We start from the raw sequence: 72089 nt of genomic DNA on the forward strand, positions 1-72089 counted from the left end.
TTTCGCCATGTTGGCCGGGCTGGTCTCGGACTTCTGGCCTCAAGTGATCCACCCACCTGCCTTCACAAAGTGTTGGAATTTACAGGCATGAGCCACAGAGCTGGACCAGTTAAACACAGTTTAGTCACACTTTTAACTATTTGAATCTAGTTCCAGATAAATCATAACTAATTTTTTTTTTTTTTTTTTTTTTTTTTTTTTTTGAGTCAGAGTCTCGCTGTGTCACCAGGCTGGAGTGCAGTGGTGTGATCTGGCCTCACTGCAACCTCTGCCTCCTGGTTTCAAGCGATTCCCCTGCTTCTTCCGCCCAAGTAGCTGGGACTAGAGGCGCACACCACAACACCTGGCTAATGTTTTTTTTTGTATTTTAGTAGAGACAGGGTTTCACCATGTTGGCCAGGATAGTCTCAATCTCCTGACCTCGTGATCCTCCCGCCTCGGCCTCCCAAAGTGCTGGGATTACAGGCGTGAGCCACTGCGTCCAGCCATTGTTTTTCTTTTATACTATGTACTTTCTATTTTTCTTTCTGTCTTGTCTTTTTTTTTTAAATTTTTTGTTTTTCTTTTTTTTTTTTTTTTTTTTTAGTGTTTAGAATGTGAACTCACAGAATATTAACTTGCCTCAAATTCAGTATTACCATCCCAACAAAAGAAATGGAAGAAGTAGCCCCTAACTCTTGGATTACAAGTTCTTATAACTCATTAAAATTCTTGTCATTTTATAAACAAGTGAGGAAAATTTTTACAAATAATTGCATCAGTACAATTTTATTTAATAATTTATTGTTGTAATTAAAAGATCTTTAATACATTATTTTATGTAAGAGTAATCTGACAGTTTTAATTTATGAACAAGACAATTCTTCAATGATATGCCTACCAAAGAATATGAACAAATGTAACTTCCTTGAGATATTTAATCCATGAATGCTAACATAAGTTAGCCGTGTAACCATTAAAATATACTAAAATTTAGAAAAGTGGCTGGGTGTGGTGGCTAACACCTGTAATCCCAGCAATTTGGGAGGCTGAGGCTGGTGGATTATCTGAGGTCAGGAGTTCGAGACCAGCCTGGGCAACATGGCAAAACCCTGTCTCTACTAAACATACAAAAATTGTCTGGGCGTGGTATCACATACCTGTAATCCCAGTTACTCGGGAGACTAAGGCAGGAGAATCGCTTGAACCCAGGAGTCAGAGGTGGCAGTGAGCCAAGATTGTGCCATTGCACTCCAGCCTGGGTGACAGAGCACGACTCTGTCTCAAATTAAAATAAATTTAAAAACCCATAAAATAAAATATATTAAAATTTAGAAAAGCTTTCTTAGGATTCTTACTTAATAAGACTCTTCCCAGAAGAGCTAAATCTAGTGATTTTCTGCCCCAGCCCCAAAAACATTCAGGCAAAGTTACTGGGCTTGGGTTTTCTTGTATAGTAAATGAGTTACTGACTCTTTGAGGACGATTTCTTCTCCTTCTCATATTCTAGTTCTCTCTCTCTCAAGACTATACAGCATAGAGCAGTAACTTATTCTTCTCTGCCTCAATTTCCTCATATGAAAGTGGAGATAATACCACTGTGACTTGATTATTGGGGACATTAAACAACATAATTTATTCACATCCTTAGCAGAGACCTGGATGTGCTTGCTGTGGCTTCTGTTGTTGCTGTTTAATTATTTTGCGCTTAGTAAAATTGTATTGAGGGGAGAGAGTGAGATGTTAACAGAACAGTATAGCATATGCTGAACATTACAGCCTGCAGAGCTTTATGTGTGGGTTTGAATCCTATTTCTTCTGCATATCCACTTAGAGGCTGGGTAAACTTGGACAAGCCACTTAACCACTGTGCCTTATTTCACTCATCTGCAGAGTGGATATAATAATAATAATAATATCATCCTTATAGGGTTGTAATGAGGATTAAACAAATGTATATATGCAAATAATATGGCAAATACTATAAAATTTTAGCTATTATTTTTATCAATGAGCTTTTTAAATTAATTGCTAATATTAACATGATTTATTGAATTATATTGAGTTAGTTCAGGTGTCCTTCAGTTTAACTGATCAATGGCTACACACTCGTATCAAACATGTAAATAATAGCATCAATAAGCTGTTTTTAAACAGTGCTGATGCACCACTGAGCTAAATAAACGTGCGCAGCAGTGATGAATTATCCTAGCAAGTAGTTTATTTTATTTCCCCTGGAAGACTCTTGTCTCCTAGTAATCTATTTTTTATTTGTTTGCTCTGTTAATTGCCAGCCTATTTATATTTGACTTGCAAATCTGTGTTTTCTCACACCAAGTTCCATTTTCTCCTACAAATATTTATTAACAACCTACTATATACCTAACACAGATATAACTGACATAAACACTTCTCTAAAATATCTCACAGTCTAGAAGGGAAGATTAGGAAGTAAAAGAATACAGCTGGCATTTCTGGGCTGTGATAGAAGACTGCTTAGCTACAGTGCAATGAGACGGGAGAAGAGACTCCAGTGCCCTCAAAATCTAATATACAAAGAGAGCAACACATTTGGTAAGCTATAACAACCACATATGTATCTATTCTCTTGGTAACGAAATAAAAACAAAACCCAGTTCTTACAAAAGACACATTGCTTAGAAGGCACTTTCCTAGTCATGAACATAGACAATATAAATCTGAATAAATGAATCCTTATTAGTCTCACAGAGTAAAAGAATAGAATATAGTAAACATCATATATTGGATATAACAGGGAAGTAACTGTCCTTTCTCCCCATAAATTATTTTAATTTAAAACCAACATTCATATATAAGAAGGAATATCTTTGTATGTCGTAAATATTTTGGTTTCCTTCTCAGAAAACATGCACTTGTCCCTGTTTTGTGAGGTCATATTGCACAGTGAGGTCATATTGCCCAGTGACTAAGAACATGGATGCTAGAACCAGATAACTCGGTTTCCCTTCTCAGCTCCACTGTGTTTGACTTTGGGCAAGTCACATAACCACTGTCTCCCTCAGTTGCCTCACCTGTAAAGTGGGATTAAAAATAGTACTTATCTCAAGGTTTGGTTTTGATGATTAAATTGATAAATATGTGTTAAACAGTGTTTTGACACATAATAAGCACACTACAACTGGGAGTGATTGGGAATATCCTCATTTGTACCGTTTGTTTTTATCCTCATAGAACAAAGCAATTGCTCAGGCCATAAACGTCTCTTTCTCTTTCATCTCATACCACGTGTTGCCTAAGTATGACCATGTCCTTTAGAATCCACCTCAATCTGTTGAATCACAGACACCATTGCTATTCACTTGGACTTACCTGCTTCCGTGTGGATTTCTCACAGGTGATCTTCTCACAGCAGCCAGAGTGATCTATTCTAAAAAATGAGTTCTGGTCAGGCACAGTGGCTCACACACTTTGGGGGGCCGAGTCGGGTGGATCATCTGAGGTCAGGAGTTCGAGACCAGCCTGGACAACATGGTGAAACCCCATCTCTACTAAAAATACAAAATTTAGCCAGGCGTGGTGGTGAGCACCTGTAATCCCAGCTACCTGGGAGACTGAGGCAGGAGAATTGCTTGAACCTGGGAGGCAGGAGTTTTAGTGAGCCTAGATCACGCCACTGCACTTCAGCCTGGGTGACAAAATGAGACTCTGTCTCAAAAATAAATAAATAAATAAATAAATAAATAAATAAATAAATAAAGACAAATAAAATTCTGTCTCATCACTTGACTACTTAACCAGCAGTGGCCGCTATCCTGCTGTAAATCACTATATTTGTCTCACTAAAGAATCAGAGATTTTCCAAATTGAGGTTATTTGTTGGGTTGTTTGTTTTTTTATTTGAAAAATGAGAAACTGAGAATCTTAGAGCTGGCAAGAGGCTTCCTGAGTAGCATGCCACATAGGAACCACAGAACTGTGATTATGCCTGACTCCAACGCTATTTGTTTTATTCTAACAGCTTAATAGACTACACTTTCTCCTTTTCAACTTGATCAGTGAAAAACAATCTTTGGGAAATCAGAGATTGATAGAGGGGAAATGTAAAGTAAACCTGCACATTCCAGTTATTTTTTCTATGAAAAGACAACAATGCAGGGGCCAGATAGGAGTCATATATAGCTTAGGTCTTGTTACTTCACGTTCCCTGATGGTGCTAATTTTGTATTGTTAGATCATTACAAAAGTAGCTGATAAATGAATTATCACATTGAAGAAATTTAACAGGAGAAATTTCAATGTATAATGTTAATCATTCACCTCATTGCACAGTAAATTAAACTTCCTATTTCTAACATTTTTCTTCCATTGACGGTTATCTATAACCAAATGAAATTAGTCTGCATCTCTAAAAGATGTAAATTTTTAATTATTTTTGGTTCTCTATATGTGCCATAAATTTTTATCAAAGTATTTTCAATATTCAAGCCCTATTACACTATCAATTATAGTATATTCTGAAAGATTTAATTATAAAATCAGATTCTATGTTTAAACATTCTCTTCTAAATATCATTAACATTAATCAAGTCAGTTATTCTTCAAATTCTTTAATGTGGAGTTTACCAAGATGAGTAAGACATGTTCTCCATCCTCTAAAGTTTAATCACAAAAATATACAACGAGTACAAAGTTAACTAAGGAGAACATGATTAATTCGTCCAGAAAAAGAGACAGTCTCCAAAGAGGAAAATAAGGCATCTAGACAATTGCTGAAACATCTTGCATTGACTTTCTAGTCATATCTGCAATGCTATTTTAGTACCCGTGATGAAGAGAGAATATTAATACATGCTACTGAACAGATTTTATGCTTTTTCTGTTGCTGTTGTCAGGATTATAAAGTATTGTTACAGTAAGTTATATAATTGTAACAGTTTCCTTTGCACAAAAAGGACACTGTCATTTGGGCCTGGATCGGTTATAAGCACTAAATGACATAAATAGGTGAGATTTGGGATATGATACGTTTTCTCAAAGCAAGACAAATGGACTGACATGAGAATTGAAAAGTTCATGCCAATAACTTTCTTTCGTCCTTCAAACGTAGGTTAATTTTGGAAAATGTTCAACCCAGGGATTCTAGAACTCATTAAGAGGCAAGACCTACATGTGAGTTGAAAATCGCTATCTTAAGAACTGGATAAGCATCATCAAGAAAATAACATCAATAAGAAAGAAAAATTAATCCATTTTTAAAATGCTAGATATCACTATGTATAATTATCTTAAAATAGAGATTATTAATAATGTCTTATCCGGGTGGAAGTAGAGAAAATCTATGAATAATTATATCTTTTCCTGTGGATTCCAGAATCTTTCTGAAAAAAACATGAGTATCCACTATGTGCCTGCTTTTCTACACAAATCAATTAATGTTTTTGTGGAAATTATGGGCTTAATTAATAAATTAATAATAAATTTATACATTAATTTACTCTTCAAATATTATTGTATATCTATTATATTCCAGGCATTATTCTAGATCTTGGGAAAATAACAGTGAACAAAATACACACAAATCCTTTTCCTCATGAAGTTTACATTCTAGTGGGGAAGGCAGACAATGAACAAAACATTCAGTAAAGTGTGTAGAATATTCAACAGTAAGAAGTGCTGAAAAATAAAATCAGATAGGGTAGCACTAGGAATAATTGGCAGAGGGATATAAGTTTAGACAAAGGATACAAGGCAATTTTCGGTGATGAGCTGCCATTTTACTAAGATCTGAAAGAAATAAAGGAGTGGCAGGATGCAGTTGCTCACACCTGTAATTCCAGCACTTTGAGAGGCTAAGGTGGGAGTATTGCTTGAGGCCAGGAGTTCAAGACCAGCCTGGGCAACATGGCTAGATCCTATCTCGACAGTATATTTTTAAAATTATCTGGGCGTGCTGTCACATGCTTGTCCTCCCAGCTGCTTGGGAGGAAGAGTGGGAGAATTTCTTGAGCTTAGGAGGTTGAGGCTGTAGTGAGCCATTATCATACCACTGCACTCTAGCCTGGGCAAAACAGCAAGACCTTTCATCAAAAAATAGAAAAGAGGCCGGGCACGGTGGCTCATGCCTGTAATGCCAGCACTTTGGGAGGCCGAGGGGGGAGGATCATCTGAGGTCAGGAGTTTGAGACCAGCCTGGCCAACATGGCAAAACCCCATCTCTACTAAAAATACAAAAATTAACTGGGCATGGTGGTGCATTCCTGTTGTCCCAGCTACTCAGGAGGCTGAGGCAGAAGAATCGCTTGAATCCTAGAGGCGGAGGTTGCAGTGAGCTGAGATTGCACCACTGCACTCCAGCCTGGGCGACAGGGCGAGACTCTGTCTCAAAAAAAAAAAAAGAAAAAAGAAAAGGAGAGAGAAAAATGAAAGAGAAAGAAAGGGAAGGGAAGGGAAAGGAAGGGAAAGGAAAGAGAGGAAGGAAGAAAAGAGAAAGGAAGGGAGGGAGAGAGGGAGGGAGGGAGGAGGGAAGGAAGGAAGGAATGGAAGGAGGGAGGGAGGGAGGGAGGGAAGGGAAGGAAGGAAAAGAAATGAAGGAAGAAAGAGAGAGCTATGTAGAAATGCTCCGAGGAAGAGAGTTCCTGGCAGAGTACAGCCAAACAAAGGCCTGGAGTCAGGAACCTCCACATGCTTCCTCACAATGGCACAGGTGACAGATAACAAGTACCTCAGTGTGGCTACAGCACATTGAACACCAGGGAGATGGTACTAGAAAATTAAAAAAAAAAAAAAAGAATGGAAACCCAAAACACATCAAATGTCATAGGTTAGTGCACAAAGTTTAGCTTTTTCTCTGAGTAAGATGGAAACCCCTAGAGCATTTGGAACAGTGGCATGATCTGATTTTCCCTTAACAGACATATGCTGACTGCTATTTGAAGCTCAAACTGCAAAGCAGGAAGACCAGTCCACACACTATGTCAATAATCTAGACATCTAAAGGGTAGGCATTACTGAATCACCTCTACCCACAGATCTCATCTAATATCATGGAAAATGCACTAAAAACTCTCTAACCTAACCTCTTCTCAGTAACTGACAGAATTAAGATACTCCCCATTGTCTTGGAAAACCCTACATTTTGAGAGAATGCGGCTATTTAGATTTACACATTTTAAAAAACATTATTCTTCTCTAAATTGTCCAAATAAAATGCATATTAACTTGTTCCTCACAAACTTCTGTAAATGTTTTAGTTCAGATTTGTGATTATTCATGTTATACATTTTTTAAGTATGTGGAACTTGAGAATTTTTAGAATATTGAAGGTGGTATTTTGATGGCTAATATACAATGGTTTTGCATTTTTATGTGTTTTATTTATCACAATTCTTAAGAAACATAGTTTTCCACAAATAATCTTCCTAATTGAGGAATAATTATAAAAATTATGCAATAAGTGCTTGAAACACAATATAAATATTGTACTTCTGACATCATCATAATCTCCCATTTTCCTAGTAAATAGGTAAATGTCTGGCAGAGTCAAATTCACTCTTTAACCTGGATGGCTTTCCTAACTTTTCCATGTTCAAGGCACTGATAATCTGGCTGCACCAATATCTTTGTGAAACTCATTGTTATCCTCAGTGACTATTTTATATCTGTTATATGAAATAAGGAATATGAAGAATTGGCATAGTGCATTGTAAATAAGCAGTCAATAAATAAAACCTGCAAATGTAAGTCAATATAATTTTTTCTTAATCACTTTAAGAGGCATTAAGAGAAGTTGTGACAATATGTTAAAACTCAGAACATTGTAATATAGAAATTAAGAGCACAGACTTGGAGTCCAACCTAGGCTTGGACTCCTGAACCAGAAATTCCAAGCTGAGTGTTTTAAAGCAAATGTTTAACCTCTTTAAACCTCAGAAAATATTTTTATGTGTTTCCTCTATGGACTAAGTGATATAAAGAAAAGAAATAAATAAATAAAACAGGGCTTAAGCAGAATAAGCACTAAACAAATGATAGTTATTGCTATTATTGGTATTACCATTTATTTGGCATGGTTTTAAGGGTGCTGATAATGCAAGAGAAACATTACCAAGAAAGAAAGGCAGTGTCTAACATGAAAAGTTAAATTGACACATACTTTTCTGCCTGAATAAGCCATATTCTCAAAGAACAGAAGACAAATAAAGATTTATATGTGAAATATCATGATTTTAGATGTATATACACTTGAATCCTCCAAAGCCTCTTAATATCAAACAATATCTAAAACATGAATTTTACTCATCCCTCTCAATCTTTCTATCTTTCAGCATCTCTTGGCTTCTGCACATTTATAATCTTTAGGTAGTAATCCCCTCAGCCCTTGTGCAAACACCAAGAAGTAAGCCAATGCTTTTGAAAATATTTGTTAGGGGAAAATAAACTCCCTTTTATTAGCTCTGTTAAAAATGAAATCGCATATGCATGTGTTTCTTAATAAATCTTTTTATGTAACTAAATTTGTCCACCTACTGTAAGAGTCATTTTCTTCATCCATAAATATGACCATTTTAGCATTCAAAATCTTAGGTAAATAAAGTCCTATATGATATTTAAACAACCTATCATGGGCTTTTACTATCTGTTTTCAGCCTCTCTCTCACATAATTCTATTTATCCAGTTATGAGAGTCATGATTTCCATACATAATCCTCTTAAACCCATCTGAAGCATTGCAAATTTAATTTCTCCTTCTTCAGAAACAAACTACACTTTTGTACTTTCCTCCCTTCAAAATTCCCCATAACATGTTTCTTCCATGATGGCCTCCAATATGACATGCTTACACTCCACTAACTACTACAGTTCCCACTCCTTTTCTCTCTATACCTTACAGCATCTTTCATTTCATCAACCCATACCTAAAATAAAACAGTTGAACTATCTCACACTTTTTAAAAATAATGATATGATTTGGCTACATCCCCACCCAAATCTCATCTTGAATTGTAACTCCCACAGTTCCCATGTGTCATGGAAGGAACCTGGTGGGAGGTAACTGAATCATGGGATGGGTCTTTTCTGTGCTATTCTCATTATAGTGAATAAATCTCATGAGATCTGATGGTTTTAAAAACAGGAGTTTCCCTGCAGAAGCTCTCTTTTCTTGTCTGCTGCCATGTGACATGTGCCTTTCAACATCTGCCATGATTGTGAGGCCTCCCCAGCCTTGTGGAACTGTAAGTCTAATAAACCACTTTCTTTTGTAAATTGCTCAGCCATGAGTATATCTAGTATTAGCAGCATGAAAATGGACTAATACAAAAAATAACCATTATTCAATAAAAAAATACGAAAAATACGTGCTACCACCAATCTCTGTCACGCACAGCTGAGTTATGCGCTTATGAGAATGAGCCAAATGTCATTCAACAACTGCAGTTTAAAGCATCTGCCTTTGCAACTTGTAAGTAAAAGGTCATACTTAAAATTACTGTTTGTGTTCTCTTCCTGAGCATCTAACACACATGGTATGTTTCTATTAGCAATTATTTGGGACTGTGTTTTCTCCTTATTTTTAAGCTCTTTGGAAGCCATTTCAAGTAAACTTTATGTATACTATGTTGTGTTTGTCCATCCAAAACGCATATTTGAAATGTGATGGCAATCTTAGCTTTAACTGTCTTAGAGGATGAATGTTTAAGTCCTATCTTAGCTACTAGTATTATTCTGTTTATTTTAGCCTGGATAATTGTCATCTCTAGACATCGTCCTGGTATCTTTATATTTGAGCGGCTACCTGAAATTACTCAGAGTACCTTGCATATATATCTTATAATCTATATTTCAGTCTGTCCCATACATGCCTCCAAATAGAGCAAATATTCATATAGCTGTTTCAACACAGTGTAAAAATGAGGAAACAGTGCTGCATTTCAGATGTGTGTAAATTATTGAGTACTGAATAAATTAAATATAATTGAATAAAAATATAGTTGCTTTCACTTTCACTATTTCTTTTTATTGACGAAATAAAATGTAACTACAGGAACAAATATATTATCTTTTTTACAGCTTTATCATTTTTCTATATGCTTTTCTAGTAATTCGTCTAGATTTTTCATTCAGTTTCTCTTTTTGTTTAATCCTTACTGTCGTTTAATCTTGTTTTTAGTTTTACACAATAATCACCTTTTTGGAATTTTATGCAGACTAAAAAACTACATATTTTGCTTTTTTATACTTATCCTTTATATTCCTTACAAATTATACTTTCAAATTCATTTAAAATTTTATAGTAATAAAACCGGGCATGGTGGCTCATGTCTATAATCTCAGCACATTGGGAGGCTGAGGTGGGCAGATCACTTGAGGCCAGGAGTTCACGACAAGCCTGGCCAACATGGCAAAACCCTGTCTGTAATAAAAATACAAAAATTAGCCAGGTATAGTGGTGCCTGTCTGTAATCCCAGCTACTTGGGAGGCTGAGGTACAAGAATCGCTCGAACTCCAGAGATAGAGGTTGCAGTGAGCTGATATCTCATCACTGCACGCCAGCCTGGGGGACAGAGCAAGACCCTGTCACAAAAATAAATAAATAAATTTTATAGTGATAAAAATAATGCTATAAACATTATGAAATATGTCAGATACATAGACACATGTAGTTGATTAACCAAAAAATTATAACTATCTAAAAATATATTGTAATCATTAGTTCAATCTGGAAAAAGAAACACTTTGGAAAACAGAAGTAGACATCTTCATGATATGAATGCAAGAAATGTTATTTTCTACTTACTTGGACTCTACTATTATTGAATGCTGATATTTTAAAAAGCAGAGATGTAAGCTTTTCCAGATTTAAAATTAGAAGCTAAAACTGAAGTGCAGAACTAATTTGAAGAAACGTCTATATTTATATGCCGCGGAGAAGACCTTACATTCAATTTTAAAATGTATGGTAGTGATATGGTGAAATGAATTGTTAAAAGGTAATGCTATTTGTTTATTTACAGAGTCCTAAAAATAATCCATTTAGCTCATATATCCATCATTGTTAGTTCCTTTGACCACGTCAAAAAGCGAAGTAAGACAATACTCTGCTCTTCAAATTAATTTGCATGTATGCTGCTTCTTAAATCATTAAATATATTAATAAATTTGTAAATGCTAATATCTCAGCAGAAGCATAGACTTCGTTAACCTGATTAAGATAAAGAATTATCAACTGTTTTAAAGTTACTTTGCATATTACCTGATATGCCAATTAAAAATTTATTATTAAAGTAAAAATCATCAAGGGGCTCTACCAGTCAACATTTTTAAGAGTTAAGAAATGCTATGTATATAATTGTTGTCCTCTAATTAATTCAGAACATTTTTCTACAGATATTTCTCTAATATCAGAATATCTTCCATGTTAAATTCTACTCATGGGCCTTTCTAAGATGATTCTTTAAATATAAAATATCAAGCTCATTTATTTTTAAAGGGAGGAGATAAGCATATTAAATTTGTTAGGTCACTTTTTTTCCCCATAGGGATGTGACTTTTTACCTGGTTAGATATTTTAATAAAACAAACAACAACAACAAAAAAACATATAACCACAGAGATATAAATTTAAAATTACAAATAATCATAGAGGACCAATATCTTATTTAGATGGTACTCCTAGTTCAGGCTTGCTATTTGCAATAAACAAAATCCAATGGATATTAGTCCAGAGAAAAATGGGAAATTATAACATATAGCAGACGATTGTGATGCTTCCTACATCATCCTCTTGGTCCACTAGATTTTAGCACAGCTGTCATGGTCTGTTGCATGCATGTTGTCAGCTTCCCACCTCTGGGTCACATGGAGTCTCTACTACCTTGAAACTTTCTCCACAGTCAGGACAAACCACCTAGCCAACATAGGCATAACCCATACGTACAGAGAATTAGTGGCCCTGGGGATAACACTCAAGCCACGAGAAACTGGGCTTGGTAGATGATTACCCTCGCTTCCTAGTCTTTGGCGAAAAATCTCTGAAGTATGCATTATATGGATCCTTATCACGTCCCCAGAGGCAGTAAATGCTATTTGTCCAGAGTGATACCAGTTTATACTGCTTTTTTTCCCCACTACCCTTTACCACCCTTCGTGTTTCTTCACTTCCGCCTTGTAGAATCACCTCTCAAATACACTATCCGTGTCTAAGGCCATGCAAATTTCAGGAATCAGTGAAATCTAAGAATACAGGATACAGAACTCTCACTCAAAAAATTCAGCAGATTCTCATGGGATTGGAAGGCTATCATAAATGCCTTAAACGCTCAACGTGTTCTCTTGTATCTCTCTTTCTTGTGCGTCTCTTCCCTCTGGAGTTTAATTCCCTCTCAACTTTTCTCTTTCTCTCTCTCTGAGTAATCTAATTCTCTTTGTTTATTTGCTTAACTTCTGTAAATCCATATAATCAAGGTCTCACCTTCTAGTCCATGTACTTATACATGTTTTCCTAAACAAAGACAATTTTCCCCCTGAGAAGAATTTTGTTTCCAGTTGCTATGATTTTCGTTTTAACATTTTCATATATAGATAGAATTCTTAAGGCAAAACTTGTTTTCATCTTTCAGATACTTCTTTATTCCTTTGCTTTTCCTCTGAGAATTCTAGAGGTAATTACTGTATATTTCACTCCTTAAGTGTGATTTGATTGTAATTTCAGTGAGAAGAGTTATTATTTACTGTGCATTACAGAAAATGAACTAGAATGTAGCCATGCAGAATTAGAACTGAGAGTTTTTAACTGGAATGACATATTTAATTAACCGAAAGTTTTGCCTAAAGTATTGTGTTGAGTAGTTGTTAAGACAAGTTTAGGTTAATCGAAAATGTGCCAAGATTAATTAAGGTATCCACCAGAGTTACAGAAATGAAAATGCCCATAAGCTAGGCGTTTTCTTGAAGTAGTGTGGCATTTGAAATTCAAAAATATGTTTGAATTTTATCTCTGCTACTTATTGTGCGATTAAGGTAAATTGTTGAGCTTCAGTATACCTTGGTATCTTCATTCGTAAAATCAAAACAGTATCATTTACTTCAGAAGAAATATTAAATCACCTAATATATGTGAAAGCACCTGGTGAAGTCATTACTATGTAAGCTAACCCACTTAAAGTTAAATTGAACCCAACACATTTACTTCTTCATTATAGGCAGATAACCTGGGCCAATGCTGTGATCATGGTAATAATAAACACAGTAGAGTTACAAATTTAACAACTCGAGGCTCCACTGTCAAGCATACGTTTGTCACCTGCTGTGGACAAACAATTGCACTAAGTAATATAAAAGAAAAAAATAGAAAAGCAAAGAACTGCATTATTTGATATACAATTTAATTTCAAAGGAAACATTTCCTGCATTCAAATGTTTGCATTCTGATTCAAATATCTTTCTTTAGACAATTGAAATTTTGAGAAAGCTCTTGAATTATTTCTTATTGTACAATTCAGTTCTTCTCATGTTTCTAGTGCAGGCCCAGTGATATAGAAATTACTTCTATTTTGAATGTCAATGTCAGAAACACTTTTCAAGAAACAGGAGATATATATATGTGTGTGTGTGTATATATATATATAGTTATTTTTAAGGCAATATATTGCTTGTCATGTTGCAACACAGTAAACTGAGTTTTTTTCTATAATGTTATACAAGCTTAATTTTCTATTTTCTTACTCGTTAGAAAAATATTGACAGTAGTTCTTTTTCTTTGCCTAAATGCTCCATATTGTTATGGATAGCAGTATTTGTGTATGAATCAATAAGATATTGACACATTTTTACCTTGGACAATCTTACATAATTTCATTTTTGAAATGTTAGCTGGGGGCCATGAATTTTAAGAAAAAATTATTTTAAATTGTATACTTACCAATCATAACCCCATCCTCTAACAGTCCAACAGAAAAGGCTTCCAGGCATTTAAAAGACAAGAACGCTGGCATGGACCTTAAAAATTCGACTGTCAACCATATACCACATTCACCGAATTATCGAGTGTGCCATCTCCACATCACCTCTGGCTCTGGGACCTGCTATCCAATGTCTATTCTCATGACCCCTACATGAGTCTTCATACTTTTAGTTTAGTACACAAAACTCTCTCATTATCAAGGCTTCTGTGGGGCCCAAACCATAATTAGAGGCCTAGACTTTCTTATTCGATTGTCCAAATTACTTTGTCTCTGCCTAAGCAGCTGCCCTTTCTGGAATAGAGAGGCCAATGAGTTTTCCACTCCCAGCTCCTTGCTCCCACCTTCTCTTCTTGGGAGTTAGTTCTGATTCCCTGCCCCATCCCACATGGGCTACAATGACAGCCCTTAAAAGTTATTGCTTGTACAACTTGTATTAAAAAAGAGAGAGATTTGTTTGATTTTGAACTTTAAGTTCCACATATGGTAATAACCACATATGGCTATTAACAGTCTCACATGCCACTGATTTTCTTGGGATCTTATCACATCTAGAGACTCTTTTAAGCTTCACTATGCTGGCACAATGGGGTCACAAAAGAGCTCTTTTCTTGCCTCTTCCTCATGTGTCCAGAGTTGGTTCCTCCAGGTGGGTTCTTGGTCTTGCTGACTTCAAGAATGAAGTCACAGACCTCAGCAGTGAGTGTTACAGCTCTTAAAGATGGTGTGTCCAGAGTTTTTTCCTTCTGGTGGGTTTGTGGTGTTGCTGACTTCTAGAATGAAGCCGCAGACCTTCACAGTGAGTGTTACAGCTCTTAAAGGTGGCACGGACCCATAGAGTGAGCAGCAGCAAGATTTATTGTGAAAAGCAAAAGAACAGAGCTTCCACAGTGTGGAACGGGACCCCAGCAGGTTGCCACTGCTCGCTGGGGTGGCCAGCTTTTATTCCTTTATTTGTCCCCACCCACGTCCTGCTGATTGGTCCATTTTACAGAGCACTGACTGGTCCATTTTACAGAGTGCTGATTGGTGCATTTACAATCCTTTAGCTAGACACTGAGCACTGATTGGTGCATTTACAATCCTCTAGCTAGACAGAAAAGTTCTCCAAGTCCCCACTCGACCCAGGAAGTCCAGCTGGCTTCACCTCTCAATCTTTACAATCCTTTAGCTAGACACAGAAAAGTTCTCCAAGTCTCCATTTGACGCAGGAAGTCCAGTTGGCTTCACCTCTCACTTATAGGCAACTACTCTGAAGTAAATACTGCTGCCTTTATTTCTAAATTATTGTACCTGTTGTCCTAGTTTAAATTTGAAGTCTGTCCCAAAAACATAGAATCAGCTGAATACCACCTACATATCAGTGGGAGATTATAGCAAGGCACTGTGATACGGACAAGCATTTATGAACTAAGGATAACAAAATTAGTCTAATGTGCCTCAGCTTGGCTCACAGGCTCAAGGCCAGTGACAGATGTGACGTGGGCGGACGGCTAGTGAAGCAAGTCTAGGCGACATCCAAGCTTCCCACTCACTCTAGGGAATGCAGCAGAATGCTACTGATAGAATCATGGCTGTTATTACATCAGAGGTGTGGAAAAACATGAAAAGATAAGATAGAAAAGCTTCAATAAAGTCAGAAGGATTCTTAAGATTTTCATTCAAGACTCAAACAGTGAACCTGAGCCAGGGAGAATATTTTCTTTTTTGTGAGCAAAACATGTATCTTTTGTAAAATAATAAACTAAGAATACTGTCATTACAAACGTTGGCTTCTTCACTAGAAATGCAGGTCCAATTTTCCCTCTCTATAACCAATTTGGAGTCTAAATTCTGTCCCTGGAGATTGGAATACAGTAGGAGCTTCTTTCATCCTCCAGCAGGAGGTCAAGTCTTGACCCAATCCGAATTACATGGATCAGGGTAAAAGCCACTGCTGGCTGTCGTACCAGTGACTGCCTTTCAAAGTCAAGAGCATACAGGTTAAACAGGGTTTGTAAACTTAAATATCTGAAGAGACCAAGTTGTTAGTCAAATCAAAGAAGCAATTTCTACTTTACAGTTTAGCTATAAGGAAAAAGCACAAATGTATGAAAAATAGTAACTTGCATTATGCCTCCATTTTTAAGAAATAATATAGAGTAATGGCAACTGTAACACAATTTAAAAAATCACTAGATTTACCTGAATGAGGAGTAGCCCCCAATTCTGCCATCTAAAAATATCATCCGTGTGTACTAGAGGTTTTTTCCTACAAAAGTCAATAATTTGATTCTTTATGTGAATTGTTCTTATTAAGAGTTGACAACTAGTGCAATGCTTTAAATCACTGTGAGAGTCAAAGGGGTTGTTAAATCCCAACAGCAGCCTGATAGCTGGTAATTCTTGGAGTAAAGACCGTTGTGCTCTTAGGTCATCAACGTAGGATTCTATTCATTCATAGTTTACTGCATGATTCATCTAGGGTTCCTTTAACTTCTAAGTGCTTCTTTTTGATGTCTGCTGTAATAAAACATGACTTAAGTTGCCACCAATTTAGTATGGACCACCAGCCTTAGGAAGAATAGGCAGGAGTGGAGTAAAAGAGCCATCATCTGAATCCAATTCAGCTCTTCAGAAAACCATATTAGGATTTGAGCCCAAATCACTTCAGTTATGACCCTATAATTAACCCCCAGAATGCCTCTGGACATTTCTTTCATCTTTAATTAAGGCAGAAGTAGACAGTTTGTAATGACTAAATGATCCCTTCCTACCTGTCAGTCCTTTTTTTAACCTTTATTTTGTACCTATGAAACATAAACATCTAAATCCTATGAAATCGGCCAGGTGCATTAACTCATGCCTGTAATCTCAGCACTTTGAGAGACTGAGGTGAGCAGACCACCTGAGGTCAGGAGTTCAAGACCAACCCGGTCAATGTGGTGAAACCCTGTCTCTACTAAAAATACGAAAAATAGCCACATATGGTGGTGCATGCCCGTAGTCCCAGCTGCTTGGCAGGAGGCTGAGGCAGGAGAATCACTTGAACCCAGGAGGCGGAGGTTGCAGTGAGCTGAGATCACACCACTGCATTCCAGCCTGGACGACAGAGCAAGACTCCATCTCAAAAAAAAAAAAAAAAAAAAAACCCTATAAAATCGATATCAAATTATTATAGAATATTGCCTTTCTCTTATTATGGGTTAATGATGTCTACATAGAACACATGTATGTCTAGTCATATCTACATAGACCAGATTTATGATAGGAATTATGATTTATGGCACACAATCATTTCAAATTGCCATGCCATTGCTAGTCTCATAAACTCATGCTCAACCACAAGCCCTGTAAACTGTCTGTTGAGACACATTTCTATATGGATCTCTTGCATTTCTGCATGTTTTCTTGGTGACTGTCCTTTGTGGTAGATAATCTTTTCATGGATATTTGTCTAGTGAACAACCTTGAAAAACAGAGATAGTATCTCCTTTGGAACAACTGCTAAGCATGCTTACTGCCCATTATAAAAGATTTGTGTCCCATAAATTTAGTAATGCAATGCACTAGGCATGTAGGCATCTAGTGGACTCATTCATGTCAGGCTATAAGACTTGAGGCAATAAAAAAAAAAAGATCCTGTCACAAATATGCCGATGCTCATGCTGCTGGCTGTGCCATGAGAAATAAAATCCTTGGGCTTGATCCAGAAGTTTCTGTGTCTTCTCCCAGCAGCCACAAGACTGTTCTGTTCTACCTTCTTAGCTCTCAAGTAGGGTAATAGCTCAGGTACCATAGTTCTTGAGAGTGCCACGCTTATAGGAGAAGGCTGGCCAGTTACATGCAACTTGCCCTAGAAATGTGCTTGTGTATTCTTCTGCCTCGCTTAAACCACCCTATCAGTTTGGATCTCAGACATTTTTAATTATCTCAGTTATTCTGTTTTGTTGTTAAGTGTCCTGTCCATGTGTCTGACACAGGATTCTGCTCTTGTTTTGCAAGCTAGACTTTGGTACCCCTACCCTTTGCCTCAACAAAATTTCATTTTTTGCAGAAAATACAAAACAAGAATTATTTTGCAGAAAATCCAACACCATGTTCTTCCAAAACATTCTCTGAATTCCTATGGCTTTTGTGTCCTCAAGTCCTTCTCTGGCTCTTACTTCTTGACTCTGTTGACGACTTCTTTTCTGTTCTGAATCTTACAGTTATTTCTTTATCTCTGCCCTAGCATTAACTTAATCACAGCACTGAGCCCCTTATCTTGATTTTCACTAAGGGAAAAAAGTACCATATAAGAACAATGCACATGTATGAGATTTATTGAAAACCTGGAGAAAGTTTATGACACAGCAAGACTTGGGGGTTAGGAAATTGTTTTGTTCTTCTTGTTCTAGAGCTAATATTTAATGTATGCCAGTGTGGTGCCTGTCTTCAATTTGGGTCACACTTAGGTCCACTCTCCACCTTTCTCTGGTGTGCTCTGAGCCCCAGGACCCTATGACCTGTGTCACTGAGTTCTAGTCCATTTGCTTCCTGGTTGCATTCAGCCACTAGGAGGCACCAGCCAGAGATTAGAGCATAGTAGAAAGAAGGAACATTATTTCCCAGCTCACTGTGCACCCCGCTATTGTCTAGCAGAAGTTACGTTACCTACCAAAGCCCCAAATCCTGCAAGTGACCCTCTTACATAGCTTCTTGCCCTTTAAGGCCTAGGTGCTAATAGCTTCCTGCTGCTGCTAGAATCTGGGTGCTTCACAGCCCTCATTGATCCCCCAGTTCACACTTCTGAAAATAGTTCCTTCACTGAACAGCTTGTTTTAAATTTCCAGTGTGTCATCTGTTTCTTTCTAGTAATCTGCCTAATACAGCCAAATACTAAGAATATATAATTTCTCATCCCAGTTTTCCACTGAGGAAACTGAAATGTAGAGAAATTAAGTGATTGGCCCAGGGTCACTCAACCTCTAAGGAGAAGATTCAGGATACTCCCAAAAGTGAGTTGTTTCCAACTCACACGATGAGCCTGTGTTTTCATGTCATGTCAGATTTCTCCTCAAACAGTGTTTATAATTCAGTTGATCAGTTTCACTGATGGATTTGCCATGATAGCAATCACACTTTAAAATATTTTTCGAACATTTTTCTCTTGCTTATGGAAACCTCTTGATATTTAAAAACTAAATAACAATGAAAGTTTTATATGAAGTATCTATACAATTTATACTAAAAATAAGCAAATGATAGATAGGTAAATAAATAGGATTTTCTAGTCCGGATGTTATTCAATTATTGTTTTTGGTTTTCCAGTACAGCATTTATTTCTCAGTCTGGATAAAGTTGACTCCTTTAAAGGCAGGATACAGTAAAACTTTATCACTTAATTAACCAGTATTCAAAACAAAAATCTGCTACTCATAATTGTCTCTATCTACCACTTTGCCAAGAAATATATAAAGTGTTAAAATTTAAAGTAACAAATGCTAGAGTGTCAATAAAAGACAATCTCAAGAACGATTCTAAATTTGCTTTTATTAGAACCTGTCAAGGAATTCTTGAACACTCCAGAAACAAACCATCAAAGTTGGTTTCAGAAGAATGAAATCTTGATCTCATTAATTGTTTGGAAACACAGACTAAATAATTCTTCTCTGTACAATTATTGAGCAAAGTAAATGTCCCTGCTGACAGGCTGCCAGATACCACAGATATCTTATTAAAAAGTACAAAATTATAATTATTTCCTTCTGAGTTTCTCAATAGTATTCAATGTATTCCTCAGTGTACTCATATCCTTGCTTTTGTCTAACTAATTTTACTTAAAATGATTTTTTAGAATTTAACCTAACCAATTGTTCATTTTATAATATATTGCATTTTGTCCCCTTTTTTGCTCCTTTGCATATAGAGCACGAAAATCATGTTTTCTAATATACTTGAAAGAAAAGATAACCCCCTCTATTTTTGTAGTAGAACCAGTTACATACATATGTATGCATTTCAATAAATAAAATTCCTATGAAATATTTGCCTGGCTAAAATGATTTGAATAGCAGCTCTGGATTAGTCAGTGCTCTATAGATAAGAGGAACTTTGAAATATTTGTTTTCAATAAAGAAATTTTTTAGACATCTAGGAAAAAACATAAATTGAAGGCTTAATAACATGTTCTTCTGAATTTTCTACCAGATCTAGTGAAAGTTTTGTGAACCAAAATGTTCAAGAATAACTGATGAAAGCATTTTCAACAATAAGAGCCAAAAGATAAAACAATAAGAGCCAAAAAGATAAAAAATAAAGAGCCAAAATTTCAACAATAAGAGCCATGGTAAAAGGAACATGAAAAGGTCACTCCAAGTACTATTCAAGCATTATAAAGTATCTGTGCTGGGAATAGTAAAACCCAAAACAGAGAAATGGCCTAACTCTTTAAGCAGAATCACAGAGATGACAGTGAGTCATACCCAGTTCTGTCTTGTAGCTCAATTTATCCTGCCTGGCACACGTTATCCTGATTTCAAGCAGCTAAACTTCACAGTGAGACTGAGCCAGATTGAGAGGCTATCAGGTCAATGTGACAGGAAGCAAAAAGCACTTATTTTAAAAGGACAAGTAAGCTTCCTCTTTTCTAGCTTTTGATGCTCGTAACAGTAGCAAAGGTTGAGCTGCTCCTTCCAAACAAGTACCTGTAGACTGTACCTCCAAATCACTTTTCTAAGCAATAAGCATCATCACTGCTCTGTTATTATAGCACAATATGATCTGACAAAGATTCTGGGCTTGACCAAACATTTTGCTAGCCCATCTGTGGACTTCCTTGTGAAACCCAATTTTAGCAAGAACCCTGCTAAGTCAGTATAGCGAGAACCTGCCCCCTCTTTGGTGTCTAATTACCCTCAATATCTAATTGGGTCCCTCATCCTCCATCATTCCCTAAGTGATGTCTAATCATCTTAACCTGCCTTCAGCAAGAATCCAGTTAGGTGGGTTTAGCCAGGAAACCCCTCACCCCTTATGTTTTCTTTGAGTAATTTTCCATCTGCTGATCCCACCCTGTTTTTTCTGTTTTTTAGTTATAAATTCCCACTTGCTGATGCCACAGTATTTAGAGCTGAGTCCAGTCTCTCCTACTGCAAAATCTCATTGCAGTGGTCTGTATACCTATCACCTATGGCTGCATCCCTGAATAGAGTGTGCTTTACTGTGCTTTAAAAAGTACCATTAAATGATTTTTTGACAGATCCTTCCTCTTCAACTGCGAGGAGGTCACTATGGTCGCTGTGTTACCTATGTGCCTTTGTGTGGGAAAATTCAGAGAACGTGTGACTGTAAGAATGCCTGACTGTAAGTGCATATGTGTATAGAGGTTTATGTCTGTGAGATCTATATATACATACATATCTCCATGTATTATATATAATATATATACACACATATGAATAGGAAAACCTTTAGAGAAATGTAAAGTGCGTGAATACATTTTAATAGGTTTTCAGAACTAAAATAGGTTATACTTTAGCTCTCATTTATATATAAGTATTTTTAATTAAGTTGTATAATGCTTCCAAAAATAAAAGTCTTTATTTTTATTTTGTTGTTAATGTCAAATTTTTTCTACCCCCTGGATTTCACTTCATTTCTTCTAGTTACAAAATACCCTCTGCAGTTCTGCCTTTTTCTCAAGAAATTAAATACTTTCGTATGCTCCAGAATTTACAAATTATTAGTTGTAAAACTGAGAAAACAAGCAAGAGAACAAGACATAGTACATAAACAACTTCCCCTCTAAAAAGTGTCACGATTGAACAAACTACGAAGTATAATTTGTTAAATAAGGTATTTAGATCTTAGTGTCACTGTACAAAGAGATTTACCTAATGTTTTACTTGAACAAACTATCAATGTTTCTCAGAATTCCCAAACCATATTTACATAGGGTCAGTATTCATCAATTGCTTGTTGAGTCTGCGAAGAAGGAGTAAAAAAGAAAAAGAAAAAAAAATTGTTTGTTGCATTTTATTGCAAGCATAGAATAAATAATAAGCACAAACACACGTAATTGAAGTAACAACATTTCACATAGAAAATGAAAGCACGCTCAGGCATTGTAACCTAATACAACTCATTGAGTTGCATCCCTAGGAATATTATTTGGGATTCACTGATACTCCTCTGCTTTAAGAGTTAAAGATCTTTCTTAGAATATTTTCTAAGAAATTATTAACATTTGGGAAACTTGAGATCAGTTATTGTATTGCCTTCATCAGTGCTGAAATCTTTTCTCAATTGAAATCTTACCCAGAGACATAAACAAACACAAATCTGTTCTATCTGAAGTGGTATAAGGGGCCTGGAATACTGTCAAATACACACTGCATCACCCTTTCCACATCAGTCACCAATAAGACAGACTTTCTGAAGGATCAAAAAACAAAACAAAGACAAACAAACAAAACCCTCTGGATTTAGTAAAGCTCTGTTTGAAAATCCACTGAGCTAGACCAGCCTCCCAATGGTACTGTGGTTTCACAAATGAAGATATGAAATCCAGAGAATACAAGGCTAAAGCCACAACCAATTAATGTCAACATGGGGATTACAGGCCCAATTTTTGTATTCCTATCTCAGTCCTTTTAAATTTAATTTTACATTCTTATTTAAATTTCAATTCTCTATGTATATATATTACATGAATGCTCATTTATTTATAAATATAGTTAACAAATATTGCCTACTAAGAATAAGTATCTCTTTGATTTTGTTGTACTTGCTGCAGTAAAGAACTTACTTTACACAGTAATAAAGTGCATTGAGTTAAAAGGTAAATTCAGTAGGCCGGGCGTGGTGGCTTTTGCCTGTAATCCCAGCACTTTGGGAGGCGGGCGGATTACCTGAGGTCAGGAGTTCAAGACCAATCTGACCAACATGGAGAAACCACATCTCTACTAAAAATACAAAATTAGCCAGGCGTGGTGGCGCATGCCAGTAATCCCACCTGCTCAGGAAGGCTGGGGCAGGAGAATCACTTGAACCCGGGAGGCGGAGTTTGCGGTGAGCCAAGATCACACCGTTGCACTCCAGCCTGGGCAACAAGAGCAAAACTCGGTCTTAAAAAAAAAAAAGATACATTTAGTAGTAAAAACTAATCAGGATGTTGGCACCTGCCTTTCCTGTTTCTCCCCTTCCCTCTCTGGTCCTTGCTTGATACTAAATCTTCTGGAGTAACTCCCAACTTCTGGGAGAGCTCCACAATTTCTATATAAGACAGTCATCAGGTTGGCAGGCTTTATGAAGCTGGTGGTGCGAATGGCCAAGAAAATGTTTTATCTGGATTTTAGTTCTATTATAGAATGCTTGGAGAGAAGATTGATGAAGACTGTGGGGGTAGTGGACTTTAGCAATTCACTCTCAAATCCTCTGATCTTTATGCTGCAACAATTGCTACTCTTCATGGAAATTCTCTCTCCCAATTTCAATTTTTATTATACTCCCAATTCTACATAGTTTAGCCCTAATCCTTTGCTACTTGTCCCTAACGTGCCTTTGTTTCAATCCTTTACTCTATGTCACAAGGCACCCTTTCCTAGAAAAGTAAGATAATCAATATATTCAGTTGTTTACATACGTACTTTATTTACCTCTTCAGCTTTACTGAAGCTTCTTCCCGTTGACATTACTTCCTTTTAGAACTCTCTGAAGGAAAACATTTACATTTTTAATTTTTGTTTTTATATTTTTTTGCTGCTGCTTGTAGAGCAGGGCTAACCCACAGGCAGTGTGCCCAGAGTCAGCCCATTTATCATTTGTTCTACATATTTCAATAACAGAAAACAAAATAATTCTAGATCGCATTTTCCATTGTGAGATATAGGAATTATACATGTCTACTTTAATATACTTATAATTTAAATAATTATTTTAACAAAAACAATAGCGCCCTCCCCAGTTCAAGAAATAGAACATTGCCAGAAACTCCCCATACATCTCTCCTGACTCACACCTACAGGCAGCCACTATCCCTAAAACCAAGGAAACTAACCTTGAACGATTTCAAGTTGCAATCTTTGAACCACACATATGATAATTTGAGCTGGAAATCAAGGAGAGAACTGTCTTATGCTTATAGCTCAGTGATTTTTGACTTTAGCACTCATCTTAGCACTCCGGGTTTTCTCTTTCCATAAATAACTAAGGACCTCTTTGACGCTTTTTTCCTCTAAGGTCTTACCCAGATTTTTTGGTTCCTTTTTTGTGGAAAAGTTGATGTAAATAACCTAGCCAACTGTATTTCAAGAAGGGTAAACCTTTATTGATCTATCCATCACTGACTTTCGATGACATCTACTCCACACACTTATATTCTGTCATAGTTGTTAGTTACGGTCCTCATGAAAGGGTAGGGCTATCTATAATTCTAATGAGAGTAGAAGATATTAACAATCACAAAAAAATGTGATATTGATTGAGTGAAAAGATTGCTAAACTGTATGGGGAAAAAAAAAAATGAAATAAGGAGTCTCAATTTGTTTTGGAACCAAATCAGTAAGGAGGTTTTTCTCCAGCAATACTGGCAACTCATAAATTGATGTTTGGAATTCAAAGGCATATTTTACCCCAAGCAGATAACTGACAAGTCAGTTGCATTAGAAAAACATAAGATTAAGACATGAAAATATCACTCACTCATAGGTCTGTGTTAGTAAGTCAGGAAAGTGAAATCAAAAAGACACTGACAGACTAGGAATAGGAGAGATTCAAAAGCCAAACATCAAAGAGAAAATGTAATAGTAACACGTATTTGAAAAATATTGAGGGCAAAGAAAGATGTTTAAAGTTTAGGTAGAAAATGTAAATTCATATTTAACAGAAAGCAGAAAGGCATTGTGACTAAATAAAGGAATAGATAGAGTATTGGAGTAGGAAGGCCGAAGTTCTATAAAGACAATTTGTTTTTTAATGATAGCATTGTTTTCTAAAAAATTATAATCAAAACTTAGTATTTTGATAAAATTTCAGATGTCTTATGTACTATATGCTCAATTAAAACAAATTGTGTTGGCAGAATATTGCTTGGTACTCTTCAACCATTTTGACTCTGAACCAAAATATATATTTATTCATCTTCTCCGTAAGGCTGTATAGTATACACAGCATTATGCAGGTACCTTTATCATATAGCTATTCTCAAGAATTCCTCAAAGGCTAATTATCTTCTGTCAGTATTTTCCAAAATGAGGCAAACATATATGAAATGTATATCTCATGTAGAAAAAGGTAGGCTATTAACACTGGTATATGGATAGGGCTTATACAAATTTTAATTTTTATTGATTTAATGTGATTAAAAAAGACTGGTACCTCAGATCTGTAATTCCATTGCTTATGTGAAGTCTGCATGCATTTAAGTAGAAATATTGAATCTATATAAATAAAAAAATATTAAGTAAACAATATTACAGTTCAAATGCAGTTAAGCAATAATCATGAAAGCTGTAACTAAGTTTGAAAAATATTGAATTATATCAGAATGCCTTTTAAAAAGTCATCTTGCTCTGACCTATGCCTAGTTCAAACTTAGAGTTTTCTGTAATATATGTGGGAAAAGCTGTATGTAATTTTTATGAGAAATACATATGCAGTGTAGATTATATGGAATATATTCTACAGAAGATGACTCAGTGTATAAATTTCAACCAACTATTCTTGCTTGCTTTCACCATGCATCTAAAGTTGAGAAATGTCACAAAGAAGCCAGAAATAGAAGTTTTACGGGTTCCACAGTAAAGAGAGTAGAAAATTACATATTGATGTAGATATATGTGTATGAGATATTCGTACAACAACTTATCCAATTTTGAACAGGAATCAAAGTTAAAAGGCAAAATAAATTATCTTGTTATGCTTTTTTAATTCATCAAATCAGAAAAATAGAACTATTCTATTTAACTATATATTAGTACATATTTAGGACAGTGCTTTATCCTTTTAAAACTACTTTATCATGTATTATTGCAGTGAACACAGACAGTAGAAGAATAAAAAGTACATGGACTTTGAAGTCAGACAGCTACATGCTAAGTGTAATTTTTGAATTTATTTAAATGTTTTAGCTTGTTTTTTTATTAGCTCTAAAACTGAGATAATAATAGTACCTCCTTCCTAGTGTTGGAAGTTTTGAACATGATAATATATAAAGTGCCATGTGCATTCTACTCATTATTTGTATGTTCATTCATACCTTCAATGATTTTATTCAGCAGTTAATTACTCAGCACCTACAATGTGCCAGGCACTCTCCTAGTCATTGGGAAGAATACAAAACTAAATAATTATTGTCTTAGAGAGATTGAATTCTTGTGTGGGAAGAGGACTAATAAATAATCAAATTTGTAATATAGAAGGGATAAGTGCTATCAAGAAAATAAATTTGGCAAGAGGGTAAGGAGTATAGGGTTCAGAGGGTTGCAATGTTTAATAAGGTGAACAGAAAGCATTCATCAAGAAGATTAGAATTGAGCAAACTTCAAAAAGTTGAGAGAGTAAGCCACATGCATTCTGTAAGAAGAGAGTTTCAGGAGAGGAGAGGGCCAGTGCAAAGGCCCAAGGCCAGGGAACGCCTGCTATGACTAAAGAAGATGTGAGAGTGAGAGTTATAGCAGATGAAGGCAGAGGAATCGACAGAAGACTAGCACAGTAGAGCTTTGTGGATAGGATATTGCAAGGAACTCAGCTTTTACCCCAGCACAGAGCCACACCATCAGTGGGTACACATCACCCCTCCAACCCCAGACAGGCAGCCCTCTAGCTCACCTTCCTCAGCTTTCAGCAGTAGCAACAATGACTGTGCCAATAGCAGTATGCAGAAGGGAAGAATGTGTTCTGCTCTCTATGCATGAGCTCCAGCACAGAGCCTGCTCTGCCAGTGGGAAAGAACTTCATGCTTTGCTTGCAAAACCAAGCACAGTGTTTGTGTCACTGCTGGGAGTGGAGTCATTTCTCATAGGCCCAGACAGGGAGCTCTTGGGTTCTGGAAAGCACACATTTTGGTTGCCTTTGTTCCATGGGCTGCCTTTTTTTGTGTTCTGCACTGCTCTTTCCCTGGGAATAGTACTCCAAGGCTACAGGGACCCCATAGCACCTTTATGTCCAGCCAGTGCTATGCCATTGTAGCACTAAGGTTACTGGGTTACTAATGCCAGTGAGGACTTGTGGAATGTGAAGATATGGGAGCCATAATTCCCAGTGCAGGATGCAGTTCTATGACAGCTGTCACAAGGGAGCCCAGCTGCAGCCACTTAGGTCTTGGAGTGAGTGACTCAGTGTGAATTTCCCGTCTGATATAATGCCTTTGTGGAGTCTCCAAATCACTACCCATGCTAGGGTCAGGGTTTATGTGGGTAGAGTTTTGGATCCCAAGGTTTTGATTACAGCAATCTTCCCTGGGGATGTAGCCCACTGACGTTCTCCCACTTACCCTTTTCCTACCACACCGAGTCCCTTGGGGCTAATCTCAGATGATCTGCCATTCATTTCCTTGTTCTCCAGTGCCTCAGGTATTTCCTGTGACTTCTCTGTTGAGTTCTTAGATATTCTATTCAAAATATGATTATTTGTTCATAATTTTGGTTCTTCTTTCTAAAGGGGCATGTATCTGACATCTCTAGTCACCCATTATAAACCAGTATCTGTGGACATATTTTATGTAAATTGTGGTAGAAAGCAAGAAAGAGCAAATGAAGAATAATTCATCTATATTCTCAAAGAGACCAGATATAATTATTATTATTAACTTATAATACTTTATAAATAAAAAATGCTAAAATCTAAATAGATTAGAGATTGGCCAACGTGGTGTTAGTTTGTGGTGCCACCAGAATGCCTACAACTAGAATTAAGGCATCTGGACTACAAATATGTTTCCTTACGCTATACCTACATTGCTTCCTAGTACAATGTTTATGCTATTTAACCTTAAATTGTGAGCAATTTGCTCAACGCAATCATACGAAGTCAGAATATCTGGAATTCAGCCGAGTAACAACTTCCTCAGCCATTTACTGTTCCTTCCACGAGACAGTGAACGATTATCCAAGAGTTCACAGATCTGATAGGATGCTATTTCATAACTTATAATGTATTTGCTCTAATACTAAGACTGAGGAATGACTGTTATGATAAAATGTAAAAGAACTAATTCTTTGTTGAGTGAAAAGAACAATTCTAAGTAAAAATGTGTTCATTTTTCTCCTCTCTTTTTATAAGTTTCAAGGCCATGTGAAACAAATGAAAAATTCTTGGGAAAAGCTGAGACAAACAACTCTATTAACACAGCTGTGTGAACTTCCCTGCTAATGGCTCCCTACCCAGCTCCTTCACTCTAAGAGGGTGAAATTCTCATGTAATACAAGAAAGCAATTTGACCTAAGACTACTTGAATTAAACCTTCCGAATAAAAGGAAGTACAGGCACTATCTGATGAGACTAAGAAATAATGCAAGCCTCACTTTCAGGTGTAAGTCAATTGATGAAGCAATAAATTCCTGAGAGCTTTTTCCTATTATGGCCTCTGATTGCAGGCAGCATTCTGAGTTGGGGGTGATGACACACGAGAGTTACAAGCAACCTGGAAGGATAGTGGTGCAACCTATTTGGCAGCAAATAGCATCCACCTGGTCCAATTAATGATGAATTGGCTGAACTCATTTCAGGTTTTCTATACTTAAGTTTGGCAGGAAAAGTGGTACATTGAAGCCAGTTCCAGGAAAACAGCCAGGACCAGAAGGGAGAAGGTGGTTAATCTGGACTTATATCCTGCAAGCTAAACAATAGTGCTCTACTAACCTGGATTTTTCCATATGAAATCACTTAGATTATAAGGTGCAAAATGTCTTTAATTGTAAGACCACCTTGTGCAGCCTACTGTAATCACTTAGATAGCCATGGAAAACATGCCAAAAAGGAAAAAACAATTTTTTTTTTTTGGATCGTGAGAATGAGGTAGTGGCAGAAAAGTAACAAGATTGGTTTTCATATTGAGTTTACAAGGATCTATCACATCAGTTTATGGCTATGCCTTGTAAATGTTCTGCAGTCAATAGAGATGGCTGAAAGTTGAGCTAGGTTGAAAAATGGAAGAAGTTAGTATAAAACATTAAACTGTTTATAAAATACTAGTGACAAAAAAAATAAAATTGCCAGATAAAAGATGCCAGGATGCTCAGGTCAATCTGAGTTTCAAATAGAGAATAATTTTAAGTGCAAGTATGTTGTAAATATTGCAATTTTTAGTGTTTTAGCATTGCATGTTTTAGTATTATTTAGTATTTTTTATTATTGCATATTTATTTCAAGTCTGTCCCAAATATTGCATGGAACATGCTTAAGCTAAAAATAATTTTGTCGATATGAAATTCAAATTTAACACGATATAGTTTATTTTTATTTGCTGAGCCTGGAAACCTTAGGTGGAAAGAAGACATTTGGAATAAGCCAACAAAGCTTTTAGAATAATACATTTTTCAAGGGGATGAAAAACTCGATCTAGTCTCAATATTGTCTTTAATCATCTGTGTGACCTTGAACATGTTATTTAATCACTCTGAATCTCAGTTTCCTCAGCTATGAGTTAAGTCATTTTAATACTATTAGTTTCAAATTTATGATGTATATATACTCACAAACTGAGGTCTCCTGTTACATGAAAACCGGCAGCCTGGATTATCAAACTAAATGCTACCACCTACTGCTAATTAGCACTTGCCAAGGGACTGTACAAAGCCCTATAATTACATAGTATGAAGCGTTTAACTCCTATATTATACAATAACATAATACTGTAACATTGACGGAATTATCTTCCACTTTACAGATGAGAAAAACAACTTCAAAAGTTAAATAATTTGCTTTAAGAACATGAAGCTACTAAGTGGCATATCCAGGACTTAACCCCCAATTTTTATAACATAAAAGCTTATACTGTGCAAACTATATGTACTAAATTATTTGCCTAAATTTGATCCGATAACTATTCAGCCTTCTTTGCCTTACATTTATTGTACAGTTAGCCACCTTGGATGAGTTTATTTCCATGGGGGGGGAAATGAAGCACTGATTTTAGCCATGTGTATAAACAGAATGCACAGATCAAATGCCATTTTGTCAACTTGCCTAATGAAGTTACATCAGTGTTCTTTCTCCAAGTAGTTTTGCTACTTCCGAATCCTTGCCTCAGAAAAATTAGCAATCCGTCAACAGAGTGTATGCCAGTTTCAATCATCTGGCAAAGCATCTGTTGAAAGACTATAGATTCACAATCTGCATCAATAGAGATATGGCACATGCTACGGTGTCTACCCATTTGCAATGTGGCTGAGGATGGGAAATGTGAAGTGCATATTAGGAAACATAATTGATTTAGTTCTATAATAACTCAGTAATGGTAGAAATAAAGCACATGATGCCACGTAGCAAAAAAGCAATTTTCTTTCAATCTTATATGCATCATAAACACTTCTACAAGACAACAGGCAAAATAATAAAATATTCCAAAAGTAGCATGCTATTCTAAATATATTATATGATGTTATTAAAATATCAGCACAGCTACGATGGTTCTGTAATGTTAGTTTTTTTTTAATGCAAAACCTCATAAATATATTATAGCCCTTTCTGGAATGGGAAGAAGACAAGCAAGCATATAGAAAATGTCATGAGAAATAAAATCACAACATTTGAGTGGAATCTAGTCAAATTCTGCCACAAGCAACTGGTGAGGCAGGGAATGAGGATGTGTTTCCAATAGGAGGAAGATGAATGAGAATGCTGCTGCTTGCTGAGAGAGGAAAAGGGAGATTTGAATCCATTCCCTGCCACTATGTGGTGCTAGGAGCCAAAGGAGAGAATTGACAAGCTGACCCCTGCTATTCAGCGTGACACCCCATGAAGGAAGTTTAACCCCCTGGTAAGGATTTCTAAAGTGGCAAAAGTAAAGGGAAACAAGTGGCTTTTCTGGGTCTATAATGTTAAACACTGTGAGGATCGATCACACTCTAAGAATCCCAGACTGACTTCTCAGGAGTATGGCTTTCTCTGAAGTAAACAGTAGAAAGAGTCAACAATAGCAGAAACAGACAAAAGCTATGGTCAGTACCGGGTACTTGAATCCCAGCCTGACTGGGAATGGGTGAGTGTCAATGGGAAACTAAGAGAACAGGTGCAACATGAGGGATGGCAGCAGTTTGAAGGGCTTCTTGGGAATCTCTCTTCTCACTGAACCCCTGATCCTGTAATGGGTGGAAGTAGAACAATGACAAACCACTCATCTGATGCCTAGCTACAGATCACTAGAGGATTATCTGGAACTTTGACTATCAGCAGGCTGCTAAAGTCTAGACAAGAAACTACCCATGGGCACCATTAAATGAGTCATTTTATTAAATAAAACAAAGCCCATGTAAAAATTAAGGACATGTGTTATTTGTGTTAGCTCCAGAGACCTAGAGTTATAATGCGTTTTGATAGGAAAGTAATATTTTGCAATCTAAGACAGCTGTTTAACCTCTTTAGTATGATTCAGCAGTGGATAAAATGATACTACACAAACTAAACAAAGAAACAAAAAATAATAAGAAGAACAAACAACTGTAACCACAGCAGAATTTCAGTTTAGTGCCTGAAGAAGATTTATACTTCCAGAATTAGACTATTCTCTTTCTTAAGTTATAAATGACACACAGACTGGGCCTAATTTATATTTACATATGCTTAGGCTTAATAATTAATGGCTTTCTTTATTTGGGTTCCATTTAAAAATTAGCATACCATATGTTGCTATTTTTTATTTTTTCATAATTACCTCTAAAAATTATTGAACCATAGTTTCAAAGAACAGAAACTGCTTTAGTCATTGTGTATAAGAACATACTAAAGAAGATTAAGTGTCTCACAAAATTGTAGTGAGAAATGAAGAAATAAACTCTAGACTGAACTTCTAGAAAGAACATTCGCAACCTGGGAGTCACATGGTGAATCTGGAAACTTGCAACAGCTGACAAGTCCATAATCTGCACCAGCAAATGAATGCCCTTTATCTTGCCTCTCTCTTCACCCGATTCAGTTCCTATCCACGTCTTAGGAGAATGCCTTTGATTGGCTGCACCCACCATCAAAAACCTAAGCAGCGAAGAAATCTGGGATATGTATTATTTGCCTTTCTGATTTCTGGTTGAAAGTTAGTGGGAATACATGTTAAGCAAAGTAATTCACAATATCTGCTTCAAATACTCAATAATTTCACAAATACAAGATACTTTTATGCCTGGTGAGTTAATAAAGGACAAATCACAGTGATGTGCTGATTTTATCTAAAATAGTTTGTCCGAAATACAAGGGCGTCATAGATTAAAAATGCTTTCTTTAGATAATAAAAGTACATAGATCTCTCCTAAGAACCTCACTGACAACCGAATAATCAACTTCTGTGATCAATTTTAAAAACTTGCTGGAAATAATATAAAAATATATAATGCATATTATTTTACATGTATCTACAGAAAGAGAAAGAAAACTAAATCATTTGATAATGTCCATAGATAGACAGTTGATTAGCTAATTCTGCCATTAAAGTAGACAAGTTCTTAAAGTTGAGTACTTGAAGACTAATTCTGAAGTTTGATCTTTCCCATTATTTTTCTTTCTAACTTTAAAATAATTAACAAAGATTGTATCTATTCAAGGTATTCAAGGTGTACAATGTGATGACTTGATATACGTGTAGATTGTGTACTGCTTATCACAGTCAAATTAATTAACACATCCATCACCACCCATAGTTTGTGTATGTGTGGTAAAAACAAAAACCTACTCATCAAATTTTTAGTTCGCAATACAGTATTATTAACTATCATCACCATGCTGTACATTAGATTCCCAGAACTTATTCATCTTATAACAGAAAGTTTGTACTCTTTAACCAACTTTAAAGAAACATAGGAAAACACTTCCAATAGACTTTTTTCTTTTTGAGACAAAGTTTTGCTCTTGTCGCCTAGGCTGGAGTGCAGTGGTGCAACCTCAGCTCACTGCAACCTCTGCCTCCTGGGTTCAAGCAATTCTCCTGCCTCAGCCTGCCAAGTAGCTGGGATTACAGGTGCACACCACCACGCCTGGCTGACTTTTTGTATTTTTAGTAGAGATGGGGTCACCAGGCTGGCCAGGCCAGTGTTGAACTCCTGACCTCAAGTGATCCACCCACCTTGGCCTCCCAAAAAGTTGAGATTACAGGCATGAGCCACCGTGCCCAGTCTTGTAATAGAGTTGGAAGTGTTTTTTGAAATAAGATTGTTCCTGAATGCCTAAATGGGGAATGAAAGAATCCTCCATATCACATTGATTAAATATAGTTGTTGGTTGTTCTCAACTCGAAATCTATTTGTCTAGAATTTGGCACATACTTCACAAAGTTATTGAAGTGTTTTACATAGGTTTTGATAAATATTTTACCAAACTCTTGTGCCAGTATACCTTAATGTACACATAACTAAATTCTGCTCATGTTTATCCTATTTAGGTTTATTTTCAGAATTCCCTTAGTAACACCAAAAACTTCACTTATTTATTGTATTATTCATATGACTTTTATCTTTAACAAATTGTTTATGAAGCTCCTAAAATTAAATACCATAGACTATTGGTCTTCATAAATTTAAGATATGTTATTTTGACACATAGTACTGTGAAATTTAGCTAAGGCTCAAATGTAACATGAGAGTTACTCTTAAAAATGGTTTAGCATTAGCCAGACAGAAACGTGGGGAAATTATATGCAAATCTATGGTAGTGCTATAGACTGTGATGTGCTTGGACTCTCAGAAGCTCATTATGCGTGACTATATGCTACCTGCTAGAATGTGGCGGATCACATTAGAAAGGCAAACAAAGGACAAATCTCGAAGGTTTGGAATCGTCCTGCTTAGCACTTTGAACAGTATCCTGGAAACAATGGGAAATAGCGAAAACTCTTGGACAGAGAAGTAACATGATCATCGGGGATAAACTCACTAGTTTTGTTCTTTTTAAATATCAATGTTTTGGCAGTAATCATGTGATTTCAGAAGTGTCATAGGGAAAACAAGAATAGCAGCTATTCAAGTGCATTGAAAGTGATAAAGACTAAATCTAGGACCATGATATGAAGATTTCATTAAAAATTCAGTAAAAATGCAGAAAATAAAAGTGACCAAAATTACAAATAATTTTGAATTAGTATAAGTTTACAATGTGTCTTGAGTTTATAATTTGATTGAATAGAAGGTGGGCTAATAATTTTGAGATAACAGATGTAGTAGTCAGATCATTTTTCTAAAAGATTAGTCTCTCTCTCTGTTTCTCTCTCTCTCTCTCAAAACAATCCTTGCTACTAATAATTACTGAACTTTTAAAAAGTGGCAGAGAGTGACGAGACTACAGTCATTGTTCTCTGTATAAGTCAGGCATCAGCTGGGCTCACACTGCCTAAAAAAAAAATGAGGTAAATTTGATTTGAATTCTTATTCCATACTCTACATAAAGTTTATTTTCGTATTCTATATTTTTTTTGATTTCCGAGAGTTCTGATATTCCCATGGTCATCTTTGGTTCAAGCTTACTGCCTTTGCTGAATTACTTTTTTCTCTATATATTGTGCTTCTAACATCAAATGTTTATCAACTCTATTCTGGGGAGAAAAAAATACATATATATGTATGTATATGTGTACAGATATACATACATATATACAAATACACTCACAAATACTTTTTTTCACTCAGAGGAACTGTGTGTATGGAGACTATTACTAAATTTTAGTGCTCATACTTGATTTGTGTCACAAAAATGTCAACAATTCAATATTCAACATCTAATTTCTTTAAGGTCTTTCAGATGCTCAGCCATGTTGTTCATTTACTTATTCTCTCTTCTTTTCTTCTACTTTTGGTCTTTCTCTTTGAGGAATAGAAGCCCTCGAATTGATCCTGTTTTCTTAAGGTAAGTCAGTTCTCTGTAGCCTATACTTTAAAACCCATTGCCTAATCTCCTTTGGCACATCCAAAAACAGAAAAACTTATAAATGACAGTCTTCAGGATGTTGATTTTTCATCCAAGGGCCAAATTTCTTTCTGCTTTTTTTCTGTGACTGGGAATCCATATGTGTTTGAAGAGGGGAATCCCTGCTTCACCTTTTGGTTATTTTTCACAAAACAAAACACACATGTGGAAATTTGAGTGTATGCTACTAGTCAAGTGCTTTTTTAAAAACTTAGCTTTATAATAAGCTTAAGAGCAAAGAAGATAAAGAAATTACTCTTTTCCCAAAAATAGAGGTGGGGTCTTGCTCTGTAACCCAAGCTGAAGTGTAATGACATGACTATAGCTCATTGCAGTCTCCATCTGGGCTTAAGGAATCCACCTACCTCAGCCTTCAGAGTAGCTGGGACTACAGGTCTGTGCTACCACACCTGGCTTAGAGATGACTTTAAATTTAAACAATTTTAAACTAAGATGGAAATGCCACAAGGACAGGCAACTTGTTTTAGCCTTATTCACTGCTTTAGCCCCAGAATCCAGAATTTTAATGGCATGTGACATATGTTTAATGTATATTCAGATGATGGAATATATCATATTTAACAGCAAAGTAACAGCTATTACAGCTGATCTCTCCTCTTACAGTTATCTTACAGTCATGTAAAGAGAGAGAAAGAGGCTTTCCATCATATATGTATGTATCTTACTGTGCTGTAGGACTTTTTTTTTTTTTAACATTTTCTGTATAGTAAGTGCTTCTTAATTGAAATAGAATCTTCTGTCTTTCCTGTAGTCATCTGAATATTCAGCATGTTCTCTGAGCCACCGAAGGAAAAAACCGCTTAATTAACATGCCTGCAACACCCTCTTCTTTAGTCGGCTGTCATTCTCTGTTGCTCAGTTGCCACCAGCTCTAACACTTTTCTAGCCCATTTTAAGAGCATCAGTAAGTTTTCAAGTAAGTCCACAGTGCATGCATTTTTGTGGCCAAGGGAATTTTAGATCACTACATTGCCTTAAGCAGAAGGATGATATAAATGAAACATTTGCCTGAAAAGAATGTTCCAACAGAGAATCAGCAAGCTTTGCTGGCTCATGACATAGGCTTTCATCAATAGAATTTCTGGTCAACTCTCAAGATTAATGATCCAAATTTTAGGCTTTGTAGTAATTGCCTAGGGCTGTCATAGCAAATTACCACAAACTTGGTGGCTTAAAGAAACGGAAATGTATTCTCCCACAGTTCTGGAGACCAGAAGTCTAAAATCAAGGTGGCAGTAGGGCTGTGCTCCTTCCAATCATTTGGAATAATCGTGTCCTTGCTGCTTCCTTCTGGTGGCTCCAGGCATGCTTTAGCTTGTAGCCATATCATTTTCATCTCCACCTCTGTGGTCACGTTGCTTCTCCCTTTTCTCTGTGTGTCTTTTCTCTGTCTCTTATAAGGACACATGTCATTGGATTCAGGCTAACCCAAATATCAAGGATGCTTTTCTCACCTCAAAATTTTTACCTGAATTACATTTGTAAAGACCAGTTAATCACGCCTCCTGAAGTATAAACTTCACAATCCTAGCTTATATAACATTCAAACCTAGTTCAAAGGATTTACCAGGGCATCTCCATCTGGACAAACTTGGACACCTAATTTTCTGTTGCCAGTTTCATGAGTCTCTTGAAAGTTCTGCTTGACTTTTCAGCCCCTTGGGCCTGTTTTTTAATTGGCAAACACTTTTGAAAGAGAAGGAGCCAGAAACACACAGCCCCAGGCTTCTTGTCTCTGTCTCTTCTGGATCTTAGCCCTGCAGTTCCTCCCTGCTTTGGTGTGTCTCTGATGCTTTTAGAAATGTATGTGTGTGTGTGTGTGTGTGTGTGTGTGTCTCTTGCTTCTTCTGAAATGTTGGTCTAAGTACTTAGTCCACAATTGCCTGAAATCAAACATTCACATGCTAATTCATAAATTATAATAGACTATTAAGACAGCATATAAAATGACGTATTTGTAGATACATTTTATCTAAAAACTTTACAAAATACACGTGTACAGAATAATAAAATACCAGTTTTAAGCTATTTTATTTATAAAAGTGTATGTAAATGATTAGCTGTAAAAATAAGTAAATCATCATATAAATAATTATAACCACATTGCATATAAAAATAGATGAGGATATTTACATTTATAAGGACATAAATCATGAAGAAACATTCAGGTTGCAAATTAGGAACTGTCAGCTGAATCATGCTTTAATTTTGTTTGTCCTAAAACCAGCACAGATTTCAAGTTTTATTATCTGCTAAAACTCTAAATTATATTTCCTAGGTCTACAGAGTGGACAGCCTATTTCTCAGTCAGCATTGCTTTTACTAGTTAGTCAACTTATTTAAATCTATTTTAAATTGAGAGAAAAATGCACATTAAATGAAAGGGAACACATAAAAGTTTGTTTCTTCAAAATGAATTTTAAAAACCTCTAAGCATTTTATCAACCATTCAAACGTCTGGGCAAATGTGGAAAAGAACATGCCCCTCATTGTGGTTGTGTTATTTCATTTGAACTTAGAGATGCTCAACCTGATGTTCTTACTTTTTCTTCAAAAGCATCTCAAAAGAGACAATCCTTCTTGGCTTCACGACAAAAAGGTGTATTTACCATATTTACCATTTTGGTAAATATGAGCCAGGGACATCTTCAAAGCCAACTTTGGAATGTTCTGAAAAGTCTCTGGCTCTTGACAGATGAGACTAAATAACACCAAAATTTCCTTAGAATGTACAATTTTGTGATATAATTTTTAATAATTGTATATAAGCCTTAAAGGAATGAGGATTAGCAACAAAAAAATATATTTGCTATTCTTTGGTTGTTGTTTGTGGTTATTCAAAAACAGTCCTTTAAATATGATATGTCTGACATTTGGAAATAGTAATAACTGGAAATCATTGAGCTATTAATATGTCAAGACAAAGAACTTATCACTGAGCATGCATTGTCTTATTTAATCTTCACACCATTATCAGTAGGTAGAAATATAATATTCATACATGTCTAAACATCTTTATACATATAAGCTTGTGTTTGTGTGTGTGGTAGAAAAAGACAGAAAGCCTGAAAATATAAATAATCTGGACCATGTTTGTTTTATTATTGTATAAATTCATTAGTTCTGGGAAAAGCAAGGAAAAATTACCAATTGTAAATATTCTTGACTCCTACAATGTAGCTAACCTAAAAAATCAGAAAATTTTCTCAGTGTTCCCAACTGTGAAGTTATCAAGCATAAAATCAAATGAAGATATGTCTGGCACAGAAATCAAGTCACATAATTGCTATATAGCACTGCCTTTTATTCAATTATTTCAAGGTTGTAGGTACTTAATGTATACATTCGTGGCTGCGGATCATTTCTTATAAAGAAAACCTTTAAAATCTACTTAAAAAAATAATGGACTATAGTACGCTATAAAGTTTAATTTAGTTTCAAACCACCACTATGCAAATACAAGTGTAGATTAGATTCCTATTTCAATAAATAGGAATTTAGTTTAATTTAATTTGATTCCTATTTCAGTAAAGAAATGAGTTCAACAATTAGAGTGTTTAAGCTGCTGTCGTAATCCAACCTAATCCCAGAAGTACCAGATATCTCCTATATGTGATCTGTTTACTTCATGGGCTTTGTGATTACTTATGCTATCTATATTTTGAATTTAAACTTACCCTATTTTATTCTAATTAAGACCTCCACATAATGACTGTGAAATCAACAAATTCCCCTAACTCACCCCTCTGTTCTTGCTTCAAGAATTTAACAGATTCTGATGTCATCATGACACTAATTCATATCTTATAGCTCTTTTTAAGCAAGAAATTGTTGCTATTATGTCTTCTAGAATATGTATGCCAGAAATTTTAGGGTCGAAAATGCTTTTCCAGAAAGGTAGGGAGCAAACTGATGACATAATAAATGATTTGTCCTGAACCAAGTCTTATAAAACAAAAAATGCACCTCAAGCAAAAAAACTGAATTGAAATGTGTCATCATGCAGAGAAAATACAACAATATTGGGCCAACATGTTTCAGAAGCAATAGATACCATTTCAAATGTTAATCTTATATTTCAGAAAAATATCTCTCCAAGAGACATTAAAAATTATCTTCAATAATATCCAAAGGGAGTGTGTTGCCATGGCAAATTATATAGATAGTTGTCACTCTTCTCAACTTCCATGCCATATTCCCCAGAAATGTTTTGTTTACAGTCAAAATCAAGCTGAAATGAACCTGAAGGATAACCTCTTTGGCGTCAAGGGGAAGAATTTCTGAGAAAGATTTCTGAAAAGAAGTATAAGTTAAGAAAAAAAATCATTCCCATATTGCTTTGGAGCAGTGTTTCTCAATTTCGGCATTATTTGGTCCAGATAGTGCTCAGTTGTTGTGGCCTGTCCTGTTTATTGTAGGATGTTTGGTAGCATTCCCCGCCTTTACCCACCAGAAGCTAGTAACTAACACTCCCCGATTCCCATTTGTGACAACCAAAATTATCTCTAAACATTGTCAGATTTCTCCTGGTTGAGAACTACTGTCTCAGAGGAAAGGGATTATTGTCTGATTTTTATAAAAAAGAGCAGCAGATCTAGGTCTATTACTGATAACTGACTGATGAAACAGAACTAAGGAATCCAACTCTTTACAAGGCCCCCCTTGCCTTTTTTTCTTACCTACTCATATCTCCATCCCATTTCCTATATATCTGATGTAGCCATTAGCTTGTGGGTTTTATGAAACTTTTATTATTAATATAGGGATTTTAAATGCAAATCTTTATATGGACATGCACCGTAAACACTCTTTTCAAACTTTGGCTGCTGTATTTCTTTTTGTAGTCTTCTCTGATTTTTCCTTTGGCAATATGTCTAGTAATGCTTTGATGGAGCTTTCTGTAGAAAAGATTTTTAAAAATAATAATCATAATAAATACTAGAAAAAAGAAGAATTATTACAAAACCACATATTGGCCATGGAAATTCTGAGCAAGATTAAAACACTCCCACTGGGGCATTTTACAAAGAATCATAGTGCAGCAGACACAAATTAAGAAATACTGGTAGTTTTTATATCAAAAAAGCAATACTTTGATTGTTACTACAATTCTAATTATTTTGAAGAGATGTAATTTTGTTTATGTGCTTCCTCAATAGGAAAGAAAAGTTTCTGAGAAATCTAATTAGGCAGATTTTTTCCGGTGCTAATGTGACGATAGCTTGAATACCCAGGGAAGCACCATTACTTCTCAAGCCAATAGAGTTGCACTAAAAGAGTAATTTACAAAAGTATCATTAACAACAAAATTGAAAATGCCAATTTAAAAACACCCAACATAGAATCATGATTAATTTAGTAATAAAAGAAAACAAAAACTCTATACTATTACCAGCAACATAATTTGATTGCAAGATATTATCAAAATGTGCTATGATATTTTCACCAATTGTTGAACTAACGGGTTGACTCTCACATGTATTTGAAAAAAAAAATGAAATGTAACCTGGTCATATTGTCCCTAGAAACTCAGGTTTTATAGGTCATAAACTGGTTTTCCAATATGTTGCAGAACAAACTAACAAAATTGCAAAATTGGACCCTGTAGACACTTGCAAACAGCCAAACCATTTTTTTCAAGAAGACATATCTCCCTCTTGCTGACTGAGAATGAAATTTGGAACTGACCTAACCTCTGAAGGCTCCCCTAGGTACTTGAGAATTAGATCCAGGATTGTTCACAGTTAGACGCATTCCCAAAGAGTTAAGACACTAGCAGTTCACCTCAATGTACTATTTGAATTTTCTGCCTCAGTTGTGTGTGGAGGCAGAGTGTCTTTAATGCATTTTTATTTACTTGATCAATAATATAAAACTTCCACTTATTCAGAAATATTTTGGGACATGGAAGATGCTTTTTTTAATATATAATTTTGCTTCAAAATATGCTTTTATTTTTTTCCTTGATATGCATGTGTTTCCCAGCAAATGGCATTACATACCACTTCACACTGCAATCTAAGCTACTAGATTCAATCATTTAACTCCCTCCCATTTATCTTTTAATTTATAAATAATTCACTATCACATTCTTTTTTTTAGAAGAAAAGGCATAATTTGTCTATCCCATAGATTCACTCTTTTATATAAGTTTCATATATTACTGCCTCATTCACAGAGTAAACTCTATTGTAAACTATGGGCTTTGACTAATAATAATGGATCCATATTGGCTTATCAACGGTAACAAAGGCATTATACAAATGCAAAATGTTAATAATAGGGAAAACTAGGAAGGGGAGGGATATATATAAATTATCTGTACTTCCTGTCAATTTTTCTGTATAGTTAAAATCTCCTCAAAAGTCTGCTAATTTAAAAACATATTTTTTTAATTATGAAGAAAAAAAGATGGGGAAATTTATCCTAAAGATCCAAAAGAAAAGCATAAAGCTGAAAAAGGATTAATGGAAGAGACATAAGACATTTTTGGAAAACAAGTACAAGATGTAAAATCTAAGGAAAAGATTAGAGAATTTTAAAGAAATCTTAGGATTACATTTAAAAGATCTTATTAAGGTAAATTAAAAAATACACAATGATACAAATTTAAAAACTGATTTGGAGAAAAACTGAATTATAAAAATAACATATCAGGAGATTTCAAAAGAAAAATAAAACATGCAAATGAGAGAAATGTTCTTTGGATTTGAGCTAAAATTGAGTAATAATGACAAGATTATCAATCTATGTTAAACAACATGAAATAAACAAATATATAGAAGTATATTTTCAGATATTGGTGAACAGGCAGCATGAGATTGTTTCTCATGAGAAAAAGGAAAAAAAGCAAATTATACCTACAATTGCTTTCAATGTCCTACCACGAGATAGTTTCCAAGCCATAGCACAGAGAGGGAGATTCCAAAAGGAGTCTAGCAGCCTTGCTCAGCAACTGATAGAACATATCTTCAGAAAACCAGTAAGCATATAGAATACCTGAACAATACTATTAGCAACTTTGACTTAATTTACATATAAAGAACAATCCATAAAACAGCAAATTAGTTTTAGGTATACATATAGAATAGTGAGGAAAAAATGGCAGATAGGAGGCAGGACTAAATTGCAGCTCCCACTTGGACAAATAGAGCAGCATGTGGAGACTCACATCATGAACTTTTACTCCAAGAACTGCTGCAGGAACATAACAGAAAAGCTGAGAGAATCCACAGAACCTTTGAAGGAAGCAGATTGCTCCTGCAGTACCTGGGAGCCAGGCAAAAAATTGAGTGCCTGAACTGTGAAAGTGGGAAAAGGTGATCGTTTTCCCCTGAATACATACCCTCACTGGGGAAACTGAAGGTCCAGATCACAGGAGGATTTGACCTGACCTCGAGCTGAAATAATTTAGAGAGGTCAGTGAAATACAGGAGTAGATGAAGCTCTCTCAGTCCCCAGGGAAGCCATTTCTGATTTGTCTCACAGGGGTCCTTGGGGAGGGCTGCCAAAGGAACTGGAAAAAGACCTCGGGGGAAGGGAAACTCTAGCTAAACTTTGTAACAATTCCACTGAACATGATGTTTTCTGGACAGAACTCAGGGGAGAGGATAAATCCGGAGTGCGGAAGTGGGCAGGCAGGGAGGGACAAAACCTGAAAGCCCTGCTTGCTTTCTAAGTTGGGAGAGGCTAGTAGCCTGGGGCAGGTTCTCAGTCCTGCTCACCCACTGCCTGGAAACAAACTCAGTGCCGTTGGAGGAAGCATGGTGGGAGTGAGACTGCCCTTTTTGGTTGCATGGGAGCTGGGTGAGGCCTGTATCTGCTGGCTTTCCCCACTTCCCTGGAGACCTGCATAACACAGCAAAGAAAGCCAACGTCCTTCTGGGAACATAACTCCATTGACCTGGAAACTACACTCCATCCCTCGCAGCAGTCACAGCAAGCCCCACCAAAGGAAATTCTGAGCTCAGACATGCCTAATCCTGCCTCCACCTGACGGTCTTACTCTACCAACTCTGGTAGCTGAAGATAAAGGTCACATTCCTTTGGGAGTTCTAAGGCACTGTTCACCACCTGATCCTTTGTATACTTCCATAGCTGATACTTTCTTGGAAGTGCCATCTCCTGGCAGGAGGCCAAAGAACAAAAAAACAAGTGCAATAAACAACAATAGTACAACTGGGAACCCTCATAGAGTCCATTTCACCCCCTTGCCATCTCCACAACAGGTGCTACTATCCATGACTGAGAGACCTGAAGATGGTTCACATCTCAGGACTCTGTGCAGACAACACCCAGTAGCAGCCTGGAACCCAGCAGCCCTAGGTTCCAGGCTAGGTCCAGAAGAGATCAATAACAATTAGTACAGTTTGGTTCTTAGAAAGCCACACCCCTAGGGAAAGAGAGAGAGTACTACACCAAGGGAGGACCCCATGAGACAAAACAAAAATCTGAACAGTAGCTCTTGAGTCCAAGATTTTCCCTCCGACATAGCCTACCCAATGAGAAGGAACCAGAAAAACAGTTCTGGCAATATGACAAAACAACGTTCTTTAACAACCTCAAAAAATCACACTAGCTCACCAACAATAAACCAAGAAGAAACCCATGATTTGACAAGAAAAAAAAAATTAGAAGGTTGATTATTAAGCTAATCAAGGAGGCACCAGAGAAAGGTAAACTCCAAAGTAATGAAATCCAAAAAATGTTAGAAGATATGAGGGGAGAAATATTCAATGAAATAGCATAAATAAAACACAGTTACAACTTCTGAAAATCAAGGACACACTTATAGAAATGCAAAATGCACTGGAAAGTCTCAGCAATACAATCAAACAAGCAGAGGAAAGAACTTCAGAGCTCAAAGACAAGGTTTTCAAAATAACCCAAACTAACAAAGACAAAGAAAAAAGGATTTAAAAAATGAACAAAGCCTCCAAGAAGTTTGGGATAATCTTAAATGACCAAACCTAAGAATATTTGGTGCTCTTGAGGAAGAAGAGAAATCTACAAGTTTGGAAAACATATTTGAGGGAATAATTGAGGAAAACTTCCCCAGCCTTGCTAGAGACATAGACATCCAACTACAAGAAACTCAAAGAACACCTGGGAAATTCATTGCAAAAAGATCATTGCCTAGGCACATAGTTATCTAAAGTAAAGACAAGGGAAAGAATACTAAGAGCCATGAAGCAAAAGCATGAGTTAACTTATAAAGGAAAATCTATCAGATTAACAGCAGATTTCTCACCAAAAGCCCGAAGGGATTGGGGCTCTATCTTCAACCTCCTTAAACAAAACAATTATCAGCTAAGAATTTTGTGTCCACTGAAACTAAGCTTCATAAATAAAGGAAAGATACAGTCTTTTTCAGACAAATGCTGTGAGAATTCACCACTACCAAGCCAACACTACAAGAACTACTAATAGGAGTTCTAAATCTTGAAACAAATCCTAGAGACACAACAAAACTAAAACCTCATTAAAGCATGAATCTCACAGTACCCATAAAACAAAAATAAAAAAACAAATTTAAAAAAAAGCTACTCAACAACAAATGGCATGAGGAATGGAATGCTACCTCACATCTCAGTACTAACATTGAATGTAAACGGCCTAAATGCTCCACTTAAGAAATACAGAATTGCAGAATGGATAAGAATTCACCAATCTTATATCTGCTGCCTTCAAGAGACTCACCTATCACATAAGGACTCACATAAACCTAAAGTAAAAGAGTGGAAAAAGACATTCCATGCAAATGAACACCAACAGTGAGCAGGAGTAGCTATTCTTATATCAGGCAAAACAAACTTTAAAGCAACAGCAGTGAAAAAGGACAAAGAAGAACATTATATAATAATAAAAGTCTTGTCCAATAGGAAAGTATTATAATCCTAAATATATAAGCACCTAACACTGGAGCCCCCAGATTTATAAAACCATTACTACTAGACCTAAGAAATGAGATAGACAGCAACACAATAATAGTGGAGAACTTCAATATTCCACTGACAGTGCTAGACAGGTCATCAAGACAGAAAGTCAATAAAGAAACAATGGATTTAAACCATACTCTGGAACAAATGGAATTAACAGATAGTTACAGAATATCCTACCCAACAACTACAAAATATACATTGTATTCATCAGGGCATGGAACATTCTCCAAGATAGCACATATAATAGGCCACAAAACAAATCTCAATAAATTTAAGAAAGCTGAAATTATGTCAAGTACTCTCTCTCACCACAGTGGAATAAAATTGAAAATCAACCTCAAAAACAACCCTGAAAACCATGCAAATACGTGAAAACTAAATAACCTGCTCATGAATGATCATTGAGTCAACAATTAAATCAAGAAGGAAATTTTAAAATTCTGTGAACTGAATGATAATAGTGACACAACTTGTCAAAACTTCTGAGATACAGCAAAGGCAGTGCTAAAAGGAAAGTTCATAGACTTAAATGCCCACATCAAAAAGTCTGAAAGGGCACAAATAGACAATCTAATGTCACATCTCAAAGAACTAGAAAAACAAGAACAAACCATACCCAAATCCAGCAGAAGAAAAGAAATAACCAAGATGAGAGCAGAACTAAATGAAATTGAAACAACAAAAAAAGTACAAAATATATTGAAACCAAAAGCTTGTCCTTTGAAAAGATGAATAAAATTGATAGGCAACTAGAGAGATTAATCAGGAAAAAAGAAGGACGATCCAAACATGCTCAATAAGAAATAAAATGTGAGATATTACAACTGACACCATAGAAACACAAAAGATCATTCAAGGCCACTATGAACACCTTTATGCACCTAAACTAGAAAACCTAGAGGAGATGGTAAATCCCTAGAAATATACAACCATCCTAGCTTAAACCAGGAAGAATTAGAAACCTGAACAGACAAATAGCAAGCAGCAAGACTGAAATCGTAATTTTAAAAATGCCAACAAAAAAGTCCAAAACCAGATGATTAATAGCTGAATCCCATCAGACATTCAAAGAAGAATTGGTACTAATCCTGTTGGATTCCACAATATAGAGAAATAGAGAATTCTCCCTGAATCATTCTATGAAGCCAGTATCACCCTAATACCAAAACCAGAAAAGGAAATAAAAAAAAGAAAACTATAAACCAATATCCCTGATGAATACAGATGCGAAAATCCTTAACAAAATACTAGCTAACTGAATCCAATAGCATATCAAAGAGATAATCCACCATGACCAAGTGGGTTTCATGCTAGGGATGCAGGATGGTTTAATGTATGCAAGTCAATAAATGTGATACACCACATAAACAGAATTAAAAACAAAAATCACATGATAATTTCAATAGATGCAGAAAAAGCATTTACCAAAATCTGGCATTCCTTTATGATTAAACCCTCAGCAAAGTCAGCATACAAGAGACAGGCCTTAATGTAATGAAAGCCATCTATGTCAATCCACAGCCACCATAATACTGAAAAGGCAGCAGTTGAAAGCATTCCCTCTGAGAACTGGAACGATACAAGGATGCCCACCCTCAACACCGCTATTCAACATAGTCCTGGAATTCCCAGCCAGAAAAACCAGACAAGAGAAAGAAATGGAAGGCATCCAAATTGATAAAGAGGAAGTCAAACTGTTGCTGTTTGCTGATGATATGATCGTATACCTAGAAAACCCTAAAGACTCCTCCAAAAAGCTACTAGAACTGATAAATGAATTCATCAAAATTTCAGAATACAAAATTAATGTATACAAATCAGTAGCTCTGCTATACACCAACAGCGACCAAGCTGCGAATCAAATCATGAACTCTATCCCTTTTATGACAGCCGCAAAATAAATAAACAAATAAAACATTTAGGAATATACCTAACCACAAGGTAGAAGATCTATACAGGGAAAACTACAAGGCACTGCTTAAAGAAATCATAGAAGACACAAACAAATGAAAACACATTCCATGTTCATGGATGGATAGAATCAATATTGTGAAAATGACCAAACTGCCAAAAGCAAGCTACAATTGCAATGCAATTCCCATCAAAATACCATAGTCATTCTTCACAGAACTAGAAAAGACAATCCTAAAATTCATATGGAATCAAAAAAGAGCTTGCATAGCCAAAGCATGACTAAGCAAAAAGAACAAATCTAGAGGCATCACATTACCAGATTTCAAACAAATTAAAAAGAAAAAATAAAAACAATCCTATCCAAAAATGGGATAAAGGCATGACTAGACAATTCTCAAAAGAGAATATACAAATAGCCAATAAACATATGAAAAAAAAAAAACGCTCAACATCACTAATGATCAGGGAAATGCAAATCCAAACCACAATATGATACCACCTTACTCCTGCAAGAATGGCCATAATCAAAAAATCAAAAAATAATAACTGTGATGGGATTGCAGTGAAAAGGGAACACTTTTACACTGTTGGTGGAAAAGTAAACTAGTACAACTATGGAATACAGTGTGGATATTCCTTAAAGAACTGAAAGTACAACTATCATTTGATCCAGCAGTCCCACCACTGCATATCTACCCATAGGAAAAGAAGTCATTATACTAAGAAGATAGTTGCACACATATGTTTATAGCAGCACAATTTACAATTGCAAAATTATGGAACCAGCCCAAATGTCCATCAATCAATGGGTGGATAAAGAAGCTGTACATACCATGGAATACTACTCAGCCATGAAAAGGAACAAAATAATGGCATTTGCAGCAACCTGGATGGAATTGGAGACAGTATGTTTAGCTGACTTTAACTTCTCAACGTTATTTTTGATGTAGAAATAGATGTTGATGGATGTGGCTGCAGTTTGCTCATTCTCATTGCATTTTACTGTCTGGATATACCACAATTTATCTATTCTATTTTTAATGGGATTTTGAATGTTTTCCTCCATTTTAGTCTCTTAGGAACCATCATTCTGCATGACTCTTGCTATATATATATATAAATACTTTGCCAGGAAGAAATGAAACATTTGGATTTCACAAAATGAGTTGGAAAATGATAGTCCTCTTTCACCTTTCATCTGTTATCTGAAGGGTGGTTGGGTAATACTGGTATTGTTTCTCCTCAAATGTTTTATAGAAGTCATGGATAAAGCCATGTGCTCTTGAAGAGGTAATTTCTTGAATGGAGTAAAAACAAGTTGGACAAAAACTGTGGAATGTCTAAGAAAAAACATTTCCATATTAAATACTCTCATAAATTTCTAAAAATTTCATGACCTATTGAAACAGAGAAATTCTTGGTGATTGGCAAAAATGAGTACAAGGAGGACTAGAAGAGGCATCTGTAGTAAGAGTGTGTATATATGGAGTGAGGTAGTTATAGAGTTGAGACCTTAGATAAGTAAATTTGCAAAATACACACACACACACACACACACACATTTAGAAGAAGCCGGAGTAAACGGTATGATCACAGAAATCAACAGCAAGAGACATTTTTGCTGTATGGGAACTTCATGATATGAAGCCCAAGATTAGCTTTAATATAAAAAATAAAATTGGTTATTGCTGTGAGGTTTGAAAGGCAAGTAGCAGAAGTAGCAATCTGACACAGAAACAGTTTAGAAATAAAATCCTTGAGGTTTTAATGAGTATGTATCCAATACACAAAATTTAGAAAGCACTGGATATATTTATCCTACGAGCATGCAGCATCACATTGGAATCTTATAGTTTCTCCTACAGTTATTTAAACCTTATAATTATTTAATGATTACTTCATTCATATGAGTCATTTTATCTCTAAAATTCTGATTTCAAGATGTGAGAAATAAGAAGCCTTATCCAATGAAAGTAATAAGCTTCATTCTCAGGAAACTGCTTGTACACTCCAACAGATAAAAGAAATACTTCACACTTTATGAAATGATGAATTTCATTTATTTCTGAAATTGAAGGACAAGTTTCATTCTCTTCTTTTAAAATATCAAATCAAATTAAATTGAAGAGGATTCTATTCCCTCTAGGTTAGATTTAATTCATTCAGTAGGCCAATAAATATCCAGGATTTCTATACTCTTCATAAAAACAGAAAATGAAACAACCCTACTCATCCAAAGAAAATGGAAGGGCATATATGCGACGTTATATATTTTAATTAGAATTAGTAGTAACCAACCCCATCTTGGCTTATTTTTTAATAATTTTTTTACTTATAAAAATTGTTCTTGTCTCTTTACCCTGACAGCTTTCCATTTGTATGAAACGTTAAAATGCAACTTTTAGCGTGGCATTTCTCCTGCCAGTCCCACCTTGGATTTCTGCCACATGTGTGCTGACCTTCCACATAAGCGTTTATTGGCTTCAAGTAAGTACAGCTTTACCGGTTTGGGCTTGGGTACTGTTCCAATAGCAGTTGTTTCCTGGATGCGGGCACTTGTTTGACTGTGGAAAACCTCTCTGCATTCCGCATATACAGTTGTGTCGGGGAGTTACCTCATGGAGAACCCTGAGCCAATGGAAGACAGGAGATGATGAACAAAAATTTTCTCCTTTTTTCCTACAGGCAATCAGTTCACAGAAATATTTCACAAGGCTCCTTAGAAGGCCCTACAGGAGTAAGGGAGCACCCAAGATGGCCGAATAGGAACAGCTCCAGCCTCCAGCTCCCAGCGCCAGCGACACAGAAGACGGGTGATTTCTGCATTTTCAACTGAGGTACCGTGTTCATCTCACTGGGTCGTGTCAGACAGTTGGCGCTGGACTGTGGGTACAGCTCGACCAGTGAGAGCTGAAGCAGGGCAAGGCATCGCCTCACCTGGGAAGTGCAAGGGGGAAGGGAATTCCTTTTCCTAGTCAAAGGAAATTGAGACACACAACACCTGGAAAATCGGGTAACTCCCACCCTAATACTGCACTTTACCAAGGGTCTTAGCAAATGGCACACCAGGAGATTATATCCTACAACTGGCCCAGAGGGTCCCACGCCCATGGAACCTCCGTCATTGCTGGTACAGCAGTCTGAGATCTAACTGCCAGGCAGCAGTGAGGCTGGGGGAGGGGTCCCCGCTATTGCTGAGGCTTAAGTAGGTAAACAAAGCCACCAGAAGCTCAAAATGGGGTGGAGCCCACCACAGCTCAAGGAGGCTGGCCTGCCTCTGTAGACTCCTCCTCTGGGGACAGGGCATAGCTAAACAAAAAGCAGCAGAAACCTCAGCAGTGGTAAATGCCCCTGTGTGACAGCTTTGAAGAGAGCAGTGGATCTCCCAGCATGGAGGTTGAGATCTGAGAATGGACAGAATATCTGCTCAAGTGGGTCCCTGACCCCTGAGTAGCCTAATTGGGAGACATCCATCACTAGGTGCAGACCAACACCTCACACCTCACACCTCACACTTCACACAGCGGGGTACAACCCTGAGACGAAGCTTCCAGAACAAGAATCAGACAGCAACACTCACTGTTCAGCAATATTCTACCTTCTGCAGCCTCCGCTGCTGATACCCAGGCAAACAGGGTCTGGAGTGGACCTCAGGCAAACTCCAACATACCTACAGCTGAGGGTCCTGATTGTTAGAAGGAAAACTAACAAACAGAAAGGACACCCACACCAAAACCCCATCAGTACATCACCATCATCAAAGACCAAAGGCAGATAAAACCACAACGATGGTGAAAAAGCAGTACAGAAAAGCTGGAAATTCAAAAAATAAGAGCACATCTCCTGCTCCAAAGGAATGCAGCTCATCGCCAGCACCGGAACAAAGCTGGATGGAGAATGACTTTGATGAGTTGAGAGAAGAAGGCTTCAGTTGATCAAACTTCTCAGAACTAAAGGAGGAACTACGTAACCAGCACAAAGGAACTAAAAATCTTGGAAAAAGATTTGACGAATGGCTAACTAGAATAACCAATGTAGAGAAGTCCTTAAAAGAACTGATAGAGATGAAAACCATAACAAAAGAACTACATGACAAATGCACAAGCTTCAGTAACTGACTCGATCATCTGGAAGAAAGATTATCAGCAATTGAAGATCAAATGAATGAAATGAAGGGAGAAGAGAAGTGTAGAGAAAAATAGTGTAAAAAGAAATGAACAAAGCCTCCAAGAAATATGTGATTATGTGAAAAGACCAAATCTACCTCTGATGGGTGTGCCTGAAAGTGACGGGAAAAATGGAACCAAGTTGGAAAACACTTTGCAGGATATCATCCAGGAGAACTCCCCCAACCTAGTAAGGCAGGCCAACATTCAAATTCAGGAAATACAGAGAATGCCACAAAGATACTCCTTGAGAAGAGCAACTCCAAGACACATAATTGTCAGATTCACCAAAGTTGAAATGAAGGAAAAAATGTTAAGGGCAGCCAGAGAGAAAGATCGGGTTACACACAAAGGGAAGCCCATCAGACTAACAGCAGATCGCTCGGCAGAAACTCTACAGCCAGAAGAGAGTGGGGGCCAACATTCAACATTATTCAAGAAAAGAATTTTCAACCCAGAATTTCATATCCAGTCAAACTAAGTTTCATAAGTGAAGGAGAAATAAAATCCTTTACAGACAAGCAAATGCTTACAGATTTTGTCACCACCAAGTCTGCCCTACAAGAGATCCTGAAGGAAGCACTAAACATGGAAAGGATCAACAGGTACCTGCCATTGAAAAAACATGTCAAAATGTAAAGTCCATTGATGCTAGGAAGAAATTGCATCAACTAGCGAGCAAAATAACCAGCTAATATCATAATGACAGGATCAAGTTCACACATACCAATATTAACCTTAAATGTAAATGGACTAAATGGTCCAATTAAATGACACAGACTGGCAAATTAGATTAAGAGTCAAGACCCATCAGTTTGCTATTTTCAGGAGACCCATCTCACATGCAGAGACACACATAGGCTCAAAATAAAGGTATGGAGGAAGATCTACCACGCAAATGGAAAACAAAAAAAAAGCAGGGGTTGCAATCTTAGTCTCTGATAAAACAGACTTTAAACCATCAAAGATCAAAAGAGACAAAGAAGGCATTACATAATGGTAAGGGATCAATTCATCAGGAAGAGCTAACTATCCTAAATATATATGCACCCAATACAGGAGCACCCAGATTCATAAAGCATGTCCTTAGAGACTTAAAAAGAGACTTAGACTCTCATACAATAATAATGGGAGACTTTAACACCCTACTGTCAACATTAGACAGATCAACGAGACAGAAAGTTAACAAGGTTATCCAGGAATTGAACTCAATTCTGCACCAAGCAGACCTAATAGACATCTACAGAACTCTCCACCCCAAATCAACAGAATATACATTCTTCTCAGCACCACATCACACTTATTCCAAAATTGACCACATAATTGGAAGTAAAGCACTCCTCAGCAAATGTACAAGAACAGAAATTATAACAAACTGTCTCTCAGACCACAGTTCAATCAAACTAGAACTCAGGACTAAGAAACTCAATCAAAACCACTCAACTACATGGAAACTGAACAACCTGCTCCTGAATGACTACTGGGTATATAATGAAATGAAGGCAGAAATAAAGATGTTCTTTAAAACCAATGAGAACAAAGATACAACATACCAGAATCTCTGGGACACATTTAAAGCAGTGTGTAGAGGGAAATTTATAGCACTAAATGCCCACAAGAGAAAGCAGGAAAGATCTAAAATTGACACCCTAGCATCACAATTAAAAGAACTAGAGAAGCAAGAACAAACACATTCAAAAGCTAGCAGAAGGCAAGAAATAACTAAGATCAGAGCAGAACTGAAGGAGATAGAGAAGTAAAAAACCCTCCAAAAAATCAATGAATCCAGGAGTTGGTTTTTTGAAAAGATCAACAAAATTGATAGACCGCTAGCAAGACTAATAAAGAAGAAAAGAGAGAAGAATCAAATAGATGCAATAAAAATGATAAAGGGGATATCACCAATGACCCCACAGAAATACCAACTAACATCAGAGAATACTATAAACACCTCTACGCAAATAAATTAGAAAATCTAGAAAAAATAGATAATTTCCTGGACACTTACACTCTCCCAAGACTAAACCAGGAAGAAGTTGAATCCCTCAATATACAAATAGCAGGCCTTGAAATTGAGGCAATAATTAATAGCCTACCAAACAAAAAAAGTCAAGGACCAGACTGATTCACAGCCGAATTCTACCAGGGGTACAAGGAGGAGGTGGTATCATTCCTTCTGAAACTATTCCAATGAATAGAAAAAGAGGAAATCCTCCCTAATTCATTTTATGAGGCCAACATCATTCTGATACCAAAGCCTGGCAGAGACACAACAAAAAAACAGAATTTTAGACCAATATCCCTGATGAACATCAATGCGAAAATCCTCAATAAAATACTGGCAAGCCGAATCCAGCAGCACATCAAAAAGTTTATCCATCATGATCAAGTGGGCTTCATCCCTGGGATGCAAGGCTGGTTCAACATATGCAAATCAATAACCATAATGCAGCATATAAACAGAATCAAAGACAAAAACCACATGGTTATCTCAATAGATGCAGAAAAGGCCTTTGACAAAATTCAACAGCCCTTCATGCTAAAAACTCAATAAATTCGGTATTGATGGAATGTATCTCAAAATAATAAGAGCTATTAATGACAAACCCACAGCCAATATCATACTGAATGGGCAAAAACTGGAAAAATTCCCTTTGAAAACTGGCACAAGACAGGGATGCCCTCTCTCACCACTCCTATTCAACATAGTGTTGGAAGTTCTGGCTAGGGCAATCAGGCAAGAGAAAGAAATCAAGGGTATTCAGTTAGGAAAAGAAGAAATCAAATTGTTCCAGTTTGCAGATGACATAATTGTATATTTAGAAAACCCCATCATCTCTGCCCACAATCTCTTTAAGCTGATAAGAAACTTCAGCAAAGTCTCAGGATACAAAATTAATGTGCAAAAATCACAAGCATTCTTATACACCAGTAACAGATAAACAGAGAGCCAAATCATGAATGAACTTCCATTCACAATTGCTTCAAAGAGAATCAAATACCTACGAATCCAACTTACAAGGGATGTAAAGGACCTCTTCAAGGAGAACTACAAACCACTGCTCAGTGAAATAAAAGAAGACACAAACAAATACCATGCTCATGGATAGGAAGAATCAATATTGTGAAAATGGCCATACTGCCTAAGGTAATTTATAGATTCAATGCCATCCCCATTAAGCTACCAATGACTTTCTTCACAGAATTGGAAAAATCTGCTTTAAAGTTCATATGGAACCAAAGAGACCCCACATTGCCCAGACAATCCTAAGCCAAAAGAACAAAGCTGGAGGCATCATGCTATCTGACTTCAAACTATACTACAAGGCTACAGTAACCAAAACAGCATGGTACTGGTACAAAAACAGAGATATAGACGAATGGAACAGAACAGAGCCCTCAGAAATAACACCACACATCTACAGCCATCTGATCTTTGACAAATCTGACAAAAACAAGAAATGGGGAAAGGATTCCCTATTTAATAAATGGTGCTGGGAAAATTGGCTAGCCATAAGTAGAAAGCTGAAACTGGATCCTTTCCTTACTCCTTATATGAAAATTAATTCAAGATGGATTAGAGACTTAAATGTTAGACCTAAAACCATAAAAACCCTAGAAGAAAACCTAGGTAATACCATTCAGGACAGAGGCATGGACAAGGACTTCATGTCTAAAACACCAGAAGCAATGGCAACAAAAGCCAAAATTGACAAATGGGATCTAATTAAACTAAAGAGCTTCTGCACAGCAAAAGAAACTACCATCAGAGTGAACAGGCAACCTACAGAATGGGAGAAAATTTTTGCAATCTACTCATCTGACAAAGGGCTAACATCCAGAACCTATAAAGAACTCAATCAAATTTACAAGAAAAAAACAACCCCATCAAAAAGTGGGCAAAGGATATGAACAGACACTTCGCAAAAGAAGACATTCATACAGCCAACAGACACATGAAAAAATGCACATCATCACTCACCATCAGAGAAATGCAAATCAAAACCACAATGAGATACCATCTCACACCAGTTAGAATGGCAATCATTAAAAAGTCAGGAAACAACAGGTGCTAGAGAGGATGCGGAGAAATAGGAACATTTTTGCACTGTTGGTGGGACTGTAAACTAGTTCAACCATTGTGGAAGATAATGTGGCAATTCCTCAAGGATCTAGAACTAGAAATACCATATGACCCAGCCATCCCATTACTGGGTATATACCCAAAGGATTATAAGTCATGCTGCTATAAAGACACATGCACACATATGTTTCTTGTGGCACTATTCACAATAGCAAAGACTTGGAATCAACTCAAATGTCCATCAGTGACAGATTGGATTAAGAAAATGTGGCACATATATACCATGGAATACTATACAGCCATAAAAAAGGATGAGTTCATTTCCTTTGTAGGGACATGGATGCAGCTGGAAATCATCATTCTCAGCAAACTATTGCAAGAACAGAAAACCAAATACGTCATGTTCTCACTCATAGGTGGGAATTGAACAATGAGATCACTTGGACACAGGAAGGGGAACATCACACACTGGGGCCTATTGTGGGGAGGGTGGAGGAGGGAGGGATAGCATTAGGAGATATACCTAATGTAAATGATAAGTTAATGGGTGCAGCACACCAACATGGCACATGTATACATATGTAACAAACCTGCACGTTGTGCACATGTACCCTAGAACAGAAGAAGAAGAAGGAGGAGGAGGAGGAGGAGGAGGAGGAGGAGGAGGAGGAGGAGGAGGAGGAGGAGAAGGCGGCCCTACAGGAGCAAATGCTAGTTGCCTTTAGGGTGGATAACTTAATTATATATCTGTATGTGACTTTTCCTTTTCCCCTGTTTACACCATCTGTTCCTCAAACCTACTCCCTGGGAGCATATTTGTAAATAAGCTAGCTGAACACAAGCCTTTAATTCAGACTCTGCTTTTAAAAAAAGCCAGGCATTTTAATACTTAGTAGGATCAAAACGGGTACAACAAACTGGCTCACTTTAGACAGTAATCCTCTATGACAGCTTGTAGGCTACCTGACCAAACTTGCATCACCAGTTACTTTAATAACTTTAGTAAAACAGCATTTTCAATCTGTCCACCTTTCGTGCTTTGTTTAGGTTTACCAGTTTCTGCTTCCCACACACACTTGAAAACAACACTCTTCCACTCTACCTGACTTGAATTACATTATGCTTACCAGGCTGTTTCTGCTTCCTAAATGATATCCCATGCTAGGGGCGAACCATGACCTAGTTTTTCAAAAGTATAACAAGAACAAGACCAAAGTATATTCTGCTTGGTATTTTACTCTCGTCTACTCACAATTTTGAGATATCCAATAAAAATGTAGTTAATATAGCTGCATTTAATTTGAATATTTGACCTCCTGGGTCCCTTCTTAACCTTGTCACATCTGCCATCTGGTAACTGAGATCTCAAGATTTTACCAGGAAAAAAAATTAAATATTTAACACATCTGTAGCAATTGTGATATGCAGAACTCTTTTGCATGTATAATTTTATTTGATCCTCCAAACACCATAGTCATAAGAGAGATGGTACACACAATAAAACTCTGTTTTACAAATGAATACATCAGAGTTTGAGAAAAGAATCGTGTTTGGCCAAGGTCACTGTTTTGGTCATTACTAGAGCCAGAATATGAACTCAAGTTTTCTGACTTTCCAGTCAAATGTTCTTTTCACGTGCAAAACAGATTAGTGTTCAACTGGTGTCATCCAATGCTATAGTAGTGTATGTAATCAAAATTTGCTTCTCCTTCTAAGAAAACATGGAAAGAAAAAAGAGAAATCTATCAGTCATTTTCCTCCTGAACGAAGGGGAACATGAGAGAGAAATATGTTTGATTTGGAGAACAATGTTGTCATCTTTGTTGATGGATAAAGGCAGCATTTTGGAATAATCAGAAGTCTATTTTCATCCTCCAAGAGCTTTGTTTATTGGCGAGTTTCTATGCTATCCTGGAAGTACAACAGATGCCTGGAGTGTCTGTAATGAACTTTGCATACATTAGTATGCTTGGCAATTAGAATTGCTTGCAGGTCCTCATGGATGACTTCTGTTCTCCTTTTTCTTGATATGTTTTACTTTCACAGTGAAATCATTAATAGTGGCACCCCTACCTGGTGCAGGGTCATCGGGATCCAGTGTTTGGCATGGTGGGACAAGCAAATTATAATCTGATAGTAGTTACCCAGGACCCCACTTTCCTCGCCAAGGAGAATGGGAAAGGAATTCAGAGACTGCCAAACAATCTTATTTGGTTGGAATGTACATAAATTAATTATTTCCTATAGCATTATTGAATAATATTCTCACAAATACTAGTGAAAATAATTTTTAAATCAAGAATTTATTTGCATATAATTCTCTAGTTAAAGGAATAATCCAAAATGAAATTCCCAAAGTCAATCTGAAATAATTCATAATATATTCTCTCAGTTTCTAAAACCTAAATGTGCTCTTAAACCTGTTTGGGGTTGGGTCGGTTTTATTGCCTAGGTTGCAAACTGAAAGTCATCTTTAATTTACATATTTTAGTAAGAAATTGATTTATTCTTCAAACTGCCTCAAGTCTTTTCTATTCTTGCTACCCTCAGAGACCGCATTTTAATTTACTACTAATAGCTGACTAGAATAATGCTACAGAGAAGACAAACATTTTAAAAAGAAATCCTGAACTAACTTAGATATTGTATTTTTAAAAATACCTGTATATGGTAAGAAAAATTGCCAATGGCAAGAAAAAAAACTTACAGAAAATATGGTTTCAGAGGATTAAAAATTATCAATATTAAATACAATTGAGAAACAGAAGAAGGTAAAGTTCTAGAAGGCATTGGTTTCCAATGCAAATTATACAAATTATATTTATCAGTTTTATCACCCTGCTCCAGTAGATAGCTTTCACATATTAAATCACCTTCTGTAATTCTTCAGGTCAGCTGCTTCTAAGTGACATGGGATATGGTGCAATCATTAGACCCTGTAGTCATGCATACATTGTTGCATCTTCTGTTGCCAGCTGGTCCCTTGATCAGAGGTGATATTAGTGAGATCTATCTGTAAATCAGGTGTTCTTAAGTTCTTGGATACTGATGTTGTCTGCGCCTCTGAAACAAGGAAAAGGGAAGGTAAGTCCATAGCTAGATTATACCTCAACAGAACTAGCTGCATAATTTGTGGAACCCAGTACAAATTGAGAATGCAGGGTCCTTTGATCAAAAACGATTAAGAATTTCACAATGGATTATACCAGAGCATTAAAACTAAGCATGTGATCCATCTAAGTCTGGGGTCTGTGCAGCTTTGCAGGTGGCAAACCCACGAAGGCAGCCCTGTGTATCGGTTCGGACAGGGATGAATTTCTGCCCTCTCCAGTGTGAAGGGGTCTGAGATCATGAACTTACTGTCAAAGGTTAGTTGGTGTCCTTGAGAAATGGTACCACATTGAAGGTCTCCGGATTGGTCTCTGCCATTGGCAGATCAGGCATCCAGTTGAGGCAGAAGTTACATCAGACTTTTGAGAGGAGCAAAGCCTTTCAGTGACCACTGTGGCCACTACATTCATAATCCCATTGTACAAGCACCAAAGGGTCCAAAAGGCAGGCTGGTGACATTTTGGTTGCTGATTTTTCCTTTCTGCAGTGGATGCTTTCTGGTGGGCATTAATGTGAAAAGTGCACATTTTATGCTTCCTCCCAAAGGCCCATTCATAAGCCTGTTCCAAGACTTTCTTATCTTTTTACTACCAATATTGTTCATTGCTGAGATAATAAATGTTGTTTTCATCTACTAAGTTCGGGAGTAATTAGTTATGCAACAACAGATAACTAATTCAGGGAGTAAAGAGATTCCCTCTTAAGATCTTCAATCCCCTTACCTAACCTAATATAAGACCAACACATCTATGGTCAGTGACTGGTAGCAGAAAAAGTCCCTGCTCTCATGGAGGGAGACATGAATTAAACAAATGGTAATGTAAAATGTAAATTTATTTTGTTCACCAATTTCATTGAGCTCATAAATGAATATAATTTTCTAACTTTTCCCATTGAAATGCTTGAAATGTTGTTGACGGCATCAATTCTGCTTTCAGTAGATTGGATCGCCTTAGTCAAAACAGTTTTTGGAGAGATAATCCACCCTCAAATGCAAGACATAAAGAAATGTAGAAAATAGGACATGTTCTACATACTGTCCAATTTTAACATAGTTTATGAATGGCAGAGGATAGAATCAAGTTTGAAATTAAGAAGAGGGGACTGGACGCAGTGGCTCACGCCTGTAATCCCAGAACTTTAGGAGGCAGAGGCGAGCAGATGACCTGAAGTCAAGGTTCGAGACCAGCCTGGCCAACATGGTGAAATGCCATCTCTAATAAAAACACAAAAATTAGCTGGGTATAGTGGCGCATGCCTGTAATCCCAGCTACTCGGGAGGCTGAGACAGGAGAATTGCTTGAACCCGGGAGGCAGAGGTTGCAGTGAGCTGAGACCATGCCACTACACTCTAGCCTGGGAGAAAGAGCAAGACTCCATCTCAAAAAAAAAAAAGAAAGAAAAAAAAAGGAAGAAATTTAGAAGAGGGAAAGGGGAAATTGCCACTGTTCTTTATCACATTTCCAAGAATCTGGGGTGTTCTCATCACGTTTTCAGATTTGACCTGGGTGAGAAAAGAGACTTTTAAAAACCTTTTCCCATTTCTCATGCCTATAGAAACACCAATTAAACTTTGGAAAACAATTACCACAGGAAAATAACAAAGTCTTTTCTATATTGCTATTGAAGAATAAAGAGGGAAGTTTACCTACTTGTTATTTATTGAAGATAATTTTTTAAAGGCTATGTCTCTTGGCTCCTTTCCTTCAGAACTGATCATTCTCTCAAGGACAAGAAGGACTATTCCTGTTGTAGTAAGTTAGAGGTTTCTTGGAGGAGTCTTCAGGGGGAAATGTAGAGTACATGAGCATTTTATGGAAATGGATTAAACATAAAAAAATGCTAAGCACATGGCAGAAAAATATTTTATTCAAAGAGTTATATTAGACTTCAAAGAAATCCCATAGCAAATAAAATACTAATGTTAAGAACTACATTCAGCAATCATCTGTGACAATACATGAACCAGTGACATTCAGAAATGGACAGCGCAGAGCCAGAGAACAGAGCCAAACCAGATGTGTAATATTTACAAATTCACATTCAAGTATGGATTTGTAATTAAAGGCTTTCCACAAGTATTCTCTGATTATATTCTTATAACAAATACCATGAAGTAGAAAAAGCTGGTATTATTTTCTTACAGACAAGAAAAAGTGAGCTACTTTGAGACTAGGCAACTTATCCCAGAAAGAATAAATAAGATTTCCTACTGTGAGTCCTTTATTAGATGTTGTCTACATTATTTACTAGGACATTAACTTCTACTGAGGCCCGGGCCGGTGGCTTACGCTTATAATCCCAGCACTTTGGGAGGCCAAGGCAGGTGGATCACGAGATCAGGAGATCGAGACCATCCTGGCTAACATGGTGAAATCCTGTCTCTACTAAAAATACAAAAAATTAGCATGGCGTGGTGGCCGGCGCCTGTAGTCCCAGCTACTTGGGAGGCTGAGGCAGGAGAACCGCGTGAACCCGGGAGGCGGAGCTTGCAGTGAGCTGAGATCACAGCACTGCACTCCAGCCTGGGCGACACAGCGAGAAGCTGTCTCAAAATAAATAAATAAATAAATAAAAATAAAATAAAATAATAAAATAAAAATAAAAACTACTATTTAAGGGTCTCATGGAATTAGGTCATTTCTTTATGACTTTCCTTTCACAGGTGGAATTTAGAGAAGCATCTGTCTTAAATTCTTACTTCAGAGACATTAGGGCTATTCTGCAAAGCTTTGCATCACTTCAGGAAGTAAAAAGTGGGTTTTCAGTGACCCCCGTTAGAACAAGATGATTGCTTCTAAAGAGGTAAGCCTCCCACCAAACTCTTCATCCTTTCCTGAATATCTTCTCTACTTTACCAGTTTTTTAACAGGCCGAAAACGCAGAAGAAAGGTTTCAGAAAAACAAACAAAAAACTTCAACATTAATCCATCTCAAAACATCTCAGAAGAGTGTGACCAAATTATATATAGATACTTTCCAAAGAACATTCTACAAAATGTTAGTCTTTTTTTATTAAAATCTTTCTCCTACTAATGGACTTATTATTTATTCAGATTACAAATGTACTTTACAATAGAATGAATGTATTTATAGTATGCAAATACAGGTAGGTTGAATCATAGCACAATTTTAGTTATTTCTAATAGATTTCTATGGCTATGCATGATGCAGGAGAAAAAGTATATAGGTTTCAGATTCAGAATATATTCAAATCTTGATCCTACTTCTGTGCAGTAATTACTAGTAAAGGCCTTTCAACATTTTTAAAGAAAATCTCTCCTTCTTAAGATCATTATCTAAAACCTACTCTAAACTGACAGTTTGCCATTCTTAGATTTTTTTACATAATGCTTTCCTCATGTTTATATGCTTAAATTTCACCATCATTAGCTTTCCTCTCAGATTTATTCAGTATTTTTTCATATATTTAATTTTTTAAGCAGCATTCCATTTTTTTAACCACGCTGTTTTAAATGGGTATGTATGTCACTCAACCAAGAAATTAGTGCACAAGTGTTAATCCTATCATGACAAACTGTGTGCGTAAAATTTCATAGTAATCTTTTAGTCAAATAAAATAAGGCTCTGGGCCTGTCTCCCCAACACTGGAAGGGAATTCAGTGTCAGTTCTGAAAGTCATCCTTTTGCCCATTCACCTCCAAAGGATTGAGCAAATGGCCTATTTTTTGAATTTTGAAACAAAAAATAAAGATGTATAAAACACAAACTGTTTATAAAAATTTATGTGCCATAATAGCATTCTCTAAACCTACCTTTTCATTTAATATGGCTCAGTCTATTTGTTTCACGATTCTGGAAACAGAGACAAGTTCAGTTTACCTCAGGTAATGGGGTTTATTCTCAGAATGAGTAGCAAAATAGACTGCACTTAAATTTAAAAGGAAAAAGAAAACAGTAAGAAAAATAAAAATAGATTCACCTTCCAGTTTTCCAGGATCTTGCAATGTGAAATCTAATGCAAACCTATTCTCCACAAGCAGTTGTGAGATTTAACATTCCCACTTTTACCTGCCTACTGACTGAAATTTACATGTTGGCAGTCCTCTTACTGAGTTATATACCTTTACTAACCAATCAAAAATCTAGATTTAATATAGGATTAATTGGTCATTATAGCTTAATGGGTTAATATCCTCATTTTCAATTTCTTTTAAAGAATTTGATGACTTATTCCGAAGAAAAACCTTAGACACCATGATGAAGTGGGAAGATGATATTATTTGATTGGGATGGTCTCCATTACCATTCCAACCAAATATTAGGTTAGTGCAAAAGTAATTGTGGTTTTGCCATTACTTTTAATTAAAAGTAATGAAAGTACAGCATTTTATTTGCACCAACCTAACAATATCACTTGAACTCAAGATTTTAGCTCTTTCAAAGACTCCATGCATTACATTTTCCAAATTTATTTCACACAGTAATAAGAAATATGCTAACTTACTGACCACAACTTTTAAGAAATACATTATTATATATAAGAAGATTTAGAATCTAAAGAATCTGAAATTGAAAACAATGAAGTAAATTTACTAAGCTTGTAAAGTTAGATGATGGTGTTGGGGCTCAGAAAACAATATCTCAAAATATGGCACTTTGTCATGCTGAACTAAAGAAGCAGACTCAAAATCTCTCTGACCTCCCCACTCCTGTCTCTCAATCTCTGTCTCTCCTAAAGCACAGGATGAGGTTGTTCTCTGAAGTTCCCTTATCTCTCTAGAAACCAGACAGCCAAAGAGTAATACGATTGCCTTTGATCTCCTCCCTAAAATTTCATTAACTAGAAATTAAAACTCATATCCAAAGAAAAACACTGAAAATCAAACAGCACACCTAGAGCTCAGACTAACTTTTCCCCAACTATTGTCTGTTTTCTGGTCCCATTCAATTTCCGAAGAGAATCATTTACTTACCATTGTTTAAACATTGGGCCCATTCATTTCCCTAAAAATCATTTACTATTATTCAAAATGACCATATTTTCTCCATCTCCTCTTCCCCTATGAAGAAGGATATACAAATATCTGGACCTCATTGGGTTATTGGCTAATCATTCTCCTGTTATTCACTTGTGCTTATGCATCTTAAATAAATTTGCACCAACCTAATAATATTACTTGTCATTTTCTCCTGTTAATCCGCCTATTGTCACTTCATTTTTAGCAAACCTTAAAAGGGTGAAAAGAAAGTTTTTGTCTTCACTCCTATAATAAAACACCTGGAAGAAGATCCCATATCTCTAAGAAATTTGCTACAGCATTTTTTCTGCTATGCCATGTTGCATTTCATTATCACAATGATGTTATTTATTAATATTTCATAACCCCTAATATATTAGAGAATAGTCCTAAATTGTTTACTAATACTTCTAAGTCCTTGAATACTGTTTTCAATGTTAAGCAAAAATTATTGCTTTCAAAAATTATAATTTAATTAATAGTTTTCATCTGTAACATAGTTAAATTAAGGCTTTCAAAATGTTTTATGAAAACATGTATCAGAAATTAAGCACTTCTCTTTATTTTAATCTAGTTTAGTATGACCCTGTGGACTTGCTCTTTGTGGTGCATAAATTTTAGAAAAACCTGGCCAGGAGCACTGGCTCATGCCTGTAGTGGCTCACGTTCTTTGAGTTGCATAAATTTTATATAAGCCTGGCCCCAGCACTTTGGGAGGTCTAGGCCAGTGGATCACCTGAGGTCAGGAGTTTGAGACCAGCCTGGCCGTCATGGTGAAACCTCGTCTCTGCTAAAAATACAAAAATTAGCTGGGCGTCGTGGTGCAAGCTGGTAATTCCAGCTACTTGGAAGGCTGAGGCAGGAGAATCACTTGAACCCAGGAGACGGAGGTGGTTGCAGTGAGCCAAGATCATACCATTGTACTCCTGCCTGGGCAACAGAGCAAGACTCCATCTCAAAAAAAAAAAAAAAAAATATATATATATATATATATATATATATATGACCAAATTGTTTAGAAATAGCTTGATATTTGAGGTTAGTTCAGTGCATAGATCAGTGACCTTCTTTTTACTTGTGTGTCATGACATATAAACAAAAGTTAAAGAAAATAAAAACAGGAAAAGTGGGAGAAAATGGAGAATAAAAAGTAATTGCGTGTCATTCAGTCATGTAATAAATATTTATTGAGAATGTACTATGTACAACACAAAGTGCTAAATGTAGTGGGTATAAAAGCAAATAAGAATTCATGTATATCAATAATTGTAACACTGTTATTAAAAATTCATAGTAGAAAAGTACATTTGTAATTTTAGAAAATGAATCCCATGAGGCTTAGTCATAGCAGTTATATCCTTTAAATATTTCTTTCAAAAAACCAGTCTGGTTTCACAAAATATTTAAAAGCAATACAGCACTTTATTTGAATCTCTCTAATGACATCAAAGAGGATCCAACACAAGGGCCTGCAAGCAACATTTATTGAAACCTGTTTCCATTACTCAAATCTCTTATACCACATCATCCAACTCCATATGCTGAATTTCCAGCTACAATTCTCTAACACTCTACCAACTTTGGCTTTTTTTTTTTTTTTTTTTTTTTTTTTTTTGGCTAATTCCCTTTCTTTCTGTCACTATTCTATTTATCTGCCTTCTTAATAAATACCAACATTTCCAGATTGGAATATAATTTTAAAAACTTCTTTAGTACTGCCTGTCTTTACTGTTTTTCCTCTATTCTGTGTCAAACAAGTCCAGAAACCAAGTTAGAACAGAAAGAATTATCCTTAGAGAAAGCTAAAGGACAAGCAGTTTCAGCTTAGTGAGTAGAGATGACAAAACTCTACAAACACATATAATTTATGTGTTTATCATGAACATCATAACATGGTGACATGGATAAGAGCCACTGAACCAAACTTGGAGAGATGACACATAAGTTTCATGGAGAAAAAGACACCCGAGTTGCAATATAAAGAATGAAAAAGAGGAATCCAAAAAAAAAAAAAAAAATGCAAACAAAGAGGAAGACATTCAAGAGAAAGGGAAACATGAACCAAAGTATTGAGTAAAAAACAAACAAACAACAACAACAAAAAAAACCAAAGTGGTGTAATTTGTGGGTCAAACTACAAATAGTTTAGTTTTACTGAATCAAAAATTTAAGGGACAGAATAGTACGTGATGAGTCTACCAAAGCCAGCCATGAATAAAGTCACAACAGCTTCTTAGGACATGTTAATACCTTTGAATTCTTTTTGGTCAACAGAAATTTGCTAAGCTATTCTTTAAATGGAGTTATAGATTACAATATTCCTCCTAAAGATATTAGCCAAACATTAAATGGGATTGGCTAATACAGGAATGAATGAGGAGAATAGTGCTGGAAAGAAAAAAGGAGGAAAAGGAATTTGTGTTTTCACTTCTGATGTATGAAAAGCTAAGAGGTCAGCACTCACTTCTTTATGAAAAAAAAAGTTTGATGAAAGTAAAAGTCAGTTTCCCAAGAGAAATTTTTAAAATATTTTTAACTAAATGGAAATACAACTTAGCAAAATTTGTGAGATGTAGTGAAAGCTGTACTTGAAAATTTATATTATATAAATGCACATATTAGAAGATAAGAAAGATCTAAAATAAAAAATCTGAGCTCTCACCACAGGATTTTAGAGAAAGAAGAGCAATTTTAGCCTATATTGGAAGAAGGAAAAAGAAAGTTGAGTAGAATCAAGTTGAACACAGAAAAGAAATAGATTAAATAATGAAATCAAAAGCTGATTCTTTAAAATGATCAATAAAATTGGCAAACCTCTACCCAGGCTAACATGAAAGAAAAGAGAAGATACAAATTACCAGTGTCAAAAATGAAAGAGAGAGCATCCTTGCTGATCCCATAGGCATTAAAAAGAAAATAACAAAATACAATGAATACCTGCATGTCCATAAATTTTATAACTTAGGTGAAAAGGCCAAATTATTTGAAAGCCACAAAGTTCCAAAACTTACATAAAAGAAATAGCTCCTTACTTATTAAAGAAATTTGACCAATAATTTTTAAATCTTCCAAAAAGTGTAATAGTCTCAGATATTTTTACTGATGAATTATACCAAACAGTTAAGAAAGAAATGGTACAAATTCTTCACAATTTGCTTTTAGAAAGTAGAAACGAGGAAGGCTTTTTAACTTTGTGTGTGGGCTGCATTAAACTAATGCCAAAATCAGATAAATAAATTCTAAGTGTAGGAGAAAGAAAATATTTTTTTCTTCAGCGCTCATAGGTTCTTAGTTGGAACAGAACCCTGTAACAACAGACAGATTAACAAGAAGAAAAAACAACAAAATTTTATTAACATGTATATTTCACATATACATGGAAGACACCAGGTAATGAGTAGTTCTCAAAGAGGTGGCTTTGAATTCTAGCTTATAGAGCATCTTCCACAAAAAAACAGTAACTTTTTAAAGAAGTGATGATACAAAGGAAAAGGGCTTTGAGTTTCTTGGGACAGCAACTTGTGGGAAGGCAAGTAAATGGCATATAAAAGCTAATTAGTTATTTCAGTCCATTTTGTGCTGCTATTAAAAAAAAAAAAACTCTAGACTTTACGAAGAAAAGAGGTTTATTTGGCTCATAGTTCTGTAGGCTGCACAAGAAACAGGGAACCATCATCTGACTGGTTTCTGGTGAGGGCTTTGGGGCTACATGAAAACATGGTGGAGGCCAGACACAGTGGCTCATGCCTATAATCCCAGCACTTTGAGAGACTGAGGCAGGCGGATCACCCGAGGTCAGGAGTTCAAGATCAGCCTGGCCAACATGGCAAAACCCCATCTCCACTAAAAATACAAAAAGTAGCCAAGTGTGGTGGCTGGTGCCTGTAGTCCCAGCTACTTGGGAGGCTGAGGAAGGAGAATCGCTTGAACCCAGGAGGTGGAGGTTGCAGTAGCCAAGATAGTGCCACTGCACTCCAGCCCTGGAGTGACATAAAGGAAAAGCAGGTATGTGCAAAGTGGAGGCAGACCTGAGGAGTGTCCTTGCTTTATGACAATCCACTCTTATGGGAACTAAATCCTTCCCCCAAGAACCAATTCAGTCTCAAAACAGCAAGAACTCACTCACTACCGTGAGAACAACACCAAGCCCTTCATGAGGGACCCGTCATCATGATCCACGCATCTCCCACTGGGCCCCACCTCCAAGCACTGCCACACTGAAGATTAAATTTCAACATGAGAGTTGGAGGAGACAAACAAAACATATCCAACCGTAACGTAAAGCTTGTTTGTGCAGATTCCTCTGGTACTATCTCCAGGTAAAAGGGGTCTAAAGTTGTCTCCAACAGTTAAGCTTCATTCTCTTTGGTAGAAGGGAGCAGGATAGATTTTGTCTTTGGTAAATCTGTGTCCTGCTATTAGACCGATAGAGAGAGGGCCGAGAGTTTCCAGCATCTTCTTCTTGTTCTCTGCAGAAAAATCTGCATCTTGAGACAGCATTCTGGTCTCCCACACAAGAAAAGGAAACTGTAGACCAACATCTTTCATAAACATAGACCTAAAAAATGTTTAACAAAATTCATTTTGGTGTATGTGATGAAAAAACTCATTGCCAAATGGAGAATCACCCTCCATAAGCAGAGGACAAACTCAAACCAAAGAAAGAAACAGGTTGGTAGGTAGTCAAAGACTCATTCAGGGGAAACTGACATACCAGGCACTTGAATGTCACTTTCAAGGGCAGCAAGACAAAGTAGATCTTCCTGTTTGTGATGCATGACTGACCTGTTTCTTATGTCATGTAAAGAAAAAGGAGACCTGGCACGGTGGCCTACTCCTGTAATCCCAGCATTTTGGGAGGCCGAGGTGGGTGGATCACCTGAGGTCAGGAGTTCGAGACTAGCCTGACCAACATGAAGAGACCCCGTTTCTACCAAAAATACAAAAAATTAGCCAGGCGTGGTGGCGCATGCCTGTAATCCCAGCTACCAGGGAGGCTGAGGCAGGAGAATCACTTGAACCCTGGAGGCAGTGGTTACAGTGAGCCGAGATCGCACCCTGCACTCCCGCCTGGGCAATAAGAGTGAAACTCCATCTCAAAAAAGAAAGAAAGAGAGAAAGAGAGAGGAAGGAAGGAAGGAAGAAAAGGAAGGAAGGAAGGAAGGAAGGAAGGAAGGAAGGAAGGAAGGAAGGAAGGAAGGAAGGAAGGAAGGAAGGAAGGAAGAAAGGAAGGGGAACGTGGAAAAAAAGAAAAAGAAAAGTCACTAGTTGTGTGTTAACCCACGTGGCTGCTTTCTTAATCTATTTACTTTCTTCTTAAAGGGATGCTTTGGGTTTCCTGCAATCTGATCAACATTCCTAAGGAAGCAGAAGGTGTTCTGGGCAGCAGTGGTTATTTTGGTCCTTAACTCAGTGCATCCTACAACTCACTTCTTGGTCATATAGCCAGAACACATTTTCACAACACTAAGATTCTGGTTAGTGAAGGCTACAGGAAACTCTCTTGAGATTTTAGAGGGTAAAAGTTTGGCAGCAGCCATTTTGTAGCATATACTAGTTGCTGATCTGCTGGCTTACCTCATTGACTGACATAAAGGAGCAGCTAAACCAAACATGTTTGTGTAGCTTTGTGACAAAAGGCTCCAGCTTCTGCAGCATATTCTTGTCATCAAGACCAGAAGCAACAAAAAATGCACATCAGGCCAGGCTTGGTGGCACTTTGGGAGTCCGAGGCAGGCGGATCACTTGAGGTCAGGGGTTTGAGACCAACCTGGTCAACATGGTGAAACCCCGTCTCTACCAAAGATATAAAAAATCAGCTGGGTGTGGTGGCACACACCTGTAAGCCCAGCTACTTGGGAGGCTGATGCAGGAGAATTGCTTGAACCTGGGAGGTGGAGGTTGAAGTGTGCCAAAATCATGCCACTGTACTCCAGCCTGGGAGACAGAATGAGACTCCTCCATCTCAAAAAAGAAAAACAAAGCAAAACAAAAAAAGCACATGAGTTTCTACCTATCCTGTGGGTTTAAGTGTGTTCTCATGAGGTGCTAGCCAGCTTCTCATCTTCCCTTCCTGACTGCCTGCCCTGTGAACTTCAGGCCCCAGCATCAATCATAAGCAGATATAGTCTTATTGTAGAAACTGTTTAACCAGCCCCCACAATGACATAAGCCAATTCCTTGTGGTAAATCTCTGTCTATCTATCTACCTACCTGCCTATTATCTATCTATTTATTGACAACATTCTACTGTTTCTGATCCTATAGTCAATATTAGCAGTGACTCTATGATGACTTCTAATGAAATACCGAGGTTAAAGAGAAAATCAAAGTAAGAAATTATTTTAAAATGTTAATTTTAAAAAGTATGTAGAGAACCAGATCATTTCGTTTTGGAAGGCAAGGAAAAACAGACATTAAATATCAACAATGTCAAATATACCATATGGCTCTACTAAAGTAAAGGCTTGCTGTTATCTCTTGGATTTAGCAGTTATACAATCACTCTATACCTTAGTTAAGGAAGTTCTTATAGATCTATAAGTGTAGAAGGCAGTTTGTAGTTGACTTGAGAAATATATAAGAGGTGAGAATTTAGAGCTAGTGATTATAGCAGCCTCTTTCCAGAAAATGAGAAAATTTAAATAATAACTACAAGAAAGTTAAGAATTACTTTTTGCATTAAAAAATGGAGAGACTTGGGCATATGTAAACTGCATAGGATAAAATCACATAAACAATATTAAATATTCATGAGAAAATATTTGTGATGGATAGAGCAATATCTCAGTGAAAGCAGTAGAAAATGAAATCTGAGGATTCATGGAGATGTTGGCCTTCAACACAACTCATTCTCTGATACTGATGGCAAAATATTTTCCTAATAGGGTAGAAGAAAAAAGGAAAGAAACATAAAGAGTCCATATAGTCTTCCAGCAAAAGTACTTTTGGTGCATAGATAGGATTCAAGGTTGGTGTCAGAACTTACTTCAACATGATCATAAGTCACTGTAGGGTATTTCACACAATTTTCACACATGGGAAATCAAATCACATCAAATACCTGTGTCAACTTAGAAGGGAGAAAAAAGTTACAATAGGGTAATTAGTGTGATGGCAAGAGTCAATCCTACCTATTATTCATAAACAAGATTGATTATTATTATAAACAAAAGATCTTCAGGTTATCTCCTTCTCCTACTCCTTATCACCAGGCAGGAGGGAAAATTACCTTCTATAACCTTGTCCTTGTCTCTAATTTCATCAGCTAAGTTTGTTATTCAAAAGATGTGAGAGTCTGTTAAAAGAAATGTATTCATGCTTTGCACTTAAGATGTACAAAGTTTCCTGGAATATGCCAACCCAAAGAAATGCCATAATTCAAGTGTTTAGAACCTGGTGAAGGAACTCTGAATATAGAAGCAGGACCCAGGAACATTCAATAATACTTGTTGCTGTACCCTCCTGGTGCCCAACACATACATATACACAAAAACTCTCATATCTTTACTAAAACATCTGTAAAAACATAATTGTTAGCCAGTTCATAATTGTTACCTGGTGATGCTATGAAAATGTCACATGTTCTTATAAAAACATGTGCTTTTGTTCATTTCTGCTACTGGTGCTAAGTAACTACTTGCTCCTGGGTAATAGTCAATTCATTTACTCTCAGATTTACAACATTTGGATTTGTAATATAGGGTTTAATTTTATACATAAACTAGAGCTCAGCCTTTCCATTGATGGACATACCTAGGAATTATAACATGCTCTGTGTAAAGCTTTAGTTTATGTTTATTAAACTAAAAATAGGTTGAGAGGAGGTCTGGCAAAATTAGTTACTGCATGAAAAAGTTGGTGCTTTCTTAAGGGTAAGATCAGATAGATTATATAAAACTTTCCCAGAAAAAAGTAGATTATAATTAACTCTACTCAAAACAAGAAAGATATTTCTACTGCACAAGCAAACAAAAAAGATAAAACTGAAATAAAGAGTTTAACTTAAATTAGTATCTTAACAAAACAGCAAAAATCCCAGACAGATAAACATTGTTTTTTGCTGTTGTTTTCATTGTTAATTAATATTTTGTTTGTTTGGTTTTTCTTTATTTTGGGTCCTGTTTCTTGTCGGTCAAATATGTGGACCCTTTTGACACATTTTGTCAGAAAGACATGGACAACAGTAATTTATTATTTATTTGATAATATTTTTGAGCCCCTACAATAATTCCGACATCAAGAATTCAGAAATAATTTTGACACAGAACTCACTGCCTAAAGGGAATACCAGAGACATACTAGTAATTCAAGCATTGTGCAATATAATTTATTATTTTCTCATTATTGCCCAGATGGCTCTCTCTTATTGCCCACATAGTTCCCTCTTATGGCACTAGAATATTTTTACATTCCTGTCTCTCCATATTATGATCACTCTTGAAAGGAAGGACAGTATATTTGAACACTATGCTTAGTGCCTAGTACAGTAACTGGTACATAGCAATATTTACTAAATAGATATTGAATTAATTGAATTCTGAAATTTGTGCTGCTGAAGAGTTTCACAAAAGAATTATCTTTTTAGGGGAGAAAAGATTTCTTTTCTCGTCTGATATGATTTGGATCTGTGTCTCTGCTCAAATCTCATGTTGAATTGTAGTCCCCAGTGTTTAAGGTGGGGCCTGGTAGGAGGTGATTGAATCATGTGGTTGGATTTCTCCTTTGGTACTGTCCTTGCTATAGAGAGTTCTCATGAGATCTGGCTGTTTAAAAGTGTGAGGCACCTTCTCCTTCTGTCTTCTTCCTGCTCCTGCCATTTGAAGTGCTGACTTCCTCTTTGCCTTCTGCCACAATTGTATGTTTCCTGAGGCCTCCCCGGAAG

This window comes from Chlorocebus sabaeus, chromosome 7 (assembly GCF_047675955.1).
Source record: "Chlorocebus sabaeus isolate Y175 chromosome 7, mChlSab1.0.hap1, whole genome shotgun sequence".
Lineage (NCBI taxonomy): Eukaryota > Metazoa > Chordata > Mammalia > Primates > Cercopithecidae > Chlorocebus > Chlorocebus sabaeus.